Consider the following 70,889-nt stretch of genomic DNA (forward strand, 5'->3'; position numbering starts at 1 on the left):
ATTTCTCCTGACCTTCACTAACCTCTGAGAAGATCAGCCAGGTTCAAGGGCACTGGACAAGGTAAGAACGTACAGGAAAGTACAGTCCCCCCCAGCCTGAGCTGTCACCTGCCCAGTGTTTGTCAAGCCCCCTCCCTGTTTACTAAGGGGCCAGGAGTAAGCCAGGAAGGTGGCCCAGTCTCCATCCTTTGCTTATCAGCTGGCTGGGAGGTGGGGCAGTAGCTGGTCCAGCCAGTTCCCTATCAACAGTAGAGAGTTGGGTTGACACCCCAGGTGGGATCCACTTTGATGCATATCCTGTGTTCCAGTCCTTCCTCTGGAATGGGAAGTCATTCTCCAATCACTGGCTAGTTTGGGCCCACCAGGCAGCCCCCAGTTCTGCAGTCCCTCCCAGCCCCCTTCTTGCAGCATCTGGGTCAGTGTCAAGTGTGTTCTAGACGCCTGTGCCTGTCAAGCTGCACCTGAGAACCTGAGTCTTTTTTTTTTTTGAGGAAGATTGGCCCTGTGCTAATCTTCCTCTTTTTCTTTTTTCTCCCCAAAGCCCCAGCACGTAGTTGTGTATCCTAGTTGTAGAGTTGTAGCTCTTCTATGTGGGATGCCGCCCCAGCATGTATGATGAGCTGTGAGCAGGTCCGCGCGAACTTAACCGCTGTGCTCCCAGGCCGGCCCCAGAGCCTGAGTCTTTAGCGCTCTCGTAGATTGACTGCACTGGTAGGTTCACTCGCTTTCTGTACTTCTCAGTGAAGGCGCTCACCAGGCATATTCGCTTATGTATGGTTAACGGCTGCTTTCACGCCGCAACAGCAGAGTCACGCCATAGGACAGAAGCCACACACAGCCCGTGACACCTAAAATGCTTGCTCTTTACAGAAACGCTTGCTGAGCCCTGGTGTGAGGCAGCACCACTCGCATGCTTGGTGGTCAGTGCCAACGGTCACCCGTGGGGACTCTGATCCTCAGCCAGGCCTGCTCAGCCTCCTCATGTGGTGGGCTCATGTAGGGTCTCCAAGAGGGAGGGAGCAGACGCTGCAAGGCTTCTAGAGGCCCAGGTCAGAAATCACACCTCAGTCCCACTGCACTGCATTCAAGGAGTGGGAACAGGACTCCCCCCTGCTGGGAGGTGTGACGCCACATCACCAAAGCCACGCACCGAGGGGTAGGAGGAGCATCGACGTAACCAGCGTTACAAATATCACACAAGTGTCTTCTCCTGAACACCACAGCACAGCTAAGTCCAGCCCAGGGAGCTTGACAGAGTGTTCCTGAGCCCTGGGGAAGAATGGAGGACGGTACCAAGTGACCTTCACTGCGGTGCCCCGGGTTCTTAGGGCTCAGAGCCCCCACACGTTCCCAGCTTCCTCCCCTTCAACACGCACCTCCTGCCTCTCTACCCCTCGGAGCCCCAGGTTTCTGCTACCGGCCACCTGAGAGCTGAGGTCTACATTTCCCAAAGTGACCCTGGCGGGGCCCAGAGCCATTTACTAAAAGCTGGATGCATCACGACTCAGCACACAAATACGGAGGCACAGAGCCAGAGGCAAAGCCCTCAGAAAGGGCCAGGAGATGAGCTGGGCATCCCCCCATGTCCCCATGTCCCCCACAGACCCTGCAACTCACACCCCCACAGCCCCCTGTGCCCAATCCCACTATGGTTCAGCCGTCATCTCTGTTTCTCTTAGTATATTAGCCTCATTCTCTCCTATCGCAAACAAGCTCTGTCATTTTGGCAAAGAAAAGTAACCACCCACAACCCCAAGACCATCTTTTTACAGGCTGTTTCACACGAGAAAGAGATAGTCCCTGTTTAGGGCTGCCATAACAAAGTACCACAGACGGGGATGCATAAACAACGGACATTTATTTCCCTCTGTTCTGGGGGCTGGAAGTCCAAGATCAAGGTGCTGGCGGGGTTGGTCTCTTCTGAGGCCCTGAAGGAGAATCTGTTCACGGTTCTCCCATAGCTTGTGGTGGTTTGCCAGTAATCATTGGCGTTCCTTGCCGTATGGAAACATCACCCCAGTCTCTGCCTTCATCTTCACATGGCATCCTCCTTGTGTGCATGTATCTGTCCAAATTTCTCCTTGTGATGAAGAAATCAGTCATATTGGATGAGAGCCCCACTTACTCCAGCATGACCTCATCTTCACTAGTTACATCTGCAAACACCCCATTCCCAAATAAAGTCACGTACTGAGGTATTGTGGGTTAGGACTTCAACATACCTTTTTCGGGTACACAGCTTACCTCATTACCCCCTGTATCTGGGAAGATGAAGCAGTAGGATTGGCCCAGCCTGGGTCACAAGAGCAGCCCCATCCGTCCTCGCACTCCCACTGCACCCTATCTGGGATGGGGGAGAGCAGCACTAGGGCCCTACCTCATCAGCATGGAGCAGGGAAATTTCCCAGAGACAGGGACACAGACTGAGATGGGGATACTGGACTGAGTAGGGGCACAGGACTGAGATGGGGGTGTGGACTGAGATGGGGACATGGACCGAGATGGGGGACTGGACTTAGACAGGGGACTCAACTAAGATGGGGATACTGGACTGATATGGGGGACTGGACTGAGATGGGGACACTGGATTGTAACGGGGACACTGGACTGAGAAGGAACATTGGACAGATATGGGGGGCTGGACTGAGATGGAGGTACTGGCCTGAGATAGGGATACTGGCCTGAGATGAGGACACTGGACTGAGATGGGGGACTGGCCTGAGATGGGGCACTGCACCAAAATGGGTGACTGGACTGAGACAGGGACATTGGATTGTAATGGGGACACTGGACTGAGATAGGGGCACTGGAATGAGATAGGGGCACTGGAATGAGATGGGAGACTGGACTGAGATGGGGCACTGGACTGAGACATGGCCACTGGACTGAGATGGGGACACTGGTTTGTAATGGGGACACTGGATTGAGGTGGGGGCACTGGACTGAGATGGGGACACTGGACTGAGATAGGGAGCTGGACTGAGATGGGGGCACTGGACTGCTCAAAGAAAGACAAAGCAGGAAGGCAGGAGAAAAGGAAGAAAGAGAAAGGGGGGAGTGAAGGGTGGACCTCGACTGTTGAGCCCTGCTGTGCTCTATGGGCTGACATGTCTGCACCTCGCAGGAACCCCACTCTCTGCATCTTCATTTTACAGATGAGGAAACCGAGGCTCAGAGGAAACATGGCAAGTGAGAGGCGAGGCCTGGACTAGAGCCAGCCCCGTCTGACTCCAGATCATCTCATGAAAGGGGTCGTTTTGTGAGCTGTCCTTTGCCATTGGTGGCCCACACCTCTCTCGGCTATGCTGCTCCTGAATAAAAAGACACAATTTTACGAGGTGGAGACAATTGACCGTCTCAGAGAGGGAAGTACTCTTATCTGGAGAAGAGGGGTGATGACACGGGACACCCCCAATGACAGGCCACCCGTTGATTCCAGGTCTCTAGAAGGTGGAGAGGAACCCTCTACATAAGAGAGAGAGATGTTTTGGAAGTTCTAGAACACGGGTTGACAAACTGCACTAAAGTACCAAATCCAGCCAGCGCCTGTTTTCTGCAGGCTAAGGATGGTTTTTGCATTTTTGAAGAATTGCAACAGAGACCATATGTGGATATGGTCCATAAAGCATAAAATATTTGCTCTCTGGCCCTTTACAGGAAAAGTCAGACCCCAGAGCAATATAAAAAGTGGGAGATGGGGAAGAAAGAGGGGTGGGAGGCGGCAGGAGCCAGCAAGAGAACTGGGGGCTGCCCTACACCGTCCTCCTGCCCAGCTTCCTCCTTAAGATTCCAAAGTCAGGAATGCCTGAGGTCAAGAAGGGACTCAGTTTCTTCTCAGCAGGACTAGAGGAGCTCCCATGGAAGGCCCTGGAAAGCTGCAGAGACGTCAGAAGACCAAGACCTTCACAAGCTAAGCAGGTCAATTCACTTTGACCTGGAGGGGTATGGAGTTGTATCCGCTTCCTAGGGTGGCCATAACAAAGTACCCCAAACTGGGTGGCTTACACCAGAAAGGTGTTCTCTCACAGTCCAGGGGGAAGAAGAGCAAGATCAAGGTGGGTGGGCTGCGCTCCCTCCGAAGGCTCTGGGGTTGGTTTCTTCCTGCCTTTTCCCGCCTCTGGTGGTTCCAGGCATTCTTTGTGACCCATGATCCCAATCTGTGCCTCCCTCTTCTCATGGCCGTCTCCTCTTCTCTCTGTGTCTCCTCCTCTTCTCTCTCCTGTAAGGACATCTGTCATCGGATTTGGGGCCCACCCAGATAATCCAGGGTGATCTCATCTCAAGACCCTTAACCTAATTACATCTTCCAAGTAAGGTCACATTCACAGGTTCCGGGGGTTAGAACATGGCCATATCTTTTGGGAGGCCACCATCTGATCCACTCCAAGAGGTTTCCCTGGTGGCACATGTGAAACCAATAACACCCCTCCCAAGCATCACGTGCACCGTCCCTGACTGTCCACATTCTGTTTTCACAGCAACTCTCCTTGTGTGCAGCGAAGCCATTTAGCATAATGCCCCGAGCATGGGCTCCGGAGCCGGGTGGCATGGCTGGATTCCTGCTGCCGTCTCTCACTGGCTGTGTGACTGTGGTGATTGGTCTCCAAAGATGACCCTCAATGAACCACAACTCCCAGTGGCGACATCCTCGACTCTGGGTTGCCCACTCGCTTTCATCAATAGAGTGGTGAAAATGATAGTGTGCCAGTTCCTGCCCAAGACTGAAGAGGGCCCAGCAGCTGCCACTTTTGCACTCTTGGGATCCACTATCATGTCAAGAAGCCAGAGCTATCCCAAAGTGGAGGGAGAGCAGCCCCAGGCCATCCCCAGCACGACAGGGACGCAGAGTCCACTTGGAGATTCCAGGCCCGGCCGCCATCAGAGCATCAGTGCCCTCACATGAGCCCTGCAGGACAATGACCCAGCTGAGCCCAGTCAACGCTCAGAACCGTGAGAGAGAATAGCAGGGTTGTTGTTTTAAGCCCCCAGGTCTTAGGGTCACATAGCAATAGATAACTGAAATGGTGACCCTGGGCAAGTCACTTAACCTCTCTGTGCCTCGGTTTCCTCATCTATACCATGGGGACAATCACAGTCATACTGATCTCACAGGACTGCTGAGGGAGGTAACACAGTGTGTAGATATCATGAGTGTGCCACAAACGTTGAGCAAGAATCCTTATTTTACTCTTTTCCTCAAATTAAGCCTCGGATGGTGAGGCAGGCGCTGCCGTGCGTGACCCAGTGGCTGCCTGCTTCTCTCTTCCTGTGGGCATTCAGAGGCCACAGCAGCACATGTGGTCTGGCATGCAAGGCAGGCAGAATTGCCACAGGATGAATGCCCCCAGAGTCACTCTCATGGATGAAGGAAGAGAGCTAGTGTCTTCAGCCCTCAGTGGGATGAGGGAGGCCCTGCAGACAGGGCCCGGGTTGTCCACAGTGGCAGCCTAGGCGTCAGCCCTGTCACTGCCCACTCCCATACCGATGTTTTCTGGTATAATCTCCCAGATGAACAACTTGTACCAAATCCTTGTCTTGGGGCCAGCTTTGGGGGAAACCCAGGATACAGCATTTGTGGAGGGCATTCCAAATAGGTAAAACAGAACAGAATCACAAATGTGGGAACGGCGGTACACATGTGGGCGTGCAGAGAGGGGAGCAGGCCAGCAGGCTGGACGCAGATCATGTGTTGTGGAATGGTGAGGACGTCATTAGAAAGGGCCCTGTCATTCGATGCCCAAGAGCTGAGGCTTTATGCTCAGAGACCAAGTGTGTCACAGCAGGGAAGGACACAGGCAACTCCCTTCCCTGCCGCCACCACCTGTGAATGATCGTCTGTACCCGTGCTCCTTGTCTGCGATTTGAAAGACAGGTCTCTTCCATTTGAGGACAAATCCTCCCAGCATCCTTCATCCTGCCTTCCTGGAAATGTTACTCCATCACTTACTCTCTTTCTCCTACATCCCTATCTCCTCCCCTGGGATTTCTCCTCAGCCAATAAAATCACCTGTTGTTACCCAAAGGTGTGGGAGATTTCTCTGGGCTTAGAGCTGGGGAAAGACTGAGGTCAGAGAGACCAGTGAGAGGGACGAATGGTTCAGGGACCTTGGAAGAGGCACAGAGAGCCAAGGTTTTCTAAGAACAGTCTGTGGGAGATGTAAAGGGGGTCTGGGGGCAGGGAGGTGAACAGTCACAACTGAACGATCCCCCTGCCCAGCTAGACTGCCCTCAAGCAGGACCAAGCCTTTCCAGGGGCTGTTTCACATGCTGGCACTCACTCCTGGGAAGGGCAGAACCTGGGAGAGCCAGACAGACAAATGAGCCAACTGAAGGGCACATTGACAGACAGACTGCATGGATCAAGTTTCCTTTTTGCAAACAATAAACTGACTCTGACTTAAATAAGCAGAAAAGGAACTTATTGGAAGGATCCAAGGTAGCTCACCGAATCTATCAGAGAACGAGGCTCAGATCAATGGGCAAGGACTATGGGCAGAGTCCCAACCAAAACCATGTCACAGGGAGAAACCTGCTGGTCTTTGGTGCCACTGCTGCTGATCCCTGGGCACCAACACCAACACTGCTGGGAGCTCTGCCCCGGGGGGCCAAACGCAGGTCATTAAAGCCACCACAGCGAATTATAAGCTCCCCTCCCTTTTTTTTTTTTTTTTTTGTATCGTGAGGAAGATCAGCCCTGAGCTAAGATCCGTTGCCAATCCTCCTCTTTTTCTGTTTTGTTGCTGAGGAAGACTGGCCCTGGGCTAACATCTGTGCCCATCTTCCTCTACTTTATATGGGACGCCACCACAGCATGGCTTGACAAGTGGTGCGTCGGTGTGCGCCCGGGATCTGAACCTGCGAACCTGGGCCACCGAAGCAGAACGCACGCACTTAACTGCTGAGCCACCAGGCCGGCCCCTCCCCTCCCTTCTTTTTATCACTTACTCCAGACCCGAGACTCAGTGAAGAAGCGTCTGCCTTGGCCAAGCTGAGGTCACAGGCCCACAAGCTGCTGAGGGTCAGAGTGAGCAGGGACCCCACAGAATCAGATTCCTCAACCTGGGTGAGGAAGGAAGATGCTGGGCAGCCCAAGACAGAAACGCCACAGCAGTTCACTCCTTCAACTGACCGACTCACACACGTGGGTGTCCTCAGTCACTCCAGCCAGCTCCAAATCCAAACTCCCGGCGACAACTGCTTCTCTTCTGCTTGTCATGGTCCCACCTCAACATGCTGAACCTATGGCTAAACTGTAAAGTTTACACCGCAAAGCGTCCCAAGCATACCAGTGGGAGAAAGAGAGGAAAGAAAAAGAAAGTTAGTTCAACTATACAAATACATCCATGACCTAACCAAGGAAGGAAACGCAGATACGGGCTCTATCCGTATTTCAACAGCATACAAGAGGCCACAGCTGACACATATAATTTCCGTCTCTCCTTCTCCACCCCAGACCCTTCGCTTTCAGTCAGCATGGCAGAAATTCCTTCATTTCATTCCTGAGTGATCTGAATCCCTCGTGATCGTCCACTAAATTTTACCATAAGATTTGGAAGTACTAGGAGACCCTCTAGGTTCCATCCATTCTCCTTCCCACCTCCTCTGTGTGGCAAAAAGTATATCAAGTCAAACACCAAAAGCGGTACCATTAGCCCCAAATATAATCGTGTGTAAATTAGATGTCACTTGGGGCTGCCCTGTGCTCTGGGATCTAATTAACATTGGTTCCACATCTCTGATTCTATGTCTTGTAGCCTTTCAAATCCCTCCCAAAGACGTCTACAAATTTCCCAGGAATAATCATCTTTATGGCCACCTTGTGCCCTGAGCCCCTGATTCTGGGCTAGCTGTCTCTGTTCTGCACAGACCAACTTGGACATATGAAAAAACAGCTCACCTCCCCAAACTCCACCATTTTTCTGCCTTTCTGCCCTCACTCTTCCCTCTCTAATCTGCCATCTGGTCCTTTCCCCGAGTTCCTCCCATTTTCTCATGCCAAGCAACTTTACGGTAACCTCATTCTGAGGACTCACCTCATACATGCCTTTAACTTATGGGAACTTAACTACAGCAGTTCCCAAAATATGACGGAGAAAAATATGTATTAATTTAGGTTGTGTGGGAGAATCCCTGACTCATTCCATCCCCTGTGTCTTGGAATGAGCACAGGAGGGGGGATTAGAATGTACTCTTCCCACTCTTGATCCCAGTTCTCACAGCATGAGTTTCCAGCCTCATTTATGGCGATCCTAGTGTGGAAAGACATGTATTTATCATACAAAATTAGTTGTCTCTAAATGCAAGCCTGATCTGAGCTGACATGAAGGGAAATGTATCTATGATGGGCGCACAGAGAGAGACGGTGCCAGTGTCCAGTGTGGCCAGTACACATGGCACGTTGTGATTCATGGATGATTTAAGAAAACTTTCAAAATAATTTTGGCTAATTGGGATTTCACCTTCTGAGATGGTTTTAGAATTTAACTCCCTTTTAGGACATGACTCGACTTGATTTTTTTGTTTTATTATTTTTTAATTAACAGACTTTATTTTTAGAGCAATTTTAGGTTCACAGAAAAACTGAGTGGAAAGTAAGTAGTTCCCCTATACCCCCTGTCCCTGCAAACACACAACCTCCCCCATTATCAACATCCCCCACCAGAGTGGTGCATTTGTCACAGCTGATGAACTTACACTGACACATCATTATCACCCAGAGTCCATAGTTTACATGAGGGTTCACTCCTGGTTTTGTACATTCTATGACTTTGGGCAAATGCATAATGACATGGATCCACCATTATAGTATCATACGGAGTATTTTCACTGCCCTAAAAATCCTCTGTGCTCTGCCTATGCATCCCCCCTCCACCCTTACCCCTGGGAACCACTGATCTTTTCACTGTCTTCATAGTTTTGCCTTTTCCAGAATGTCATGTAGTTGGAATCATACAGTATGCAGCCTTTTCAGATCAGCTTCTTTCACTTAGTAATATGCATTTAAGATTTCTCCATGTCTTTTCATGGCTTGATAACTCATTTCTTTTTAACATTGAATAATATCCCACGGTCTGGATGTACTATAGTTCATTTATCCATTCACTTGGTTACTTCCAAGTTTGGGCAATTATGAACGAAGCTGCCATAAACATCCATGTGCAGGCTTTTGTGTGGATGTAAGTTTCCAACTCCTTTGGGTAAACAGTACGGAATGTGCTTGCTGGATCATATGGTAAGAATATGTCTAGTTCTGTAAGAAACTGCCAACTGTCTTCCAAAGTGGCTGCACCATTTTGCATTTCCACCAGCCATGAATGAGAGTTGCTGTTGCTCCACATCCTCGCCAGCACTTGGTGTTGTCAGCGTTCTGGATTTTGGCCACTCTAACAGGCATGTGGTGGTATCTCGTTGTGTTCATTTGCCTTTCCCTGATGACATCTGATGTGAGCATCTTCTCATATGCTTATTTGCATCTGTATATCTTCTTTGATGAGGTATCTGTTCAGGTCTTTGGCCCATTTTTTTTTTTTTTAAGTAAGACCCAGGAAATCTACTTTTTTTTTTTTGAGGAAGATTGGCCCTGAGCTAACATCTGTTGCCAATCTTCCTCCTTTCTTCCTTTTTTCTCCCCAAAGCCCCAGTAGATAGTTGTATGTCATAGTTGTACATCCTTCTAGTTGTTCTATGTGTGACGCCACCTCAGCATGGCTTGATGAGTGGTGATTAGGTCCGTGCCCAGGATCCGAACTGGTGAACCCTGGGCCACCAAAGCGAAGCCCGCGAACTTAATTGTTATGCCACTGGGCTGGCCCCTCGTTTTCTAATTTTTTGGTTTTGGTTGTTCATTTTCTTATTGTTGAGTTCTAAGAGTACTTTATTTGATTTTAGTGATTTGGCTCCTAATCACAATTATGCCCTCACATTTTACATCATGGGCTTATCAAGGTTTTTCCCAAACAAAGGTATTTCTCTTCCTTGGAGGTTTCTAGTCCAGTTCATAAGATAACAACATTTTCATGTACACCTGCCAGCAGTGTGATCAACGGTGAAGTATGGCAGGCCAGGGAGCACAGAGGAGGGGAGACTGATGGCTGGGGAGATCACGGAAGGCCTCTCGGAGGAGGGGCACGTCTGAAGTGAAACTGAAGAAAGAGTAAGACTCCACCTGAGACAGAGGATGAGGAGGGCACAGAAGACCAGGAAGACAGCACCAGGAGGAGCACGGGGAGGGATGGAGTGACCATGTGGGCAGAGTGGCTGAAGGTGAATGGAGGCAGGGGCGGGGAAGCTGCCCAGGTTGGAGACACTGTAGACCAGGATTAAGCTTGCTACTAAATTGTTGGGACTTTATCCAAGGATCTCAAATACCTATAGAAGCCAAGGAGGTAACATAAGTGGGTGAGACAATAGGGAGTGGTGAGGACTCTCACAAACTGAAGATCACATGACCTCCCTAGACAGGCAGGGCAGAGCCTATGGGCTACAGTTGATGGATGCCTTTCTGGAACAGGGCCCAGTACTGCCTCATCATTTTTCAAAAGAAACTGGACATGTAGATTTTTATATAAAATCTGATTTTTAAATGGTCGCTCTGTTTTTTTTAATCACAAGAGCCAAACAAATGTAGCCATGCGCAAGGTCACCATATGCTCTCCATGCACACACACATACGTGAATGCCCACACACCCGCACAAGAGTCCTGCACACTCATATGTATCTGTACATATGCACACTCAGTGCAGCCTTGGGTGCACACACACAGATGAACGTGTATGCCTGTGCACACATGCCTGAGCTCACCTGGCTGCATGTGCACACACATGATACACACAATCTATGCACACGAGTACTGCATATGTGCACACACACATCCTGCACACATGTATGCACATGCACATACATGCATGCAGCGTTGTACCAGAACCCCCCAGCAGAGGCCTAGAGAGAAGTCTCCTGGACCCCCAAAATCTGCCCAGTGGATGCCGGGCCCCCTCTGTCAACAGTCTTGGGGAAAAGCCAGAGACATCCTTCAGGGCCACTTTCCTTGGTCTTCCCCAACTCTGCTGGAAGCGGAGTTCAGAGAAGGAGGGTCTCTGATGAAATCTGGGACATGATCAAACAGCGCTTCAGGCCTACGGACGTAGGCCAAGAGGGGTGGGCACCAGCCCCCTCGTCCCCGACAGACCTCCGCTGCACCATGTCAGGACTCAATTCCTTCATTTGACCTTCAGCCCTACAACGAAAGCAAGTGAATAAGCTGGGCTCAGGAAGAGACTTGTCCCACGCAGGTGACAGCTAGAAAGGGTGAGAGCTGGTGGTGAAGCCTCAGTCTGCGGTCTTCACATCTCCGTGTCTTCAGAGAACTCTTAACACTGGACATCCAGGTGAGAACAGTCCCTCAGGGCCCGTTGGGGGCAGGTGCACAGAGGAATAACCTCCATTTGATCCCCAAGGACCTAAAGCTTGAAACAGCAAGGGCCCTTGTCAACCCCTCCCTTGACAGCTGAGGAGACTGAGGCCTCCGAGGGACAGGGACACACTTGAGAAGCCACGTCCAGGGGTCGCTGTGCTCCTAAAAGTTCCCTGGCCTCCGCCCAGCACACACGGAGATCTAGAATGCACACGGAAGTATATAAAACACGTGTGCATAAATTCCAGAATGTTAGCCGAGGAGCACCCGGGTAGCCCATGGCAGGCAGGGCCACGCGTTGCTGGGGCCCAGTTGAAGATGGAAGTCAGTCTGCAATCACCGTGGGAGCCGTGGGGGAGGAGGGCTGTCAGCCGGATGTCTCAGGGGCTTCTACTCTCCCCTTCTGCCTGGACTCACTTCCTCTGTGTGACGCGTCTGCCCACTGTCAGAGGCCCAGGGGCGATGTCCTCCCCAGCCCGGGTTGTGTGTTCCATGGCCACCAGGTTCCCGTGTATGTGCTTCTGGGAGAACACAGAGCACATCTCCAGAGCACTGGTGCAAGAGCAGGTGTTAAAAGTGTATTTTACGTGCCCACGATAACCAATCCACGAGCACCAAAGAGCGAACAAGGGTTGATGACCGCCAGGCCACCTCCTCCCAGCCCTTGTCCCCGGCAGCCTCTTTTAACTGTTTGCTTTCAATCCTCTAATGATCCGTCCCCTAGTGTAGTTGACGTGTGCAGTAACCCGTGCCTGGAGTTGTTGACTTGACACCCTCCTGGTTCCCTGTCACAAACGATGAGGCTCCAGCCGCCCGCCTCCCTTCCCTCTGCCCCCGCCTCCTCTACAAGTCATGTCTGGGGTTTACATTTTTATCTGAGTTCTCCTTTCAGTACCTGGATTAACCACCTACTGCTGCTGGAACAAGTTACCACGAACTTGGCTTAAAACAACACCAATTCATTCTCTTCCAGGTCTAGAGGTCAGAGTCCTAGAAGCACAGTGTCAGCAGAACAGTGCTCCTTTGGAGGCTCTAGGGAAGAATCATTTCCTCGCCTTTTCCAGTTTCTAGAGGCCGCCTGCATTCCTTGGCTCGTGGCCCCTTCCTCCATCTTCAAAGCCAGCATCTTCCAATCTATCCCTCTGACCTCTGCCCCCATTGTCACACCTCCTTCTGATCCTCTTATAAGGACCCTTGTGACTACATTGGATGCAGCAGATAATCCAGGATAATCTCCCCAGGTCAAGATCCTTAATTTAATCACATCTGCAGAGTCCCTTTTGCCATTTGAGGGAAAATACTCTCAGGTTCTGGAGATTGGGAGGTGGACATTATTGGGAGCCATTATTCTATCAACCACATGACCTTTATAACTGTAAATACTATATGTAAACCTCTGTATCTTATCCCATCAATTTTAGCAGTAGCTCTTGCCTACTACCCACATCATTTGCTCCACAAATATTTCTTCTGGGAGCTGGGTTTACAGCACTGAACAAAACAGTCAAAACCCCTCTTCTCAAAGAGTGTATGTTCTAGTGAAGAAGAACAGATAAAAACTGAGTAAACAAGGGAATTATGTTCCCAGCACAATTGTTTTTTGGATTATAATTTGGCAAAAGTTATAAAAATTTAAAATATGTCCGGTCTTTGACCCAGCAAATCCACCATTAAAACTCCATGCATAAAGCTGTGTGTGCAAGTCTGTTCTATTTTATAGCATGATTTAGGACATCAAATATTTGGGAACGATCTAAAAATTTACTAATGGTAGATAATTTACCATTAAATGTTAATGGTGAATAAATTGTGGTGCCCAGAATCTAGGATTTACAGATTAATATGATGATATTGATTCTAGGATCTGGGTTTACAGCAAATCTCGTCCTCATGGAGCTCAGACTAGCAGGGAAAGACAGATCCTACAGTGGACAAGCAAAGCATGTGGGTACAGAAGGTGCTGAGCCCTGTGGAGAAAGATCAAGAAGGGTGAGGGAAGAGGAGTGCAGCCAGGCCACCTCCTCACCTCATTTTGTTTGTTTGTTTTTAAACGTTTTATTTTGAAACAATTTGAGGTTTTCGAGAGTTGCAAAGATGGTACAGAGGGTTCCTGAATGCCCTTCCCCCAGCTCGCCCTGCTGCTGACACATCACATAACCAGGGCACATTTGTCAAGACTACGAAGCAAAGGGAGGCACACACCACTGAGTAGCATCCTCTCGCGTGCAGTAACATCTGGGCACAGACTTGAAGGAAGTGAGGAAGGAGCTGTGGGGCAGCTGAGGGAAGGACGTTTCAGGTAGAGGGAACAGCCAGTGGAAAGCCCACAAGCTGGGAGCTGTCTGGTACTTTCCCAGAATGGCAGAGTGGGCTAGAGCCACCTGAACCAGAAGAGCGGTAGGTGGTGATGTCCAAAGGGCGCAGGGCAGGCAGCTTGTGTAGGGCCTTACAAGGAAAAGGGTCTTCCTTTTCCTCTGAGTGAAACAGGGAGACCCCTGGAGGGCTCTGAGCAAAGGAGGGACTCAATCAGACAGATTGTATCCAAATCCTTGTGGCTGCTGCACTCTGGGGGTGAATCCAGAGGAGGGAGGCCAGTGGAGCTACTGCAACAGTCCATGCGAGAGGTCAAGGGCGGCTTGGCTTCAGTGGGTGGGAGGAGTGGGTGGATTCCAGGTATGTTTTACTGACAAAGCGCAAAACATTTCTCCACCGACTGGACTCACTCTGTGGCTCTCAGGGCCTGCGTTCTCTCCCGAGCAGGCCTCTCCACACTCCTGTTGCACCTCTGTCAGCGGCACTAGTGTCAAGGATATTAACCCCTGCACTCTGTCCTGTCACATTAACCAAGCCTGTCATCCTTCATGCACAGGGTGATTCTAAAGATTAAAACCCTATGAATGATTTTGATGTAGTATGTACACTTTATATAATTATGAACATTTCACTGCCAGCCAAGTAAAGAACTAGTTTCTGGGCACCATAATTTATCTACCCAATTCTCCATTAGTAAATTTTTAGATTGTTTCCCACTGTCTGCTGTTAAAAATAATGCTAAAAAAGAACAAACTTGTACACACATCTTTATACATGGATTTTTTAAATATCTTCCTTAATTGTTTTTCTTCCAGTTTTAGTGAGATATCATTGACATACAGCACTGTAAAGTTTAAGGTGCACAGCATAATGATTTGACTTACATGTATCATGATATGATTACCACAGTAAGTTTAGTCAACATCCATCATCTCATAGAGATAAAAAAAAAAGTTTTTTTCCCTGTGTTGAGAACTCTTAGGATTTCCTCTCATAACAGCTTTCATATATCTCACACAGCATGTTAACTGTGGTCACCATGGTGTCCACGATGTCCCTAGTTCTTACTTATCTTATAACTGGAAGCTTACACCTTTAACCACCTTCCTCCAATTCCCCCTCCCCTCACCCCCTGCCTATGGTAGCCACAAATCTGATCTCTTTTTCTATGAGTTTAGTTTTTTCATTTCTTTTTTTTAGATTCCACATATAAGTGAGATCATACAGTATGTGTCTTTCTCTGATTTATTTCACTTAGCACAATGCCTTCTTTTTTTTTTTTTGTGAGGAAGATTAGCCCTGAGCTAATATCTATTGCCAATTCTCCTCTTTTTGTTGAGGAAGATTGACCCTGGGCTAACATCCGTGCCCATGTTCCTCTACTTTATATGTGGGACGCCGCCACAGCATGCCTTGATAAGCGGTGCATAGGTGTGCACCTGGGATCTGAACCTGCGAACTCCAGGCCGCCAAAGCGGTGCGTGCGAACTTAACCACTATGCCACTGGACCAGCCCTATATACATGGATTTTTAATGGTGGGTTTGCTGGGTAAAAGAACAGGCATATTTCAAATTTTGATAAATTCTTCTTCCAAATTATCCTCCAGAAAACAACTGTGCTGCAATCAAATTATCCTTCAGAAAACAACTGTGCTGCAATCAACTGTGACGAGAGTAGCCATTTCCCCACCCTGGATATTATCAATCTTTTACATTTTTTCAATGTAGCCAGCATGAATAGGATATATTGTTAATTTTATTTTCCTGTATATGTACGAGATCAAGCATCTTTTTGTGTACTTATTTGCCATTTGCATTTCTTTTATTTTTTGGTGAGGAAGATTAGCCCTGGGCTAACATCCATGCCCACTTGCCTCTACTTTATATGTGGGACGCCTGCCACAGCATGGCTCGATGAGCCGTGCGTAGGTCCGCACCTGGGATCTGAACCCACGAACCCCAGCCCGCCAAAGCGGAGTGCGCAAACTTAACCACTAAGCTGCCGGGCCAGCCCTCCTGCTTGCATTTCTTTTTCTGCAAGTTGCTAGTTTATATCCATTGCCTACTTTTCTATTGGAATTGCTACCTTTACTTACTGATTTATAGGACAGTCCTATGCATTTCAGAGAGAGCTGGACTATTTGTGCATAAATTTCTCTCCACATTTAAAGCCTATTCTTCTAACTTTATCCATGACATCTATTCTTAAACAGAGGTCTTAATATTGGTGTCAAACATATCTATCTTTCCCATCATGGCATCCATTTTGCTATTTCTTGTCCTTTAATAATTGTTTATGGTTGGCTCTTTAATCTAGAACAAATTTTGCATGTATGGTGTGCAGTAAGGCTCTATCTTTCTTATTATGTCATATGAGTAACCAGTTGTCCCACTGCCATGTATTAAATGTACCTCATATTAAATTCCCACACATACTTAGGTCCTTTCCTAGAATCTTTTTTCTGCTTCATGACTTATTTTTCTTTGTCTACTCCAATCCCACATTTTGAAACTCTCTTATCTCTATAGGATGTTTCCATACTTTGTAAGGCAGGCTCCTCCCCGCCACCACCACCACCACCATCATGCACGATTGTATTGCATACTTGTACATTTACACTTCTAGATAAACATTAGAATCATGTCAAGTTCCATTAAAAAAACAGTCCCCTTAGGGTTTGTACTGGAATTGCATTGAATTGTAGATTAATAGGACAAAAATTGGAATCTTGACAATGCTGAGTCTTCCATACACGAAAAACGGTAGGCAACTCCATCCAGTCCACTTATTTAGTCTTCTTTATGTTCTCCATTAAAGTTGTACCATATTCTTACACGTTTTAAGTCAGTTTGCTGCCATGTTGTTTATGACTTCTCTTGCTGTCGTGGAAGTCACAAATGCTGGTTATTGTTAGGCATTTAGTTGGTTTTTGACTGCATGGTTGGCCCCGTTCATGATCCCTCCATGTATCCTCGCCCTTTGCCATGTGACTTCAGGGTGCTCTCACCTCGGGGGGGTAACCCACCCACGTCCTGAGACTGAGCTTTGCCGTGCCACCTGCTTTGGCCGGTGGGATGTGAGCAGAGGACGCGAGCAGAGGTTTGCAATGGGCGTGCACACTGGGGCTTGCTCTCTTGCCCTCACCGCGGTTAGGGACCCTGTGGTTAGGGGTTTCTATGTGGGAACCAGCTCTGCTCTCACCATGAGGACGTGCCCCAGCTGGTCCACTGGTTCCAGGAAGCGGATGAGTGACATGTGGAGCAGAGCCCCAGTTAGGCTGCCCCGGCCTGGCCCAAGTTAGAGCAGAATCCCCAGCCAAACGACAGACACATGAGTGAGGCCAGCCTAGATCAGCAGACCTCCAGCCAATCCACAGATGCATCAGCTATAATCCTAAATTATTGCTGTTTTAGACCACTGAGTTTTGAGGTGGGTCATTATGCAGCAATTGCTAGGTGATACAATGATATGTAAATAACCTAATTCCACGTGTTTCTCCTGCATCTGCCCAGTGAGTGAACAGTCGTGAGTTCTGATGGATGTTCAGTTGACCGTTTTCTGACTTTCTGGGTAATCACATCACATGCAGCTCATCCTGTCTCTTTCTTTCCTATTGTTGTCCCTCATTTTCTTTCTTGCTGCATTACATTGGCAAGGGCTTCGCAGACAATACCAAAGTGATGTTTATGTTTGTGTGTGTGCCAGGAATGTGCTGCTGTTTGTGAATATGGGTGCGCTCACGGGAGCCAGTGTCTCCAGCAGCCTGAGAACATCTCTTTGGGCATCGTAAATTTGTCCAGAATCCCTCCCGGAGGGGCGGTAAGGAGGTGGGGCCTGGCGCGTACCCAGGCAGCACTGGTATGGGAAATCGGATGTGAATTGACCTGAACGTGCCCCCATCCACAGGAGACTGAGGGAAACATGGTGGCACAAGGAGTAGGGAAAGAAAAACAGGCACATGAGAGGCTCCCTCACCCTCAGCTCCATGGACACAAACTCGAGAGTCACCAACCCCACCATGCAGCGGCCAGAGAGTCCACCTGGCATTTTTAGGTGAGGCTCAACTGCCCAGTTGCCCAAGGGTACAATCACCTCCCCGGAGACAGGCCCCTGCCCTCAGGCCTCGGGCCCCCGGAGATGGAGCAGACATTTGAGAGTCCTTCTTGTGGGATGCAAGGCCGTGCCTCTGTAGGGGTAAAAAGGCTGATGGCATAATAGAATTTGGACCCAGGTAGAATTCCCAGGTGTCTGGCATTGAATGGGACAGTCCAGTGATTAGCTTCCTGTCTAGGAAAATGCAAATAAAACTTGTGAGGCGCACATGGCCTTTTAAAGCCACTACAATTTCCAATTGGGTTTGCCTTGTTTATTGCCTGACATTTAATCAGCGGTGGCTTGAACACACTGGCGTTTAGTTCTCCCTACTGTTAAGTATTTAATGATCTGTGAATGAACACTGAGAAGACGCTGCTTAAACAGAGCCCCGTGATCCTTTTGTGGAGGGAATGAGCCCGCCCTCTAACAGACCCATCTGCGAGCAAGAGTCCAAGTTCCGGAGCTAGAGAACGTTTGATTAGACAAAACGCCTGTTGCGAGAGCACTGTGTTCATTTAGCAGAAATATCTGAGTACGCCTCTTGGGGTGAAGGGGACGGGGATACTGAGGGAATGCTCAAGTAACAACAGGTAGTAATAAAAGTACCACTGACAATAATAGCTTTTGCTGCCTGCCAGATGCTGTTCTAGGTGTGTTTCATGTTTAACTCATTGGTCCACGCAATGACCCTATGAGGAAGGTAACCTTATCATCCCGTACAGAGGAGGAAGGAGAGGCCGGGAGAGGTTACGGGAACGCAGGAGTCTGGCTCTAAATTCCTCTGTGCATTTACAGAGGTGGGGAATTTGAAGTTCCAAGAGGAAGGGAGAGATGTTTGCAAGACGGGAGAAGGGACAGACACAAAAAGCAAGTCCCTGGGTGCCTCACAGAGAAGGTGGCATTTACATGCAGTTACAGACTTTAGTTGTATTATGTATAATATAGCTCTATTATTTAAATTATAAATAACTGTATGTAATATAGTTGCATTACTTAAACTCTATGTGTGTATGTAGTTACCATTACATATTATTTAGTTGTATGTTATATATTAGTATGTTTGTTATGTTATAATTATATTATTTGTATATTATAAATTATATTATATAATTATAAAAGAACTTAGTATATATCATATATTATTTCAACAGCAACATCCAATAAGGGTTTTCCAAGTGAAACTGTCAGGGCCATGGGACCCCACAGACCTTCAGTGAAGGCCGCACAGACGGTGCTGGCCAGAGTGGCCAGACTCTCAGAACCAATGGAGGGGTCAAGGACAACAAACTGGTGCTGTGGGAATCTGCGGAGCCACTGAGGGGCATCATCGTTCCCTGGAAAACACATGCACTAGTGTGAAACCAGGGAAAAGTGTATGGGCGTCCTGGAAGGCGTAACCCACTCCACCTTGGGAATTTTGTGGAGGATATCCAGTGGCCCTCAGCCCGGGAGGTGCAACGAATTTCCAGCTGTGCACCCAGATTTCTAGCAAGGTCCACCAGCTCAGGATGGCTGGGAGTCAGGAGAGAAGGGGCTTCCACTGCTCACCACATCACCACCCCCAAAGTTCTCCCTCAAGACAGCCCGCAGAGAGGCCCCCCAGGTGGGACCCAGAACTCCTCTGCATGGTGCACTCATGGGACCTGAGCATCTCTGAGGGGCAGTCATCTGCTTGTCCTGCCAGCAGGCCCAAGCCAGTGAGAGCGTCCACTTTTTGTCCAGGGCTTCAGTGGGAGGAGAAGCACCCATGCCCACTTGGCGGTGGGACCAGACAGGTGGCCTCATTCCTCTTTCCAGCTGAGCCCTCTGGGGACAGCTGTTCAACCAGTTACCAATTTACTTAATAGCCTCATTTCTTCATTTTGTGCATGAGACAAAGACTTTCCAGGGAAGAGGGAAATATAAAATAGGATATCAACAAATGCAATCGGTCTAAATTGCTCTTTTAAAAGCCCGAGTCTTCTCTGGGAAAGAGGAGGATCCTAAGAGATGCACTTCAAGCATTTGCACAACTTCCAGTCTGTTTGTAGAACCTGGGGCTTTATAGCCAGACTGGGATCACATTACTGCTAGTACATTGCAAACCTGTCTTCTTTTTCTGTAACAGTATTTGGCATCTGAGTTTAGATTTTAAGACCCATTTGCAATTCTTTAGACTCGTTTCTACATAAATGTATTTCCACTCTTGTGGTCAGATGTTTCCAGCCATGACCACCCCGCTTTCCAGCTAGCTCTTCCTTCTGCCCATCTCTCTTTCAGCCAGCTCACATCTCTGACGTCATCTTCTGACAGGAGCTGCGCCGATCCCCCTCCTCACTAGTGCCAGCAGCCACGCTGTGCTGCGACTGCGGTTGTATTTTACAATATGAGCTCAGCTCGGAGCTGAGGCCCAGCTCACAGGTCCAGGCGCTGGGAGCAGGCAGGGATGCCCCAGCTGCTGTCTGAGCACAGCCCTGGGGACCAGCCTGGGATCTCTCAGAGGCGGATGCCCGTGTGTCCTCGCACGTCCAGGGATCCCAGAGTTAGAGCAGATGCGCCAACAGGGGGAAGGACCAACGAGGGTTGGAAGGTCATGCAATCTCAGGGTCCAGACCTCCCTCCACGAGGGGATCCTTCTTGCCAGGCCTCCAGGCGTCCCTGGACTCCAGAGCCCAGGCCTGACCCCACAGCTTGTGAGCCGAGTCTGAGCTTCTGCGCCCTTGTCTCAGACGCCCTCCTTGGGCTGGACGCCCGTCTCTGGTTTGTGCTTTTTCCTCTTTTCTGCCTCATCACTGTTGTTGCCTCTTGTCCATCAGGCAATAAGCCTTCTGTTTTAAATAGGCTTATCCATCTGCACACAGCCAGGGGATTGGTGTGGTTGCACTGGTTTCACAGATGAGGACCCTGAGGTTCAGAGATGCCAACGGGCCTCACATGGCCTCAACTCCAACTGCCTCTGAGACCCACCGCTTGCTCTCCTGCCCTCCACGGATGGGACATTTTCCCAGTGCTCCACTTATGTTATGTATATGGTAATAATTATAGATTACAGTATTTAGTTATATATTATATCCTTGTATTATATTAGCATAGTGTTATATATTAGTACATTATACATGTTATGTATTAGTAAATTATACATGTTGTATATTGGTATGTTATATATGTAATGTATATTATACATGTTATGTATCCGTAGATTATATATGTTATATATTGGTATGTTATATATTTAATGTATAATATACATGTTATGTATTAGTAGAGTATATATGTTATGTATTCATAGATGATGTGTTGTGCATGAATGTGTTACATATGTTATGTATTCATATATTACATGTGTTATGTATGCGTATATATGTTATTTGTTTTGGAGTCTGATCCGGAACCCCCAGTACCCAGCTATTGGTTTTGTGATTTCTGCCCTCCACACCAACCTACTTTGTTGTCATCTTTCCTTCCCTACCAGGGTCTGGAAGACTGCTGTGGGTTTGTCCTCCAGGGCAGCGCTCAGAAGCCCCCTTCCCCTTCCTGCCATCTCCAGGCAGATGTTAATTCTGCTGTTGCCATTTTTGTCCCCTGGCGACATCCCTCATCCCCTCCGTCCCTCTCTGCAGCCCATCTCGTTGCTCTTCTATTTCGGCCGCAGCTGCCTTTGTGGCCTCCCAGGAGCCAGGGCCACTTTTCAGCTGTGGACAGTAGAAGGACATTTCCGAGACGCCCTCTGATCCCGCAGTGGATGGCTGAGGTGTGCGCTTCCTTCGAGTCTCCTCAGTGCTGCTCCTTGTGCCTCCATCTGAAGTCTTTCTAACAGCCCACAGCGTTCGTTTTCATCGAACGATTTGCCTACCCTCAAATAAAGCAAGATCCGTTTGGACACAGAGAGGACTGACCAGCCCCCACGCTCAGTGCCCTTATGTGACGTTCAAAGCCCCCTGTCACATGGACAGTGTGCAGATTAACCTCCCCTTTCCAGCAGTCTCTCCTGGTACCCACTGCCCAGGCCTTTGATACACATCAGGCCTTTGATACACATCAGGCCTTTGAACCAACGGAGCATAAGGAAAGCTGCAATTCCTTAGAAGCCCTGACCCAGGCCTTTCTGCTTCTGCCCCCACTCGCACGGCATGTCTACAGACCCTGGCCCCATTCAGGAGTAGACACTGGTGACTTCATGAGGGTTTGGTTTGCTTTGCTTTGTCCGTATGCATCAGGACTCTGTCATTTGCAGCCTTGGCTTGTCAACCAGAGCATCTTAGTTCCTCTGTTCCCACAGGGTTTCCCCTCATGACACCCTGCTGTCCCTGGACACCTGACCATTGGTCCCATCCCTGTCAGTGACACCCACTCTGAGAATGGACAAGGCCAGGGGTGAGCTGAACCCACCAGGCCCCACTATGATGGAGCAGTGCTGTGCAGACACCGATCTGCGGGGTCTGGAAGGGGAAACGGCCGCTGCGTGGACAGCACAGGCTGGGTAGCAGACAGCTCCTCCTCTCCCCCTCTTTCTCCTGTAATAGAACCCCCACATTTCAGCTGTGCCCAGAACCTCCAGCTGAAGGCTGCATTTTCCAGCTTTCCTTGCAGCAGATGAGGCTGTGTGACTAGGTTCTGGCCAATGGAACGTGAATGGACGGCTCATGCAAATCCCAGCCGGCGCCCCTGCGCGGACAGAGGGAACACACAGCCCCTCGCCTGCTTTCCACGGGCTGGCCCAGCACCCTCAGGCCTGGAGGGCAACGGGAGAGGAGCCTGGGTGCCCCACGCTGGAGCCGCTGTGTCAGCCCGGACTGCTTACTTTCAGACTGTTTAAACAGAGAAAAATAAACCCCTCCCTCGTGTACGCCACAGTGCTTGGGGGCTTCTTTGTTGTGGCAGCCTAACCCATACCCTGCCTGGTCCAGCGCTCAGCAAATGGTACTTCCCTCCCTCTGCGTGCCTTGGGGGCGGGGTATTGGCCAGGGAGTTGTTACAGCTAGATTTCTGTCCTGCAACCTTCCAGATTCCTCCCCTTACAAACAACTGTGGGCACATTGGCTTAGGTCTCCATCTGCTTCCTCAGCTTTCGGGCCAAGACTAACACTCCCCGTCCAGCCACAGAAGTCCCAAAGGGTGACAAAGTTGGTGGCATGGGGGTCTCCCAGGGGCAGGGGACAAGGCAGGTGCCTCAACAGGACTGCTTGCAAGGGTCCCGCGTGGTGGCGCTGGCACTGGCTGCAGCAGAACGGAGGCCCTGTGTCCCCAGGCTCTCCACGTGGCTGGGAAACAGACTCACGCCCGGAAAATGGTCCTTGCTGTTGTTCAAAGTCGCATGGGCTCTCTCACTTACCATTTACCACCAGGCGGCCCCCTGGGGACTCGCATGTCCTTTGCGCAGGGGGAAGAAGCTGAAATCCAGAGAGGTTTAAGAAACGCGCCCAGAGGGGTGGAGCGAGGATCAAGAGGGAGTCGTCTTCACTGCACGCCCCTCCCTCCATGCCCCTGCTCACCTGACTGTGCTGCCCCCACAGCCTCCTGAGAGACCCCAGGTCTCTCAGCAGAGACATCCAGGAAGCAGAGCCCTGGGCTGTGCTGCCCACACAGGACAAGTGCAGGACAAGGTGCGAACACACTTTGCATCAGGCGAGGAGTCTGGAAGCTCTGACCTAGCGTGACAACTGAGACCACCCCCACACATGGCCAGCCTACCTCGGCCAGACAGGTCAGCGGGGTGCTGCGGCCTCAGAGGTAGTGGGCAGTTGGGGACATGCGCTGAGATGAGGGGAGCAATGTCCTGGGTTGGTGTCTGCACTGCAGGTACACGTGCTCACAGGTTTATTCCTCCTCTAGTGTGACCTCCTGACCTCTGGTGTCCCTTTTATCTGGGCTACATTGCTTGTTTATGGCTGAGGAAAGACTACGTCAACGTGCCTGGAAATCAATGCCTCACTTCCCCAGAGCATGTTTGGCCACAGAAGGTACATCCAGTCAGGGGCAAAGGGCAGAAGTCACAGGGCTGAGTCCCTTCCCCAAGACCAGGGCCGGTCAGGAAGGACTGTCCATTCTCCAATTACCCATGCTGTGTGCTAGGCACACAAGGAAGCTCCATGTCTGCCAGCTCCCACCGAACAGGACAGATGGCCGTAGAGGACAGTTCCCAAGTCAGCGGGACAATGGCCTTCACCTGGGAGATGCACGTCTCTCTCTCCACACACGAGCACACACACACACTCCCACACACACCTCGCTTAGACATGTCTCCGCTGGAAATCCATGGGTGCGTCACCAGCTGCCTCCAGATCTCCAAGGGTGTCCCTGAGAAACGCTCGCCCCGACATGCCTCACGCTCCTGGGGAAAGACCACCTCTGGAAGGTCCTCCCCTCTCACTGCACGGGGACAGGAGAACCAGGGCAGCCCCGTCGAGGTGGCTGCCAAGTCTGGCCTCCCTGCCTGAGTCTGGCCACCTTGTTGAGGCCCTGGCTAGCTCACAGCCCCTCCTTGCTTTCTGGTACCCACTGCCCCCAGCTCCCAGCCCATTCAGGACACGTGGATGGGTCCAGACCTCCCCTGTGCAAGTGCAGGGGGGAGATCCCAAGCATCCGGGGCAGTTCGGGAGGACTTGTGTCCCCAGAGCTGAGAGCAGCTGGGGCGGGTGGAGGCAGCGGCCATACACTGGCCTCTCCAAGTCTCACCTCCGCCATTCACAATCGCCTGTGCAGGTGGGGAATAACACGCCATTTCCTAGGGGGTGTCCACGAGGGGAGACGATCTGCTCTCCCAGCATGCAGTGCATGCAGTGGGTGCACAATAGATGCTTGATGGACTGCACAGAGGGCAGGAAGTGCCGAGCCAGGGCTTCAACAGTCAACCAGAGAAGTGATCCACGCAGGGCAGGCCTGGCCTGGTGGGAAGCGGGGCCTTCCCATAGGTGACACTGGGATAGGGCTTGGATGTGGTTTCTGTAGAGAGGAGGGGGAGCCCTCTGGGAAACAGGAATGAGCAGAAACCCAGAAGCTGGCTGTGTGGGCACCCTGCACCCCTGGACCAGAGGCTGGACCCCAAGGGGGCCTTTGTATCCCTCTGGGTACAAACCAAGGCCCCATGAATGCTGCAAATGCAGACACAGAGACTCAGCCCCCAGAACCACCTGCATTTCCTGGCAGAGCAGAGGAAAACAGCACAATGAATGCCATCAAGTTATTGAGTTCTTTTTTCTTTTTATTGGCAAAGTAAATATATTTTTATGAAGGACCAAAGAAAATATATATAATTGTAACATATGTACACCAGCTTTATAGATTTTTAATTTCAAATTTACACAAATGTTGGTATGTTATTAAAAGATATTTCACGTTGATGTACCTATGTACAGTTTATTTACATACATTCATAGGATGTGAAATAAACCTGCCAAAACAAGCTAGTTCATTTGATATTAATTTCTAGACAAAATAAGGAATGCATTTCTAAATCAGGACTGGGAGGTTCTATCTAGTTCTTCTACACACAACGCAGCCTGCTCTCCTCTCCCCCGAAGGTGACCTGGAGGCTGGTGTCTGGATTTGTTTGGAAGTAGGATGAGGGATGGGCCACGCTGTGTGCAGACGCTCTGGGCTAGCATGCATGTCGCTCTGCCCAGCACATTTCAACTTGAGCACATGCACTGCCAGCCCCCCCAGAAAAGGGGCTTTTCACTCCAATTTTGCACCCACCGGGAGGCCAGGTCCTGCAGCCCCTGACCACCCAGCCACACCTTCGGGCAGTCAGGCCCACCCAGGCATCGTGGACAGGGCCACCCTCCCATCACAGTGCAGCCCTAGACTTCTGGCCTACTTCCTTCTTCCCAGCATGGCTCCCTCTGGGAACTGACATTTCAAAACCACACATTTCTTCTTTCCGAGCAATAAAGTGCTGGCCTTGGCCCAGGTGGGGAGCCCAGTGGGAGAAGAGCCAGGCCCCAGCAGCCGCTGCCGCGAAGGCAAGGCAGGAAGGCAGCGGGCCGGCCTCCCCAGCCCCGGGGCGCCGGCGCTCCGGGTCTTCCCGGGACAGGCAGCGGGTGGGGGCTCTGCATCCACGCCTCCCAGGCAAGGCCCTGTCTTCCTGCCCCCCGGGCTTCAGAAGGTGGCTTGGTGACATCGTCACGTCCTCTGAAGGAGGCAAATAAATTATTGCTACAGAAGCACGGGGCGGGCGGGCGGGGCTCTCAGTTCCCGGTGCGCCCCGAGCGGCCCCGGGGGAAGCGGTGCACCTTGACGTGCTTGGAGAGGTGGTCGCTCCGCGCGAACTTCTTCTCGCACACGGGGCACTGGTAGGGCTTCACGCCCGAGTGCGAGCGCCGGTGCCGCGACAGCTCGTCCGAGCGGGAGAACCTGCGGGACACGGCGGTCAGCGAGGCCCCGCCGTTCTTCACACACCAAAGGACGTGTCCCCAGCGCCCAGGGCCCCGCCAACCCTAGGACGGCAAGAACCGCAAATGAAAGGCACGTGCCGCACAGCGGGGCTGAGAGAGCGGCTGGTGAATCTTCTCAGTGCTCTCAAGACCACCAGAGCAGCCCGTGGACACGGGCCCCTGCCCTGACTGCAGCTGCGCCCCAGACCTTGGGGCTCCTGTGAAGGTCTGCACTGGGAGCCCATCCAGAGGGGAGCCGAGGCCGGAGAGCTGTCTCCCCAGCACGGCAGGCAGGTCCTGGCTCCCCGCTCTGGCCGCCATCACAGTGGAAGCGCAGGCCTCAGACTTGAGCCCACCGCACTCCTGGACTGTGCTTTCCTGAAAGTGGGGCCCCCTAAGATGTCCCCAAACAAAACTGCACCCCTGTGAGGTACTTCTAAGAGTTTCGATGGTTCCCTGACATCTTCCTTTCTTGGCCTTGGCCTGCCTGGGAGGAAGTGCTCCCCCAGCCCAGAGGCCACTGGGAAGGAGCAGCTGATAATGGGAGAGCTGAAGGACCTGAGCCGGGCCCCGGGCTCAGACTGCTGTCACTGACTTCAGAGATCTGAGGCACTCCCACCCCATGACCCTGGTCCTGGCAATGAGACCCCACTCCTCTCACATGCAGACTCCTCTGTGCTCTACTTACAGTGCCCTGTCCTTAGGCCCTCCTACCACAGGACATTTGCACATACTGTTCCTTCTATCTGGAATGCTCTTCCCTACCCTCTTCTCCTTGCTCCCTTCCTACCCAGAGCTCAGCTTAGAGCTCAGCTCAAATGTCACTTCCTCAGGAAAGCCCTCCACGACTGCATCCCATTCTAGGCTCCCACAGCACTACGCACCTCTCTTTCCTGGCCCCTGCCTCTGTTGTTGCAATTTTTAATTAGTTTTCAGCTTTTTGATGAACGTCAGTTTGTGCCACTAGACAATCAGCTCCATGAGAAAAGACCCATCTGTCTGGTTCCCTGTGATCCCCCCTCACGACCAGCCCAGTGCCTGGTGCACGGTAGGTGCCCAGTAAGTGCATTTACATGCAAGAGTGGATACAGCAAGCACCCACAGGAGGATGAGGAGCTGCCACACGGGCAGTCCTCTCAAGTCCAAGTGCACGCACGCACACACGTACACGTGCACATGCCATGCATGCACGTGTGTACACACACGCACACACACACCACACGTACCCGTCACAACTATGGTGCACCGCATAGACATGTGCATGCACTCACAGACACATATGTGCACATCAGTGAACATACGCACATGCACACGCATGGACCTGGGGCCACACAGCAAGAGGCAGGTCAGGGGGCCCCCGGAACACGTACCCCACCCCAGCCGATGGGTAGGGGTGGTGGCCCCCCTCTGGTCTGACCCTGTGGGTGGAGGTCTTGACCCACAGCCTGCCAAGAAGCAGAAGCAGCCCTGGGGAAGGCTCAGACGGCGCAGGAGGGCCTGAGCGCCAGACGAGGAGCCTGGCCTGGAGGCGGAGAGGACAGTGCCCAGCACCCTGCCACCTGACAGCGGCCAGGTTTCTGCACTGGGGGCTGGCACTCCACCGCACACCCAGAGCAGTGCTCTCAGCACATCTTCAGAAGAAAAGAAGCCCACTGAGCCATCTGCCAGATGATGAAACTGAGGCTCAGAGGGAAGAGGGGCTGGCAGAGAGCCACCGGCAAGACAGAGCAGCTGGGGTCAGAGCACAGGGTCCTGCCTGCCCTGGTGCCCACAGCAGGCCTGGCTCCTCCACAGAGCCAGGCTGGGTGGTGTGTGCCGCTGGTGCTGGTGAGGAGGTGACATCAGTGCACCCGGACAGCCAGGGCCTGGCCCCGTGTTCCCAGGCCTGGGCCACCTGCCCCCAGCAGGCACGGGGCACACAGCTGCTGAGCAGGTGGACCTGCCCAGGCCAGAGGCAAGCAGAAAGCTACAGAAACAATGCCACCAGTGACACCAAAGTCTTCCCGGGCACCAAGCACTGGGGTCACCTGGCACCTTCCTGGCCAGGGAGCCAGAATCAGCCCCAACAGACTGACTAGACCACAGCAAGGGCTCAAAGAGGCCAAGGGGCTTGCCAGGGTCACAAAGAGGCGAGACCACAGGATCGGCTCAGGTCCCCAGCCCACCGGGAGCCCTGAGTGGTCCTGAGCAAACTCACAAATCACCCTGCCTGAGTTTCCTCACTCATCCAGTGAAGACCTAGGGACTCCTGCCAGCCTTCTGGAACTTGTCTCAGAGGCCAAAGGTGGTAACAGAGGGCCATAGCAGCCCTCTCGTCACAGGGACACCCTGAGAAGGACAAGCAGCCCAGGGAGAGCCAGACCTGAGAACAAGCTGTCTCCACCTGCTCCTCCAACGCAGGGTCTGGTGACCTGAGAGGCCCAGCCCTGGGAAATGAGCTCTCAGAAGACCCCGACCTCACACCCTCACCCACATGCTCCCAAAGAGCAGCCACCGAAGAGGCCTGGGGACCACAGGGGCGGGGGGCCAGGAGGCTAAGATGCAGCCCTGCAGGCAGTGAGCTCTGCCACCTCCTAGCTCAGCAACCTACACAAGTCACCAAGCTCTCTGCGCCTCAGTTTCCCCACGTGGAGACAGGGAGAATGAAAGAGCTACCTCGGAGGACTGGGAGGACTGTAAAAGGCAGCGAGCCTTTAGTGCAGTGCCTGGCACATGTCACCCGTTCAACAACTGGGAGCTCTTACTACCTGCAAGGAGCGTGGCACGGGCCTGAGCTGTGAGTCAGCACCACGATCCACGTGGCCAAGGTACAGGACAGGAAGCACAAGGTCCAGGGGACTCTCCTGGGACCTGTGGCGTCTGCACTACCCCTGGCACACACAGCACCGTGGGGCAAAGGCACTCCTTCTATCAGCAAGAAAGCCATTATCATAAATAGTCAAGTCTTAAGGACTGCAATGGGCATGGCACGCCCTAGAGTTGCCCAGTACACAACCTGCCCAACAACACTTGCGGGCTCTGCTCACTGCGAGGATGGAGTCAGAGAACGCCTCATCAAATAGGGGCAGCAGTGACGCAGGGGCCCAGAGAGCAGGCCAGCAGCCGGACCACTGGGTTTGAATCCTGGCCCCGCCTCCTCCTGGCTCTGTGGCCTCAGACCTGTGACTCCCTTTTCTGGGCCTCCTGTGTCCACTGTGGATGATAACAGTACCTGCCACACAGGCTGCTGCAAGTTATTAATATTCACAGTAGCTGTGGCAGGAGGGGGTTCCTTCTGGACGGAACGGCTTGGCCATTCCGGAACAGGACGTTCTGCTGCAGGGAACAAAGAAGGCCTGTGTCCGAGAGCGAAGCAAGGAAACTTCTAGGAAGGCAGGCAAACAGTCACTTCCCAGACGGTTAGATCGGGCAGAGAAAGTCTGGTCTCAGCCCGTCAAGGTGCCGGGCCATGTCACAACAGGGGAAGGGACAGGGAATACTGGGTTCAGGACCAAAAGCAGAAGGAAGTGGGGTTGGTTACCTGGGCAAGTGGCAACCTTGGGGGACACCGTTCATTACACAAAGGTGCACAGGGTCGGACAAGGGACATGGCACCAGGGCCACAACTGACCCGGCAGGAGGAAAAGCAAACTAGACACCAGGGCCTCCAGGAAGAAGAGAGGTGCCCTTGGGACTGGTGAGCCTCCCATACGGGGAGGCAGGCGAGCGTGCAGGGTGCCACCCCAAAGACCAGGCCCAGCCACAGGTGGAAACAGAGGTCCTCCCACCACTCAAGCAGACCACCCCCACTGGAAGTGTGCAGAGGGGGCCGCAGAGAGGTCCCAAGTGTGACAGTGGAGGGGGGGCAGGCAGCCTGGGCTGAACTCCTGGCTCTGCCACTTACCAGCTGTGTGACCATCAAGAACTTACTTAGCTGCTCTGTGCCTCAATTTCCTCCTCTGTAAAATGGGGACAACCTGGTGCCGACCTCATGGACTTATGAGGATGGTAACTGGGTCACTCTGCCTGGAGTGCCCACAGCGCGCCCAGCCGTGTTAGGAGCGGCTAGTACCGGTGTTGCTGTTGTTAACTCTTCTCCCCAGCCCATACGTGTAATGCCTGACACAGCTGATGGACTCGTGGGGCGAGAAGACACCAGGCGCACAGGGACAGGGAGGAGGGAGAGGCCAGCCACGTGGCTGCAGGCGTCTCCGGGTGGAAGACCATTGGTGGGTCAGAGCGGGGCTGAGGCACCCGCTCAGGGTGCACGCAGGGCCACACTCACTAGCTCTGGCCCTGTGGGCATGTGACTTGAACTATCTAGGCCTCAGTTTCCCCCTCTGTAAAATGCAGATTGGTGCCCACACTTTATGGAGTGTCGTTCATGCACATGATGTGTGCAGAACAGAGCCGAGAGCATCGCAAGACCCACCACAGCCACCATCGTGGGGAAGAGCTGCAGGCAGAGGGCACAGAGGGGAGGCCGGCAAGCAGATCATGCAGGTCTGTGGGCCAGAATGAGAAACTTGGACAGGAATTTAAGTGGACCAGAGTACACCTAACAGCTACAGTAGCCTTACGAAGCAATGAATTCCCCATGGCAGAATGCATGCAAGCAAGTGCGGGCTGTGCTGAGGGGATCCACCTCTGAGAACCTTAGAATAGTGCCTAGTATGCAGCACGTGGTCAGTAACTACGACATGTCATAGTCATCATCACTACCTCCCCTGTCCTGTCCAGGCGGAGCTGCCCCAAAGCCCAGCCTGTGCCCCCACCTGAGGTGCCAGAGCTCCCACCAGCCTCTAACCCTCGGTTGAAGGCTATGGCCACGTTTAAGGGACACACGTATCATGTGTACATCTTCATGGGCACAGGACCCCTCTAGGCCAACCAGGGACTCCCACATGCTCAGAGAAACAGCCCTCCCGAGAGGCAGGCGTCCTCGGCTCCCAGTCAGATGGTGCCTCTGCCACGTGTGAGCCCACAAAGGCCAGACCCTACTTGAGGGGACCTTGGGAGAAACGGGGGAGGCCCTTTGGAAGCCCTAGGAGTGGCTGAGGGCAGCGATGGCTCCCGGGTTGGCTCCATAGTGACCTCACCCTGCCTTCCCCTGCCAAGTGTGTCCTGGGCAAGAAGACCAGTGACAGAGCTCAGTGGCAGAACTGAATCCTCTCCACAAACCCCACTCTTGCTTGCACACCTCCTGCCATGGGGAACTCACTACCTCCTGAGGCCACTGTGTCGGGGACTGAGATCTGCCTCCCTAAGAGACACTGTGGGCTGAGGGTCCCATCTGTTCTCTGGGACAGCTGGGAAGAAAGCAGGTCCCCTCCTCCTGGGGGAGTGGGTCAAGTGGGCAGCCTTGACCAAGGACCACACCCTTCCTCCCTGTGGCCCCACCCAGCCTCACCTTGATTGGAGGGGCCACTCGCCAACTGTCAGCAGTGGCCAGGGGACTGCGCCAGGGGAGGTGAGCCCATCACAAGAGCCAGATCTATGCTCTGCCGAGCAGGTTCCCCAATCTCTCTGCAGCCCTGCCCACACCAAGGAGAATCCATCCAAGAGGAGTCCCTGTGAGTCTGGGGGCACCTCTGAGATGGGGCACTGCCTGCAACGAGGCAGGGCAAAACACCTTGCCGGTCCCTTCTCAGACTCTGACCTTGTCTGAGGGTGACAGTACACCGACGAGGAGGGGGCGCTGCTGACCACGCCTGCAAGCCTGGCCCTGGTGGGGAGAGGCAGGGAGCAGGCCCTCCACTTAGATGAGGAAACTGAGGCTCGGCCAGGGGGGACCACCCCCAGGGCACACAGCAAGTTGGAGGCAGACAAGGGCTGGGGCTCCTGACCCCTGCCGCCAGCTGCCCCCCACCCAAGGTGTCACCATGCTCCTCCCTTCTGCCTCATTGGCCCCCCAAGCTCTGACCACCCACCACTGCATCAGGCCCCATAAGCTGCCCTGCAAGTGTGCCTGTCGCCCAGGGGCCCACACAGCAAACTGTGACAGGAGCCTCAGAGAGGTGGCCAGCCCTGGCACTGACACTCAGCACTGCGTGGCTGGAGCACCGACTCTCACAAGGCCCTGTAGATCTAAAGGACGCCTTCAGGGTAGTGAGGTGATGGGAGAAGCGGCGCCCTCACTCAAGAAAGGCCTCCATAACCCAGACACTGTTTGGGAAATGTCCCTTCTCTGGCCAGCTCAGCGCCCCACAGAAAGGGGCCACCAGTGTCACATCTAACATTCCAGTCACAGCTTCCATCCACGCCCCAGCATCAGCCAGCCAGGACACCGGCAGCTAGCACCTCCCCCCGGGGCCAAGTCTCACAGTTCTCAGAAGAGAGTCTGGTCAGGAAAACAAAAGCAGCAAACTGCTCCCCACGTGCCACACCCACAGGCACGTCCACACACACACAAGGAGCACAAACACATGCAACGTGCATGTGTACAAACACGCATGGTCACGCAGCACACAGAGACACCTGAAGAAAGCAGGATGCATACACTTGTGCACACACAGCTACAGGCGCAAGGTCAGCTTCTGCACACGGACGGGCGTGCCACGTTGCTCTCTCACAAACGCTCACACACACAGAGGGGGAATGTGCCAGGAGCACACGGCACCCTCCCAGGCAGGCCAGACACTCCTACAGAGTGGTCGGCCTAGACTGGGAAGAGCTGGCCACGGCACCCCAGGGGGACTGGGCTCCTGGCCTGCTGCCTGAGCTTCCGGAAAAGGTAGACACACCCTCCTGAAGACAGTGAGCAGCACCTGGGGTCGTCGGGGATCCACGGGGTCCCCATCCAGCTCTGCTGCCCAGGGCTGGGTAACCTGCCCAAGACCCTTTGAGAGCTAGTTTCCCCCACTGTGCCACAGAGTGGAGAGCTGGGAAGCAGTCCCCCACCTGTGCATCAGCACCCCAGCCTGTGGCTTTGCAAACACACCTCCAGGTCCCCACTGGGAGCCCAGCCCATGTGTCCAAGGACGTCTATAAAAAAGTTAGTCCCTCCGGCTGGGTAAGCAGCCTTTTGCAGGATATGACTTCTCTGATCCGACCCCTGGGTTCAAATGCCATTTACTAAGTGGTGTGACCTTGGGCAAGTGACTCAACCGGTCTGAGCCTGTTTGCTCAGCTGTAAGATGGGAGTCGGTACTTACCGTGGGGCTGCTGTGAGGCGTGGAGGGAGGGGGCACGCCGCCCGCGCTCCATCCCTCAGCTGTCCTCATTCCTGCTCTGAGAGCCCTTCTGCAGCCCTCTCTCAGCACGGCGCAGCAAGCCTTACCCGGTCATTAGGAAACTGGAGACCAGTTGGTTTCTGGCTTTAGTGATCAGGAGGGACAAGGAAACCTCTGGGCAGCTGTGCCAGCTCTGGCCCTGCCCCCTGCTAGCCCCCTCTCCCCTTCCTAATCAGCCTCGTCTAATGGCAAAGAACGTGGCCTGGGCCGCACACCCAGGGCAGCAGAGACCAGCGGCCTCCTGCGCCGCCCGGCCCGCCACCCGTCATACTGACCTCCAGCCGCAGCCCGGCCAGGTGCAGGCGAAGGGCTTCTCGCCCGTGTGCCGGCGCAGGTGGGCCTTGAGGTGGCTGCTTTTGGTATACATCTTGCTGCAGCCGGGGAAAGTACATTTGTGCATTTTGATGAGTTCTGCTGCTGGGTTCTTAGGGAACTTCTGGCCCATGAGGAGGCCAGTGGGGCCGGGGCCCAGGGCTCCCGACCCAATAGGCTTGGCGGCGATGGGCACGGGGGCGATGCGCACGAACTTGGAGGGCAGGTTCAAGTTGGAGGAGGGCACTACCTGGGGCACGAGCGCGAAGGTCTGCCCCTGGATGTTGACCAGGAACTGGGCCACCTTGACACTCTCCTGGGCCTGCCCAGGGGAGGCGGGCTCCGTGCCCGATTCCTGCTTCACCTGCACAGGCTGGATCTGCAGCAGCACAGGGATGGGGCCGTCAGGTGCCGGCCCCCCACCTGGGCCCTGGCTGCCACCTGCCCCAGCACCACCTGGTGGGGCAGCACAGCGCTCTCTCCCGGGCCCAGGATGGAGGTGGCTCCTGTGCGGCCCGGCCGAGAGCTGGCCACAGGCCTCCAAGTCCTTGCTGTTGCTCTCTGGGGCCTCCTTGACCCGCGGCTCCATGTTCTCCTCCAGAAACTCTTCAATCTCCTCCAGGGTGGGCTGAAAGGGCCTCGGAACATCATCGGGGTCGCCCACAGGAAACTCAGAGAAGCAGAAATGCTCCCCCTTCACAGGCGCTGGAGCCCTCCAGCAGGCCCCCCAGGCCGCGGGGCCACTGCTGGCCCCAATGCCGCCACCACCACCCAGCGTGGCCTGGGACAGCAGAAAGTCCAAGATGCTGTCCTGGCCTTCAGGGCTCGGGCCACCGCTGTAGCAGGAGCAGAGGACTTGCGAGTCAGGGCTGGCGCAGGAGCAGAGGCTGGAGGCGTCGCTGTCGTCCTCTGAGAGGGGTGAGGGCAGCATGTGGTACGCTCGGCCACCGGCCAGCCTACTGCCCAGATAACCAACTGGGCATTTCAGCGCCGAGAATGTCTCGTCCACTGGAAGCAAGTGGTCCACCATGCTGGCCTGGCTGTGCCGGTGGCGGCTGAGGAGAAGAAAGAGGGAGCCTGGTCAGGAGGACAATGTGCTCACCTGCCACCCCGTGGGCCTGCGGCTCCCTCTCCACTGCCGGCCCACAGCCTCCCACGGCCAAATGCCTGGATCCTGCCTCCATCCCACCCCAAGGGAGCACTCTGTCTGCAAGAGTGTTTTCCGAAATTGCACCACCTGTTTGCAAAAGAGCCCTCTCCAAGCCCATTGCACAACCCAGGGCACTTTCATTTCAAACAGATTTTCCAGAATGATTCTGGGAAAGAACATGCATGGTTCTGTGAACGACTAAGTGTGAGTGAGAAAGTGTGTATGTGAGGAGGCTCTCTGTACCCCGGAATGGCCAAACTCGGGGGACCCCCTCCAGTTGATCAAAGTCGCTGCATCTCCAAGGGCTCCTGACCTCTACTTCATTCCTGTTGAGTCACTGGAGCGGGTAGGAGACCAGCCATTCGCCCTCTGACCTCCATGTTGTTACGGCTTGGGTAGGGTTGCCAGATTGGCAATAAAAATACAGGCTGCCCAGTTAAATATGAATTTCAGATTTTAAAAAACAAACAAATTTTAACAAAAGTATGTCCCAAATATTGGACGTGCTCATACTAAAAAATTGCTCTATCCGACATTCAAATTTAACCGGGAAGCCTGTATTTCAATTTGGCAAGCTAAGTTTGTGGCAAAAAATTAAAAACCCATAGGTGCCTGACCTCCTGCAGGATGGGGGGCAGAAAGGGGGGGCAGCTCATTCACACTCCAGCCTCTTAGCCTCAGCCGCCTCTTCTGTGAAATGAGAGAGGCAGGGACGGCCACCTGGGCGGACAGGCCCCACCCCACAGTAATAACTCATGCAGAAGTGGGGCCAGCATAGGCACATGCATGGCTGTCGCCTCATTTGATGTCACAACCACCTAGTGGGACTGGAGATAAGACTCCTTGGCCTGCACCCCTGGAGCACTCACCACCTGGGAAGGCCCAGCTCACTCCCATCTCCCCACTAGACCAGGTGCTCCATGAGGGCAGGCTGGGCTGTTGGGGCTCCGCTGTGTCCCCAGCTCCCAAAGTGGCAGCTGGTGCCCAGGAGGGGCTCAGAGAATGTCAACAGAGACAAGAGAAAGAGCTGTGTCCTCTGAAGGCCATGCTAGGTCCGGTGTCCAAGGAGAGTCAACAGTGTCCAGCTGTGACGGGGCCATCCCTGTGGACCTTTGTCCCCACCCAGCAACTACAGCAGGGTGCTGAGGTCAGGAAAGGAGAATGTTCCGCATTTGAAGCCAGAGACTCCTGCTGCCTGGCATTACCCCTGCACCCATCCCCATGCTCTGTCTCGAGGACTACTCTTGGGCCTGGGACCCAGCACTGCCCAATGGTCAACAGGCCCAGCCACAGGCAGAGACCTCTCAGGGCCAGGGTCATCATCAGCTGTAACCCTGGGCTGTAACCTTTGCTCTCCCCAAATTTCAGTTTCCCCATCTGTTCCACGCCTCAGTGATCTCTAAGCCTCTGTCCTGCTGAGGCCCCCCAGGACCTCTGACTTCAGTTCCCCACTCACCTGGGAAGCTTCTCAGAGCTCCAGGACACTAAGGCAAGGTGCATGCCCTCGGCTAGTCTGCATCTGGGGCAGTTCTGCCAGGATATTTGGCTTTTTGGTTTTAAACACTAAGCTAAGGATTTAATATTGGGAGTTTTAAAATATGAATTACTCACTAAATCAGGTGCTGAGAAGGTAGCAAAGTGCCAGATAATTGTGAAGGACAATGAGGCCAGGCAGAACTCACACTCAGCCCTAGACCTCCCCCACCTGTCACCCACCCTCTGAGCAAGGGACTCTGCTCCTGCCTCTGCAACTTATCAGCTGGGCGACCTCAGGCAAGTAGCACAACCTCTCTGTGTCTGTGTCTTGGTCTGCTGGCTGGGGATGCTGCCAACAGCACCCAGTTCCCAGGTTGTTATAAGAGTCCAACGAGCACTACGATGGGGCTGACACACACGCAGGCACTGGTCAGTACCCGCCGTTAAGATGGGCCTCCAAAGGTGTGAACATGTGGTCTCTCTGCCCCTCTGCCGCGATGCTCAGGAATCAGGGGGACTCCAGCCTCTCTGAACTTGGGAACAGGCCATGACTGGTAGTAAGGGGCAGAAGGGGCCATGTCCTGTCCACTTAAAAGTCTCCCCTGAAATGTGATCACCAACTGAATATTCCATGATATTAATGAATTACTGTTAATTTTTTTAAGTGTGATGATGGCACTGCGGTTGGTACATTCTTTTTAAAGGAGGCCTTACCTTTTAGAGAGATTAACTGAGATATTCCCAGATGAAATGATATAAAACAAGTGGGGGAAATAAGTTGGCACAGCAGGGGCCGCTGGGAGGAAACCGCCAATAGCTTCCCAAGGAAACGTGACCCAAGCTCCCCCAGGAGCCGGGCACCTGGACCCTGCCCATCTCTCCAGACCTCACCTCCACCTGCTCCATTCCACACACGCTGTCCACCAAGCTCACCAGCTTCCTGGGCCTCAGGCCACCGCCCTGGCCTTCCCTCTCTGTGGGTCCCTCTTCCCCAGCACTCCATGCAGAACGCCTTCAGCTCTCAGCTCAGAAGGCACGCCTTGTGGGGGCGTCCCCTGACCACCCTCTGTTACATCACCCCACGTTAATTCTTTCTAGCAGTTGCCCCTGTGGGGAAACTATCTTGGTTATGTGTTTGTGTACCTTATTTTCTGTCTACCTCCCCACCAGAATATAAGCTGTTCTGACTGTTCAGTCCAGCACTGTACCCCAGAGGCTAAAGCAGGACCTGGCAGAATTTCCTAACGGGGTTGCGGGGGACCCGGGGAGGGGGGACGGGGCGGAGGGGGGTGCTGCGAAGATGAGACCAGGAGTAAAACGGTCGGTCAGGCAGCAGGGTCTTAATGCAGGGCTCAGCGGCCGGGGCGGCAGCACTTAGAGCCCAGAAGGGGCTCTGGTACTGCCCGGGGCGCTGGCGTTAGAGACTGGCGCACCAGGGCGGGAGCCGCTCCGGCCCCTGAAACACAGCAGCACGTGGCACGGCCGGAGGCGCAGGCTGCGTGCAGGGGGAGGGGACTCGCTGTTCCGGGCACCGTCCCCGGACGGCAGCCGGACTCCGCCCCCTCCCCCGGCCCGGCCAGGCCTGCTGTTTATCCTCCCGGGAACACAGCGGCTGCAGGAACAACATGTAATTGATAACAAGCCGAGCGCCGGCCAAGGGCTTGCCATTGGGTCAGCGTGCAAATCACGGGGGTGGCGGGCGGGGGCCGCTCTTCAAAATAAAAGTCTCCGCTCCCCGCACCGCCCACAGGCCCCAAAGTCGCCGAGCCCCAGCGTGCTCACACCTGTAGGGCGGCGGGGGCTCTCCACGAACCAGGCATTTGGGGATTTTTGTCACCACCCGGAAATCGGGGGAGAAAACAGCCCTTCTGTGCCCTGGGGGGACGGGGGGAGGGGAAGTTCCATGGGGAACACGACAGTGGGAAGGGAAAAGAGAATCAGACGGCCAAGGCGGGCGAGGTGGCCTCTCCCCTGCCCCGCCGCCACCCCTCGGCCATCGTTCTGCTTGTGTTCAGTCGAGGGGGCCAGGGCACTGCGTGGGGGTCGGAGTGCGAGCCGTGTGAACAGCGCGGGTGTGCGCGCAGGGGTGTGAGTTCCTGTCGTGTGACTGCGTGTGCGGGGCGTGGTGCGCGGCGGCCGGGGTGGCTGTGCGGGAGGCTGTCCGCGACGTACTCGCGCGTGGGACCGGCGTGGGCGCCCGCGCGTGTGTGCGGGAACGTGCGTGGGAAAGGAAGGCGCCGGCAGCCGCTCAGACCCTCGGTAGAGGCCTGGAGCGCTGCCCGCTGGGCACCATGCCCTCGGCCCGCGCCCCCCTCCCCCCCCCCCCCCCGAGGCCGCGGCTACGGTGACCGACAGTAACCCCTCCGCACAGGCCCCTCTCTCCCCTCCCCCGGCCCGGCCGCGCGTTCGCCGGCCCGCTCCTCTCGCCAGGCCCCGCCGGGCGCCCACCATATGGGAGGGCCGGCCCGCAAGGCGGACACGGACACGCGGGCCCGGCGAGGTGGCGGCCCAGACCTGCGCGTGAAAGTGCCGATGGGCAACTGAGGTCACTCTCCCACGGGCTTGTCCGACCCCTGGCAGGGGCTCACCCCACTCCTCCGACATTTCCTCGGACACCCGCGCGGAGCCTGGGACAGCGGCGCGGGCGCCCGGCCACGCGCCCAGAAGCCGGCCGGCCCCCGGGGCGCCCGGGGCCGAGTCCACAAGGCGTCCGGCCTCGCCGCGCCTCTCCCACCTGAACTTGGCGCACGCCCGGCCGGCGGCCGGGCCCCGGCGGTCCTGAGGCCCGCGGGCTGGGCTGGCGACGGCGGCCCGGCTCCCGGTCCGGCGGCGGCCGCGGGCCGAGCCGCGGGTCCTGCGCTCGCTCGCTCGCCCGCTGGCCCGCGGGTCGCTGCGGCGGAGCAGTGGCCGCGCTCTCCGGCGCTCACTCCCCGCGGCTCACGTGACGCCGCGGGCGCCGCGAAGGCTCGCAGGAGGCTCGGCCCCGGGCGCGCGCCCCATTGGCCCGCGCCGCGCGTCACGCGCCCCGCCCGCCCGGCCCCGCCCCCGGCGGCCCAGCTCCGCGCGCCCCCGGCTGGCCGCCCGCCGCTCGCCTCGGCGCATCCCCGCGCCGCAGCCCTCGCCGTGCGCCAGCGGCGTCCGCGGGGGTCCGCTTCCGGAGCCGGTCCCCAGCGTGAGGGCCGGGGGACGGGCCTCGGGACCGGCGGCAGGCCCTGAGATCGCCCCGAAGTGCGGCCCACATGGGGGCGGCGCCGTGGGGCCGTCCTGGCCAGACCTGCCCCCCACCCCCCCAGCTCCGACCCAGTACGGGCCGCTGCGTTTCCCATTGAGCCCCAGATAAAGTAGGGGACTTGCCTTGGGGAAACACGGTATTGTTGGAGAAATACGGTATGGTCTTTCCGCTGAGCAATCACAGTTCCCCTCGGGAAAGTGCGCGCTCGCTGCGCTGCCACCGCGACCTCCCGACGGTCTTAGGAGATTTGCTGACCCCTGCCTCAAACCAATGATCCCCCGTCTCCGGGGTACCTTCGTGAAGACTAAGCAGTACTTCACAGTCTACGAAACAGAACTGCCATAGTCCGCAGCAACCCCGGGGCGCGTTTGCGTCCACTCAGAGATAGGAAGAGCGAGGCTCGGAGAGACTTTTGCCCAAGAGAAACACGTGAGCTGAGAGTGCCATTCACCCGCTACGCCCTTTAACCCACACTCCTGGTGGATCCTCAGCCAAGCATGTTACAGATGAAGAAGCGGACTCCCAGAGGCCGCACATCCTCCCCGGCTCCCACAGAGAGGGGTGGAGAGAGGAGGGGCTGAGACAGAGCCTGTCGGTCTGCCCCAGGGAAGGCATCTTCTGGACAACTGGGCCACGTGGGCAGAAGCTTCTGCCATGGTGCTTCCATCCTTTGCCCTCCTGGCCAGGGAGGTGGGGAGCGTTTCCCGTGCTCCTCTCCAAGGACACTGATAGAGCCAGAACTCAGCCAGGCCCTCTCCAGGCTCTCGGGAATGCTGTGGTCTGGGATCCTAAGTGGACGCCAGCGCTTGCCACTGGATCCAGGGGCCCTCCCGATGCGCCCAGTTGGAGCCAGGGATGCAGCTCCAGCTGCCACCAGGAGCCAGACCGAGGCTTGGCCAGAGGGTTTAGAGGAGACACGTTGAGGGTGAGGGTGGCAGTGAGGCTTTCTGCACACTCTCTGAACCCTGGTGGCAGCCCTGCCCAGCATCTGCAAAACAAGTGGAATTCACCCGTTTTTGTAGACGAGAGAGGTCTGGAGGGTTCCGTGACTCACTGTCTTGTCTCTGTGCAGGTGGGAGCTGGGCACGTCCACAGCACTTCCCCATCTACCCTGCCTGCCGTCGGTCCTTCGCTCCTCACACACTCCCAGCCCAGTGTCCCCCGTCCCCTGGGTGAAAACCACTCCAACAGATCAGAAGAAGCTTGAGAACAAAGATCCATCCGCAGCAGCTTCAGCACACAGCTGGTCAGAAACCGAGGAACGGTCAGGATGTTTCTGTTACAACCTAGTCAGATCTAGGTTGACTCAGATCATTCTTCTGAGTCTTTCTTGACTTAGAACATTCTAGTGGCTTCCACCTCACCACAGCCTGCAATGCCCTACAGGATCTGGCCCCCATTACGTCCCTGACCTCACCCTCTACTCCTCTCCCCCCTCCTCACATCACTCTAACCACACTGACCTCCTTGCAGTTCAACGTACCAGGCGTAATCCCACCTCAGGGACTTTGCACTCACTGTCCCACTGCCTGTGTAAGCTCTTCCCCCACAAATTGTGTGGCTCCCTCGCCTCCTGAAGGTTTTGTTCAAATGTTGCCTTCTCAGGGAGCCCGGCCTTAGCTACCCAATTTAAAATGTTAACACTCCCCCTAATATTTCCTATTTTCCTATCTTGTTTAACTTTTCTTCTTGGGGCTTATTCCCTGCTCATGTCATATATTTTACATTGTATTGTATTTGCTCTGTCTTCCCCAATGGAAGGTAAAGTCCACCACAGCAGTGACTCCTGTCCATTCGTTTCCTTCATATCTAGTACCAGGTACACAGTAAGTGCTCAATTGTTGAATTAACGGATTTCTGAAAGATTTTCCGCAAACAGGGGCAGCTTGAGAGAAATTAAATAGGGCTAAGGAACCTACCACAAACAGGTAAAGGACTTGGTCACTGGAGAAATTAGGAGAACAATTTTCCCAGAAGAGACCTGGAACACCCGAAGCTGGCTTCCAGGCACTGCTTTTGTATACAGGGGCCTCCTAGCTGGCTCATCCTGCCCTCCCTGCAACACCCACCGCAGCCTGGTGAACTCGGTTCATCCTTCAGAAATCACCTTACACTGAGCTTTCTTGGAGACAAAGCCCCATACCCACCTTACCTCCCACCTGCAGGCCTGTCCTTCGTGGCACGGTGCCCAGAATACAGTAGGGGCTCAATAAATGTGCTGAGTGACTGAATGAATGAGTGACTGGGGACACTGCCGGTCGGCCTGAGCAGCTAGATACAGCATTTACCCCGGGCCATATCTAGAGAGAAAACTCTCAATACAGTGGGGGGAATCTGTTACTAGAATTCCTTGCCTAGAAGAAGAGAAAGAAGCCAGGTGCTCTTCAAAGCAGAGATGGCAAAGAAAAATATTTCCTTCACGGGGGTGAAAACCTATAACATACTTTCCCTCCAAATTAATTCCTTCCCTACTTCTACATCATTGCGCATAGAAAAGGGCCTGAAAAGATATAAGCTATGCTGTTTAAAAATTTTATGACCTTGCCTGGAAATCCATTTGGGCCTGGTGCCTTTTGGGGTGCCGACCTTTCCCCTGCCCTGAGATTTCCCACATTTTACCAAGATGCATCTGACTCGAGACTCTTGTCTCTTTTCTTATTCTTGCTTTATGTTTGGTGTATTCTTTTTTTTTTTTTTTTTGTGAGGAAGATCAGCCTTGAGCCAACATCCATGCCAATCCTCCTCTTTTTGCTGAGGAAGACCAGTCCTGAGCTAACATCCATTGCCAATCTTCCTCCTTTTTCCCCCCAAAGCCCCAGTAGATAGTTGTATGTCATAGTTGCACATCCTTCTAGTTGATGTATGTGGGACGCGGCCTCAGCATGGCCAGAGAAGTGGTGCGTCGGTGAGCGCCCAGGATCCGAACCTGGGCTGCCAGTAGCGGAGCGCGTGCACTTAACTGCTAAGCCATGGGGCCGGCCCCATGGTGTATTCTTTTAATCTGAAAACTCAAGTCTTACCTCAGTTCAGGGAAATTTTCTTCTGTTATTTCTTCTCCTTTCCCCCTAGATATCTGCAAGGTTTGCTCAGTCACTTATTCAGGTCTCAGCTAAAGTGCCCCCTTATTGTGCCCGGCTTCCTGGACCACCCCATCTAAAGCAGCACTTTCCCTGCTCTCTGTTCCCTGGCCTCGATTTACTTTATTTCATGGTCCTGATTTTATATTCTTCACTTATTTGTTTGTTTATTTCCTTTCTCTCCCACCAGCTGACAAGCTCCTTAAGAACATAGACTTATATTTTTTCTTCACTGCTGTATCCCCAGAACCTAGGACACTCCAGAAATATCTGTTGACTGAAGAGAGAGATTCTTTCTACTCTCTCTTTCTAGAGCTTCTGATAGATTACAGTGAGTCTTAGAAGAATTTCCTAGAGGGCTGGCATTGTCCCACAGCACTGTGGTCAGTGACCTGGCCTCATGCCTGTCCCACAGCCATGCCCACATCCTCCCCCTGCACCCCAAGACTTCCAGCATCCCTTCAGCTCACACCTGCCCTGGGATCTGAGCCCAGCCTGGCCTCCACCAGGGAGCATTTAAAGGGCCCCATTCAGTGGCTCAGTGGTCTGGGCACAAAGGGACCACCTGAGGCCATCAAGCCCTATGACCTCCTATAGTAACTGACTTCTCCCCTTTCCCAAGTGAGAAGCAACAAATGTCCCCCTCTCAGCTCCCTTGTCCCCCAGTTGAGCCTCAGGGGTCACTGGCCAGAGTCCGTCTCTTCTGATCAGCAAGAGATGCTGAGGAGACCCCATCCTTTGTGGGCTCAGGAAATGGTTTTGAGGTGGGAGCTCAAACCTCAAAACCTGAGTGGGCAGGCATAAGGGGAAGACCATGGAGGTGGCCAGGTAAAAAGTACACCACAGGGGGTTTGCATCAGAGGTTTCCTTTCCCCGTCGAGCAGGTCCCTAGAGTTTATGTGTCAGCGAGAGGCCAGTTTTGTCCCTGCTCCAGCTAACCTCCAGGCCCCAGGCCCCTAGCCCCAGACACACACAGGTGAGGGACATCAGCCCAGGGCCCTCGGGCTGGAAGTCAGGAAGAAACTAGAACAGGACCTGAGTCCTGGGGGCCTGTCCTCCCAGCCCTGACTAGTGGCAGAGGCCCCAGGGACGGAAGTGGGACTTAACTCTGGAACGAGAGCTCCAGCTTGCCCTGCTTCATGGCTGTACACACAGGTGCAGCCCAGGGATAGAAGGCCCCTCGGCCTCCCTCTCCCTCTTTTCTGCCGTGAATGGTAGTCTCTCTGGCACCTGCCAGAACTCCAAACTGGGAGGCAGCCTGGTTCACAGCCCAGTGGAATTGTGTTGTGTGGCAACCTGGACTTTAGTCCTCGCAGAGCCCCTCCCTGGCTGAGTGGTCTTGGGCAAGTCAGTTTGCCTGTCAGAACCTCAGTTTCTTCATCTATAAAATGAGTGCCAAGACCCCTGTCCTACTTGCCTCACACGATCTAATAAAGTAAGGGACGGAAAAAGGCGTCAGAAAGCACAAAGAGACTGACAAGAAGCTGTCCTCACTCCTTGCAGTATTTATCCAACACTCCTTGACACCCACCCTGCCCTGGCCCAGTGCTGAGCAAGGCTGCAGAGTGGGGACTCCGGCACAGCGCCCCAGGGGCAGCAGGGTGATGGCAGTGCGGGGGGTAAATAAGAGCTCTAACGGGGCTGCAAAAAGCTCCACCGGGGGCAGGGACCGCCTGAGCAGAGAGCAGCGTCCGGGTCCCTTAGGGAGGAGCGGCGAGCGTTCCCGGTTCTCCCGTGGCAGGACACGCGGGGCCGGGAACGTGCAAGAAGCCCATGAAACAGTGGCCATGTCGTCGATGGGACCAGGGTGTGGCATTCTCTGTCTCCTACATGTTCAAGCCCACTGACATCTGGGCCATTCATTTGCATAATTCTTTTAAAACTAACACCTGCACATTGTTTTAAAGTCCAAGCACTACAGAAAGGCATGAAATCAAAAATAAAATCTGGCCCCGTGGCTTAGCAGTTGGGTGCGCGCGCTCCACTACTGGCAGCCCGGGTTCGGATCCCGGGCGCACACAGACGCACTGCTTGTCCGCCATGCTGGGGCCACGTCCCACATACAGCAACTAGAGGGATGTGCAACTATGACATACAACTATCTACTGGGGCTTTGGGGAGAAAAATGGGGAGGAAAAAAAGGAGGAAGATTGGCAATAGATGTTAGCTCAGGGCCGGTCTTCCTCAGCAAGAAGAGGAAGATTGGCATGGATGTTAGCTCAGGGCTGACCTTCCTCACAAAAATAAATACATAAATAAATAAAATCCTCCCAGCCCCAGTCCCACTCAGCATTCCTGTCTTGTTTTTTGTGTCCCCTCCTTAATTCTAAAGAATATGCTTGTTTCTTCTGTGTCTAAAGGAAGCATAGGGCCCCCACTGGCTGTGCTGGACGTGCTGTGTTTGCTCCTCCAGGCCTCTCTGCCTTTGCCCCTCCTTCCCCACCTGCTCCGTGCCCCTACAGCTCATCTGCACAGACCATGAGACGGGGCTTCTGGTTTCCCAGTGAGTTTGGCCAGTGGGAGGCACTCTTAACACACTGGAGGATGTGAGGAACGTGGAGTTCAGTTTGTTCCCTGTGGGTCTCTGGTGGCTGGCTGTGTCCCTCTAACCAACGGCCACAGCTCCTGTCAGGCAGCCTGGCAGAGCTTCCCGAAAGCCCCTCATCTCCTGGTCTTTGCCCAGAATGCCCCTGCCTTCCACTGCCCCTGCCCTCGCCCAGAATCACCGCTCCACGGGCGGTAGAGCCCTCCAGCTCCTAGTTAATAATGGCAGCATGTGCATCACCTCATAGACGCTCACTTTATTTTATCTTCACAGCATCCTGAGAGGTCAGCCTGAAAGATGAGGACATGCTGCTCAGCGAGGGGTGTGTCCACCCCACGGACCTTATGCAGGGTCTGATGACACAGTTACAGAGGGGCCCACACACACTTGCCCCTGGACCCACACCACTACTGTCCTGGTGGGCTCCCGAGGCCTGGATGAGGGGCATTGGGCACAAGGCTGAGCCCACAGCAGGGCCCAACCCCCAGCGGGCTGCCACCACCAAGACCACAGATGGGCAGCTTAGACAACAGACGCTTATTTCCTCCCAGTTCTAGAGGCTGGAAGTCTGAGATCAAGGTGTCGGCAGGGCTGGTTCCTTCTGAGGATGGCCGTCTTCTCCTTGTGTTGTCACATGGTCCTCCCTCTGTGCATGTCCATGTCCCAATCTCCTCTTCTTATAAGGACACCAGTCATATTGGATTGGGGCCACCCCAATGACCTCATGTTGCCTTAATTATCTCTTTAAAGGACCCATCTCCAAATACAGTCACATTCTGAGGTACTGGGGTTGGCACATCAACATATACATTTGAGGGGACACAATAACACCATAACCCCCTGGGGCACCCCAGCTCAGTCAACAGCACCCCCACACCTGCCTCACCCAGAGCCATGTGCAGCAACTCCCGCCCAGTTACCTGTGGGACAGTCCACTGGGGGCCGTGCCACTGCCACTGCCCCCGCTCCACCTCCTTCGCCTTCCCACAGAGGGATGAAGGTGGCCAACCAGAGCGGTCTCCTGGCTGAGAGCTCACCGTGGCTCCCCATGGCCATGGTAGAAGTCCCACCCGCCAACCTACCCAGGCCTTCCAGGCTCTGGGTGACACGGGCCTTGCCAAGTGTCCACGTGCTCCCACTTGTCCCACCCCAAAGGGGACACTTTGTCTTGGAGGGCCCCACCTCTGTTGAAGCAAGGACTCTGGACCAACCTGCCTGGGCTCCGACCCTGGGCCTGCCGCCTCTCAGCCGTGCGACTCCGGGTATGTCGTGTCCCCTTCTTTGCCCATCTGTAAAATGGGGACAACAGCAGGAGTGCCCCAGCCATGGAGGTGTCCGCTCAGCCCCTCTTACAGGGCTGCCTTGGACTGCTGACTGACAGCCTCCAGCAGTCCCGCCTCCAGATCCAGCGCCACTGCACGGGGAGGTCCAGAATGCAGCACGCAGGGGGCTCCCCACGGGCGGTCTGGGCTCAGGGGCTCTCCACCGAGCATTGTGGCCAAGTCGTCTCCGAGCTGCACTGCAGACTGAGGCTCTTCCCACCCAGTCCTCCCTCCATCCCCCTTTCTTTCCCAGGTGTCAGCCCTGCCCCCCTGTAAGGTTCCCCCCCCCCACCCCCCGCCTGCTCCTGCTTCCTTCTCCTCCTCCTCCATGGGTGTTTGTTTCCCCGTAAGCCTCTTGCACCTCTAATCCCTTCTTGGCCTCTGCTTCTCTGAAGACAAGAACTGGCACAGGTAGCTACCTCATAGATTGTTCAAAGATTAAATGAATTAATACATACAGAACCTTAGCGAAGTGCCTGGAACAGAGTAGATATCTCTGACTCCCAGCCCCATGTAGCTCCTTGCTATGGCCTTTCTCAGGGACTTCCTCCACCCTGTCTATAGAAGATTTCTGTGTGTCCTCTAGCACACCAGGGTTTTTAAGTTCTCTGAGTGTGCTATGCTTCCTCTGACCACAGGACCTTTGCACCCACTGCTGCCTTTGTTGTGAACACTCTTACCCCTCTTTCCCATTAGCTCCTATTCATTCTCTACATCACATCTCAAATGTCACTTCCTCAGAGAAGCCTTCCTAACTTCCTTTATATGCTCTTCCAACACCATGTACCTCTCCTTCAAAGTATTTCTCCAGGTTTATCCATTTATGTGTGTGTTCGTTTATTTCGTGCTTGATTCCCTGTGGCAAACATTGCCAGTCCTCCGATGTCCATTATCCCCTTTCCAGAGCCCCAGTTTATAGCAGAGCACAGAGTTGCCCCAGAGAAAGCTTGCATTTGCCAGGCTCCCATGCAGCTGGCCAGTGGGGTGTGTGCAGAAGTGCTGGGTGTCTGTTTTGGGTTTCCCTGTAAAGGGAAAGTGGTGCCTCCTTCTGTGCTGGCTGGAATGCAGGCAGACAGCCCAGGACAAGGCTAGCAGGATGGGGGAGCCACAAAGCAGGAAGAGGACAGACTGGTCAGCCTCACAGAGCAGGACTGCCTCACCAGCATGGGCTTTCAAGGGACAGAGAGAGAAAAGTCTAGCATGTCTGAGCCAATATTACTTTGAGTCTCTGTTACAGCAGACAACTCTCTATCTGCAGGACAGGAAGCTCTGTGAAGGCAGGGAGCGTGTCCATCTTGGTTATCACAATATCCTACTGGCACCTAGGAGGTCCTGGATTAACATGTGATGAACAAATGAAGGAGTCCCTTGGGGGCCGGGCCATTTCTTAGCCATCTCAGCGATCCCTGCAGCACCCAGCCTGTGGTGTGAGGGGCTGGACAGAAGTCTAGAGCAGCACTGTCCAGTAGAAATTTCTGTGATGGTGGAAGGTTCTGTATTCCTGTTGCCCAAGAAGGCTCCACATAGGGTGGTGGCCACCATATTGGACCGTGCCCATCAGAGCCAGGAGGCACTTGAGGGAAGGTGTAGCACAATGCCCCCTCCTCTCACAGAGCAATTGGCAGTCCACCGAAACCGAGTGGACATCTGCCCTGTCCCTGACACAGGACCCAGGCCACCGGGCAGAGGAGGGCTTCTAGCCGCTGCCCCTGTCCCCTCAGGGAGGGTCACACTGAGGGGTTACGTCATGCTGGCAGCACTGCCAATCACAGTGGCCAGCCCTTCCTGGCCGTCCGATTCTCTGATAACGCCCACCACCACGGGTGAGGGGAGGAAGACCTCTATCTGCTCACAGCAATGGGTCTCAAGCAGCCTGACCAGTCCCCGGTTGCTGAAGAGGTGGGCAGAGAAGGAGGTTAGACTTCCCGTGTGCCAGGCCTACCCCAGGCATGTCACAGCCACGCACTCTGAGAAGACGAAGGAGGGAAGGGCCCACTACATGTCAGGCCCGGTGCCAGGACACACAGGACAGCTATGTAATCCTTGCCTCTTCTCGTTTTATGGAAAAGAAAGCTGAGGCCAGCGAGGTGGGGCAACTCACTCAAGGTCACACAGCAAATACAGTGGCAAAGGCAGAACTAGAACTCGACCTCACTCACTTCAGAGGTTGTTCTCTTCTCTTATAACCAGTCTGCCGAGCCCGACCCCTGGACTCTGCATGTGTCCCTGCGCCACTCCACCGCTCCTCCCAGTCAAGCTGTGGCCCTGCCGCTCACAGATGCTCTGCCCTGAGGAATCAGTGCCTGGAGGTTGGAGCTGAATCTCCACAAAAGACAGTGCAGACACAGCTCCAAGTGGAAATAAGAAGGTAAAGGGAGGGCCGGCCCCGTGGCTTAGCGGTTAAGTGTGTGCGCTCGGCTACTGGCGGCCCGGGTTCAGATCCCGGGCGCGCACCGATGCACCGCTTCTCCAGCCATACTGAGGCTGTGTCCCACATACAGCAACTAGAAGGATGTGCAACTACGACATACAACTATCTACTGGGGCTTTGGGGGGAAAAAAAAAAGAGGAGGAGGATTGGCAATAGATGTTAGCTCAGGGCCGGTCTTCCTCAGCAAAAAGAGGAGGATTAGCATGGATGTTAGCTCAGGGCTGATCTTCCTCACAAAAAAAAAAGAAGGTAAAGGGAGATGAAGGAGGCATTTAGAGGAGAGAGAGCTTGGGCCGGAAGAGCTGGAGGCAGCGAAGGCGGAGCCGCCTCAGACCTCACGCCCGGCAGTCCTCCTTGATCAACAGGTCTGATCAGACCACCAGAGCCGTCGGTGCAGCATCTACAGAACCTCTGTGTGACAGAAAGGGAGAGTATGTTCGTCAGAGCTGGCTGCTGGCCAGAAAGCGGCTAGAGAAGGAAGGATTCCTGGGGAACACTCCGCAGCTGGGGGTAGGAAACAGCTTCATGGCCCCGCTGGCCAGAAAGAGCGGGAGCCTCCTGGACAAGCTTAAATGGGTGAGGGGAGGGCAGGGCAGCTGGGAATCTGGGAAGTGTCTGCTGCTTCCTGGCGAAGGCTCAAGACGCTGGGAAGAGAGAGGGTCTAGAGAGAGGGCCCCTAATGAGGTGGGAGGTGGGAGCCTGTAGGGGAAGGGCTGGGGCAGCAGCCGAGTGGGCTGAGCCAAGCGTGCCAGCCCAGTGGGGGGGTTGGGACAGAGATGTCAATGCTGGCTCAGAGACTCCACCCAGCAGTGTGGTGAACATGGGTCACGGCTACCAGTCCAAGCTGCTGACTCTCGGAGCTGGTCCGGCGGCGTCCCAGGTTCCTCCCTAGATGGTCACCGCCCTCTTCCACATGGCCCAAGGGGACTCACAACCACATATGGGCTCCAGCCCATGGGAAGGGGAAAGAGGGAGGGAAGGGCGTGCTCCTGCCCTTTAAGGCCACCATGCGGAAGGAGCCACCGTCACTATGAGAAAACAAGGTCGGGCACAAGGTGCGTGGCCGGGTTTGGGTCTCTTTGCCAGTGGAGCTGGGGACACAGACACCTGGAGTCTGGAAGCACCCGGAAGCGGGGCCGTGAAGCTGTTTCCTAACCCCAGCTGCAGAGTGTTCCCCAGGAATCCTTCCTTCTCTAGCCACTTGCTGGGCCAGCAGCCAGCTCTGACGACCATCCTCTCCCTTTCTGTCACACAGAGGTTCTGTAGATGCCGCACTGACCGCTAATCCCATCTCTAATTGGATGCAGAGATCTGAGCAGGTCACCACCCTCTGTGGGTCTCTGTTTTCTCCTCTGCACTAAGAGTTTGGCCAAAACAGCCTCTGAGGGGTCCTGAGTGGAGGAAACTGAACCCACAAGTCTTCTGAGGCAGTCGAGGCCCAGTCTTGGGGAGGAAAAGGTGAAATCAGGCTGTATGCAGCTCCCTGAACTGTGGGATGAGGCAGGGGGCAAGCAATGCACCCTGGGCCATTGACACAGCCCCTTGGAAAATCTTGGATGATCCACGGGCTAATGCAAGAAGTGCCTTTGTCAGTGCCTGTCACGCAGCAGGCACAGAGCTGGGGCCTCACCCTGCCGAGCGTTTCCTGTGCGCCGGGCAGCGCCCCAAGTGCTGAACCTCTTGCCCCTCACTGAAACCACACAGCTTCTCTGTGATGTAGGCACCGTTGTCATCACCATGGAGACAACGCACCCACGAAACAAGAACCAACCACTGCAAAAAAGGATCCTCAGAGAACGAGAAAGAAGTCTCAAAAACTGAATACTTAATTATTCATGAAGTGTCATGGGTATTCATGAAAACTCAACCAAAAACTGAATAGCAGAATGGACACGCTGGACCAAATCAAAACGACAGGTGGAATGTATAAGAGGAAAACCCCACAGCCGAAGCTTCAACGTCTACTGGAAGGAACTGAATCCATGTTCAGAAATGAAGACAGAGGGAAACCAGCTCCCAGCTAAACCCGGCCCTCCTCAGCGCTGACGGGCATGTGGCGATGGGTGACAGTGAGTTAATGAGTCACTCCTGCCTGGTTAAAGTCCTCCAAGTTTAACGCGTTTGTCAGGCCAACCTTGAGCCTAAAGTTCCCATCCCCTCCACCCAGGGTGTCTGTCCTCTAAGTCCTGGGGTCACTGGCTGTCACTCGGCTCCAAGGAAACCACGAGGAACCAAGGTGGGGTACTGGGAAGTGACTGCTGATCGGCATACCAAGGCAGGCTTCACACATAAGGAGGGGTCTGTGCAAGAGTGCTGGACTCGGGTGAAGACACCGAGAGCCATGGACGGGCACCACCACACCAACCTGACAACAGCCACGTGCCAGACTCAGGGAGGAAGCGCTTGTCGCTTCACAGCACAGTGAGGATAACACCGACCAACGTCAAAAAGACGTGAAGAGAACATGCAAACGGCCAGCGCGTGCATGGAGAGATTTCTAACCTCACCACTGATCAAAGAAACGCAAATTAAAACAGGGTACCCTTTTCATCCAAGTTTCAAGAACGTTTTCAAGTTATAACACTTGTAAAGAGGTTAAATCGGCACATTTCCGGAAAGCAACCTTGTAAGGTGCACACTGCTTTTGAGTCAGTAAGTCTGCTTTTAGAAACTAATCACAAAGAAATGATCAGACACAGTCAGATTTATACACAAACTTTTTCTTCCCAACATTACTTATAATTGAGAAAAATTAGAAACCAATTAATGTCCATCAAAAGGAAAACTGAGAGTGAACTGTGCCCCACCCGTGCAGTGGAATATCATTTATCTATTTACATCAGGTTTTAAAAAGACTATTTGATGAAAGTTAAAGTGAAAATAGCAGGATGAAAAACTCTATATAGGATTATTCTATACATGATTATGGAAAGAAAAAGGTATATTCATAGAAAAAACTAGAAATAGATATACAAGTATTTACATTGATGAATTTTTAAAATATCTACATTAAGTGATGAGATTATAAGTGATTTTTTTTTTTTTGGTGAGGAAGATTGGCCCTAAGCTAACATCTGGTGCCAGTATTCCTCTACTTTGTATGTGGGTCGCCGACACAGCATGGCTTGATGAGTGGTGTAGGTCCAAGCCCAGGATCCAAACCCAGGAACCTTGGGCCGCTGAAGCAGAGCTCACAAACTTAACCACTACACCACCAGGCTGGCCCTACAAGTGATCTTTTTTAGCATTATATTTTTCACTTTTCCAGATTTTCTACAATGAACATACATTACTTTTATAACCACAAAAAATATGACTTTGTTGTAGGTCTCTTTTTATTGTGCAACTTAGTATGTTATTTTTGAAATAGTTTTTTTATTAGTATAAAAGTAAATGCTCAAAATATCAGAAAATACAGGCAAATACAAAAAAGAAAAAACTCATTCATAATCACATCATTGTTAACATTTTCTTGCTATACTACAAAAATGGAAACACATTATACATACTGTGTTGGAGCCTTTTAAAAAAAAAAAATTGCAGCTAGGGGCCAGCCCAGTGTCATAGCAGTTAAGTGCACGTGCTCAGATGCAGCGGCCCAGGGTTCGCAGGTTCGGATCCCAGACACACACCGACACACCGCTTGTCAGGCCATGCTCTGTGGCGCTGTCCCCTATAAAGTAGAGGAAGATGGGCACAGATGTTAGCCCAGGGCCAGTCTTCCTCATACAAAAAAAGTGGCTAAAAACACATAAAATAAAATTTACCATCTTAACCATTTTTAAGTGTCCAGTTTAGTGGCATTGAGTACATTCACATTGTTGTGCAACCATCACCACCCTCCATCTCCAGAACTCTTCATCTTGCAAAACTGAAACTCTGTCCCCATGAAACCCTAACTCCCCATCCCCCTCCCCTAGCCCCTGGCACCCACATTCTACTTTCCATCTCTGTGAATCTGACTCCCCTAGGGACCTCATGTAAGAGGAATCACAGTATTTGTCTTTTTGTGACTGGTTTATTTCACTGAGCACAATGTCCTCAAGGTTCATCCGCATTGTGGCAGGTGTCAGAATTTCCTTCCTTTTAAAGGCTGAATCCTATTCCACCGTCTGTATAGACCACATTTTGTCTGTCCGTTCACCCATCCATGGCTACTTGGGTTGCTTTGGGAGACTTTTTTAAACAGAACAATATATCGTGTACTTCTTTTTGTGCCAATAACGATAGATTCGTAGCCGTCATTTTCAGAAGTCGTCTAGCACTTCACAGAGGTGGCTGCAGCATGATTCATTCAGCAAACCCACGCTTGAAGGACAGTTAAGCGGTTTCCAACTTTTCACTATCATACAAAGCTGCAATAAATCACCCTAGTGCATACATCTCTGTATACGTATCCTATTTCTTAAAGATGAATTTGAAAAGTGAGATTTCTGATTCAAAGGATATTTTTACATTTGGTATTTGTGACCAACTCAACCTCCAGAAATTATGTTAATCCAGAACCCTGCCCTCGATGAAGCGCACCTCCATTTCCTATCTCCTTGCCAGCACCGGTTATTAGCACTTTATAAAAAGTGACAAATTGTTTTTGCCAGTTTTTGCCAGTGTGACAGGTTAAAAAAAAAAAAAGGTGCTACGTATTCCTTTGTATCTCTTGGATTATTGGTGAGGTTGAAGGTTTTCTCACGTTTGTCCACACTTCGCTGCAGCTTGCGTTTCCCTTGTGGGACGCCCGGCTGTGCCCTCTGCCCTCCGCTTGTACGGCGATGCGGGCCTTCTCCTCACTGACGGACGTGAACTCCCGCACAGGAAGGAGCCCGGGACTCTGCATCCGATGTGTGGCCGACCGCGTTTGTGGAGTAGCAGGGTCCGTCTATAGTTCCGTGAATGCAGGTGTGGATTCAGCCTTTGGTGGCACGTTTGGAAAATCCCTCTCTTTCAGGGTTAGTTACATTGTCACCCTGCTGCACAGTCACACATCACCTTCTAGTACTGTCACAGTGCGGTGTCATCATTAGCCTCTTCAGCCTGGTGGGAATTTATTCTGATGGGTGTGTGCTGAGATCAGGACCCCGGCCCCGTCAAGGTCTGGGCCGGGCCGCCCCTGCCCCTCCCCTCTTGCCCCTCAGCGCTTGATCCCCTTTAGGAGATCCCCACCTGCAGGAAGAGAAACACCGCCCACCAGAGGGCTGAGCCCCATTGCACAGCCTTTCCCAGAGGCATTTGCTGTGCAGGAGAGGATTAGAGAGACGTTACCAGGTGATGGGGTCCCACGGTGGCATTTCAGGCACGGACACCATCCCACGTAATAGACAAGCCATGGTGAGATAAGGAACTCCTTCTCCAACCGGCCGAACTCTGCCCACCATTTGGGGTGATTTATTATTAATGTCAAACTTCACATCAGTCTTTCAGCAGGTCAACTGCAAAACACATTGCCTCCTGCAGTCCTCACAAGAGGAATGACTCTCTTGATCTCTCAGCTGAGGGGCTGAGCTGCAAAGCAGGGCATATCCAGTGACACAGCCTGAGAGTGGCAGAGGCGGACGGAGGCTCTCCTGGTGCACGTCCCAGAGCCTTCTACTCCGACTACCTGCCGCCTGGAGCAGGGAGATGTAGCGAGCTGCAGCTGTCAGCTCAGGGCGCTGTGGGACTCTGCAAGCGGTCAGAACTGGCAGGGGCAGGGAGGGCACACGCAGGGCCCAGGGCAGGCAAGGGCCCTCAGCCGTCCCCACCTGCACCCACTCCTCTGAGTCCCGGCCCCCACCCAGGGTCACCAAGGGTGCAAGGCGAGGGAATACGCCTCCCTGCAACCTGCCTATGCCCAGACACCGTCACGGCTCATCCCTCACACACTCGGCGGGCGTCTGTGGAGCACTTCCTGCATGCCAGGTGCTGGTCTGGGGATACAGCAGCTAACAATGGAGGCTCCCAGGACCTACCTTCTGGGAGCTTTCCCTCCAGCAGGAATAAGCGAGGAGACAGCGAATGAACGTGGTAACTCCTCATGAGGATAAGTACTGGGGATGGTTAATAATACTCATCCAACAGCCATTTGTGTCCTCATGGAGATCCTGAAAAAACAACGTCCTGTGACAGAGAACAAGAAGACAGAGGGAAGCTGCTTTGGGTGGGCCAAACAAGGAGGGCCTCTCTGAGAAGGTGACTTTGGAGTGAGAAGAAGTCTTGGGAAGAGCAGAGGGAAGGGCAATCCAGGCCAAGGGAACAGCAGATGCAAAGGCCCTGAGGCAGGAAAGAGCCTGCAGGTTTGAGCACTGACAGGAAGCTGAGGCCAAAGGCCAGGTGGACATGGGGGATGAGGTGGGAGCTGTGGAGAGGGGGTGAGAGAGGGCCAGGGATTCCCAGCATTCGACACTACAACCCACAGGAAGACATCGCCTCTGGCTGAACCAGCTTGCTTGTTACTCAAACAAGAATCTCACGCAATCCGCCTAACCAGGCCCCTGCAGTGAGCACGGGTGTTTCTATTCCCTCACTTCTGCTCTGCTCTAGTGTCATGAAAAGAGGGAGGGAGGAAAAAGAAAGGAAAGAAATGCAACCCATTCAATTAACCTCCTGACCCACTAAGGGACTGCACCCAGCAATTGAACAAACACTATTGTAGAGGGTGACAAAGATTGTTGTTTGTACTCCCAGAGCAATGGGAGTCACTGAGTGTTCAGGCAAGGGACAGACTGGACCAGATCTAGGTTTTTAAAAACTGTTGTGCTGTTGTATGCAAAATGGGCTGCTGGGGGAGTATCAGTCAGCCAGTGTCCCAGGGGGACAGACCACGCTCTCCATGGCTGAACTATGACGGAGTAAGGACAGGCCTTGATGGAGGTGTGGCAGTGAGGGCAGCGCTCACCTGCCTGGTTCCTCCCAGGGAGGCCGGGAGGGGCTGGAGGACGCGGCAGGGCCAAGGGCCGGCAGCACTGCCAGGACCTTGCCGGAGGGGAAGCCCCGAGCGCTCTCTGCTCCCACACGCCCCGCCTCGCCTGCCTGCCCGGGCCCCCTATTGATGAAGCAAACCAGATACCCCGGGGGGGGCCCAAAGCTGCAGGCCTGGAGGTCAGCCCCAGGACATAGCCAAGGAGGGTGAGGGCCGAGAAGTGGATGGCACATGGAGAAGGACCACACAGGAGACTGACAGAGGTCAGGGGCCAGGGCAGAGATGGCGGCAGCTCAGACCGGCCCAGGGCAGTGGCTGTGGAGGTGTAGACAGCCTTCAGAAGACGGGCAGCAGAAGCTGAGATGTTGCTGGTCAGACGTGGTCAAGGACATGTTTTGTTTCCTCTTCAGTCGCTCTTTGAAAAAAACAAGATGCAAAACCGTGGTGGAGAGAGAGGCAGGGCGGGGGGCAGAAAGACCAGGTTTGAAGGCACACGGTCCGGAGCCCAGCCCTGCTCAGCACAGGCGTGGGCGCAGGAATGATACTCAAAATACTTACCCATCGGAGGGCGCAGGCCCCTGCCCATTGGAAGGACAGAGCAGCGCTGCAGGGCCAGGTGCCGCCTCTGTGACTGCCCAGGGGCAGCCCAGGGCGCCCAGAGCTGGGCCCAGCAAGGTGGAGTGGTTGGGCGTAGGGGCCTCAGGGCTGGGGAGGGGCTCTTTACCCACAGCTGGATATTCTCCTAGCTGGTTCATCCATTCCAGGGCATCCTGAGTGAGTCACCACCCAGTGTGTTATTTGGGTTAAGGGGGATTATGCTGGAATATTCTGAAGACAAAAGCAAAAAACCTAACAGAGGCAGAGCTCAGCCTGGAGTGGCATTTGGGGTAGGGGGGCAGCCCAACGAGCAGGATGGAGGAAGACATGTGACATCGTCACCTACCCCCAACGTGCTCAGGAAAAGGGTCTGGGGAAGGGGCACGGCCAGGCCTAGACGACAACAGACTTTCCATCATGTTCATTTGCCAGATCTCTGCAAGTTGGAACCCACCAGTGGGTCACAGAATCCATTTAGTAAAGTGCAATCAGCATTGTTAAGAACAAAAATCAAAGAAAAGGATAAAATCAAAAAGGAAAGGAAAGGAAACACCGGAGTTGGCGGCCGGTGGCAAGCTAAGTGCTGTGTCGTGAGCCTTTCCTCCCAGGCTTGCGCTGGACGATGGGGTCTTAGTTGGGCTACAGCCAAGGGATTTGGGAAGTCACTGAGTTTGCAGGCAGGGCTCCTCGCTTCTCTCCTCCATCCTCACGTTGCACTCCGTAGGGTCAGCTCCCCGCGATGTCCTGTCCCCGTCCCCTGGGACTTGTGCAAACTCCCCCGCTCCTCTGGCTTTTCATCTCCCTCTGCTCAATGCATCATCCTCTGGACTGTTTTTATCCTCACTTTACTGATGAGGACACTGAGGTCCAGGGATGGAGAATGGCCTGTCCAGGGCCACATGGCTGGACCCGAAAGCCCACTGTACTGCCCGCACACACAGGCACCGTTCCCAGGGACACCTAGGTGGGCCAGAGTCTGAGGGTGGAGGGAGCGCTGGGAGGGGAGGCCTCCACAGGGCAGGTGTCCCTGTGGGAGAGTAAGAGGGGACCAGAGCCTTGAGAGGACCTACCCAACTCCTGTGGGCTCTGGGGCCAGAGAATCAGGGCAAAGGAGCCAGGAAGGGATGGCATCAAGAAGACAGGGGGTGGGGCCAGCCCCGGGGCTTGGCGGTTAAGTGCGCCGCTCCGCTGCTGGCGGCCCGGGTTCGGATCCCGGGCGCACATCGACACACCGCTTGTCCGGCCATGCTGGGGCCGCGTCCCACATACAGCAACTAGAAGGATGTGCAGCTATGACATACAACTATCTACTGGGGCTTTGGGGGAAAAAAATAAATAAATAAAATCTTAAAAAAAAAAAAAAAGAAGACAGGGGGTGGTGTAGCTACCAAGTGTAGGCTCTGTTCCAGGTGCTGGAGAGAGGGCAGGGAACAAGACCAAACAGTCCCTGCTCCTTGGCACCTACACAAACACTCGTCAGGAAGCGAGTTTCCCTGTAACGCGGATGAAGAACATCAGCCAGGGGATGAGACAGAAAGGGGAGTGGGAGGCATAGTAAGACTGCAATGTCAAGAGAAGCTTCTCTTAGGAAGGCATTTGTGGAGGCCCGGGGAATGAGAGGGTCCAGCCAGGCTGGGAGTCCCATGGGAGCATTCCCAGCCACGAGCCCAGCATGTACAAAGGACCTCAGAGACAGACTGAGAGAAGGCCAGCGTGTCCAGAGCACTGTCACCAGGCGCGAGCGTAGGCAGTGCAGCGGATGTCAGGCCAGGGGTAGGGCTTGCTTTCAGCCAAGAGCAGGGGGAAGTTGTGCAGGACTCTTTGCCACCTTGCCATCAGCCCCAGCCCCATGGTCCTGGGCCCACCACAGTCCGGACTGCCACATTCTCTCACATTCTGCTTCCCAGTGACTCTCACGGTCGGCTCCACCTGGTTCAAAACAGAATGCACGCTGTATGCCAGCCCTGTGCCGAGCCCCGGGCAGGGCACTAAGGGAATGAAGGTCCGCTCTCCATGGGTGTGAGCAGCCCAGCCAGGGTGCCCGCTGCTGGGGCAACGGCCGTGCATATTGTTTTCAGCGCAGCAGATTTTTCTATGGAATTCATGCACACGGCAAATAAGCCAAACAGTATGAAAGGGAGTTCAATGAAGAGCCAGCGTCCCTCCCACAGGCCCCCCTCCTGCAGCGCCTCTTCCCAGATGCCACCCCGTGGCCATTTCCATGGACGTGCCAAGAAAAAGCATGGCCATTTTCAAAACACAAAATGGATTCTAACACACACTCGAATAACGATCCCTCAGCGGCTGTTCCGTGTGGGGACGTGGGGACATTCCCTGACGCCTCCGGCAGTTCCACTGTACAATGACACACCCTTCACTGCCAGCGCCCCCTGATGGGCGTGACCTCGGCTCCCGCAGCGCAGTGAGGACCTTGTGTGACGGCCCTGCCACAAGAAGTGTGTCTGGGCAGGGGGTAGGTCCAGGGTATTTGCATTTCTGAAGTTGGACTAAAACCTTCGAGGAGTTGGGTTGACGCCATGGGACGATCGCAGAGGCAGAATTGGATTAACCCACTTCTCACCCCTTTGCCCCGGAAGTGCAAGGCACGCCCACAGCCCTGCCCCAGCTCCCGTTCCTTGTGCAGGGCTGGGGGGATCACCGTCTCCCCCCTGCAGGGCTGAGGTCCCTGCTCTACTTAGAGTAACTGGAGCCCTCCCCGCCCAGGTCTGTGGATCTTCCTGCTTCTTCTTCTCCTGCCTCCCCCACCCAGCCCCAGGCCTTCCTCCTTCCTCAAGGCCAAGACCTCTTCAGCTGCCTGGAAATGGGCCTTTAGCTGGTCCCAGTCCCAGCTGGACGTTTTTCCATGCCTCTGGCGACTTCTTGCAAAAGCAAATTGGCATGTTGCCATTGTCAGCGAGGCCAGGAGAATTCAGGAGCTTGAACAGCTAGGGCCCAGGAGTCAGATGTGATCTGTGGTCTGGGCGCCAGGGCGCAGCAGTCAGCCAGAGCAGGGTCTGGGTGCTGGCTTCCTGCTGCCGTGCAATGACTCTCCAGCATGTGCCTGCCTCAGACCCGACTAGTGGGATGGGGAGCTTAACCAGGGTCTCGAACCTCACCCCTATAGAGGCTGATTCAGAGGCCTGTGAATCTGCATTTTCAGGTGGCACTCTGCTAATTCTGAAATTCACAGCTGAGTCAGCATTACTCAGAGTCACTGCTGTGTGCCAGGGACCGTCTGGGCATTTGGGCCACATCAGCGAACACATAGGCAAAGATTTCTGCTCTCCAGGAACTTGTCTTCTATCAGAGGAAGATGGAAAACCAGCAATAGAAAGACTCAGACAGTAAATGCAGGGAAGGTCAGAAGGGAGATACATTGTGGAGAAACGGGAAGTGGAACAGGGCAATGGCGCTCAGAAGGGCCAGGCTAGAGACATGGGCTGCAATTTGGAATGGGCCACTTGAAGCAGGCCTCACTGAGAAGATGACAGCAGCAGTCTTGGTGAAATCTTGGTGATGGCAGCAGTCTTGAAGGTGAAGGGAAGAGGAAACTGGCAGTGCAAAGGTCCTGAGGCAGCCAGCCTCATGTCATTGAGAAATCAAGGAGGCCAGTGTGGCTGCAGAAGCACCAGGAGAGTCAAAGGAGAAGGGTCGGGTAGGGTACGGTAGAAGCCAGGAGACCAACTGAAGACTCTTTTGGTAATCTGGGTGATGGTGTCTGAGGCAGAGTGGCAGCCTTGGTGAAAAGCCTGAACAGGACCCTCAGCGGGACCAAGAGCTTAGCCCAGGCCAGGCTCCCTTCCAAGTGCTTTGCCAGCATTAGCTCATTTCATGCTCACACACCCCTACAGAGTGAATGCTCTCATGGTGCTGTTGTCTAGATAGGGATCCTGAGGCACAGAGAGGTGAAGTAGCTCGACCAGGGCCACACAGCTCGAAGGTAGCAGAGCCCAGATTTGACCCCAGGTCGTCTGAAGCCAGAGCCCAGGCTCTTGAAGAGCCACACTTTTCAGACAGAAAAGTCACAACCCTGCCCTGAAGAAGGACGTCTGTAAAGAAAATGGAACACTGGGCCCTCATCAGAGAGGGGGGCTGGTGGAGCGGCCACAGGTCCAGCTCGGGTCTGACCACCGGGCAGTCCCGGCTGCACCTCCATGGGAGGTGGGAGCTTAGGTCGGCGCCTCGTGGGGAACGGAGGCCCGAGATGGTAGCCCGGCAGGGGGCTGCAGGGGCTCGAGGGCCCCGGGCGGAGCATTGCTCCATTAGCGGGGTTAGCACTGTCGTCCACCCGGGCGGCGCAGGCTGACTAAGGGGCAGGCAGGCGGGGCTGGAGATGGGCCACAGGTCAAGGAGCCTGGGCCCCAGGGCCTGGGAGGAGCCGGGACTAGTGGGCAAGAGGGCACTTAATGAGGTGGGCTGCTTCCCAGGTCTCCGGGAGAACCAACCATCCAGGCAGGTGAGCAACACAGGGGATGAGGCCTTAGGCGCAGACCCGGCTCAGAGGCCCGCCAGCTGTGTGGCCTTCATATGTTTTCACCTGTCTGGGCCTCAGTTTCCCCATGCGTAAAACAGAGAAGAAAAATGCCAGCTCCATGAGCAGGCGGCGGCCCAGCTGGTGGTAAAGTCTTGTCGTCTGATTCTTCCCCTGAGGGTTTCTGTCACTCAGGCTGTTTTTGGAGGGTAAATTTGAAGCTCGAATCTTGAGAAGTGATTTTTATTTTCTGCCAGGAACCTTTTAGGGGTTCGGTATTTTTCTTCAAAATGGGTAAAAATGCCTCAGCTGCACGTTGCCGCTGGGTTTTCACGTTCGTCCTGTCTGGTTTATTGGTGGGTATATTCTAATCCACGCCAGACTGGAGGCCTTCTTTTATCTCATTAAGTAAGGAAATCAGCCCTTTTCTGCTAGTTCTTTCTGTTTCAAGTAACAGATATACTCTGAGGGCAGAATGTTTTTTTTGCTCTCAGTGAATCACTATTCCCAGACCCTCGTGTGCTGGTACTCTCATTTCCTGGGACAGGCCTTTTCGGAGCGACTTCAGCAGCGTTTGTGGCTTCTATCCCATCTTTTTGCCCGAGACCTACGAACGTCTCTCTCCTCCTGGGACCTCGCCCTGAGCTCCCGCCTCCTGTCTGGGGTCTCCACCTGGGCGGCTCTCAGACAGACAGACAGACGGCAAACCTCGCTGACGTCTCCGCCCGCAGGCCCACCCCGTTTGTGGGACCCAGGGCGGGAGGGACGTGGAGGCGCCTCCCGCGCCTTCTCTCCTCGCCTGGCTCCATCCAGAGCTGCAGGGCGGCGCTCACTCGCACACGGACACCCGGGCTGAGGCCAAGCTCTGCGCACACCCGCACCCCCCACCCCGAGGCCTAAGGGGTGCTTTCCTGTGGCGCAGTCCCCCATGGGGAGGATCCGAGTTGTCTGGGCAGGGAGCTCTGGGGTCCAGAAACCTGAGACGTCACCCCCAACCCTCCCTCCTCCAGGACTCAGGGCCGAGCACTGAGACCTGGGGCTCCAGCCACGCCACCTCCCACTCATCGGGAGGGCAGAGCAGCGGCTCTTCCCACACCTCCTCTTGTCTGCTCCAATCCACCCCAATGTTTGGAAGATGTTAACTAGGTTAAGTCTTTCCCCACTTAAGTGGTTTCCCCTTGCACGACACACACACTCCAGCCCGTGGCCGTGCCACGCCCCTCCTCACTCTTGGCTCCCGCCCACCGGCCACAGCAGATGCAACATGGCCATCCTCTTTGCGGATCCTCCTGTCCTTCATCCCTTGAGCCTGGGCTGCCCTGTGACTCACCTTGGTCCACAGAAAGTCTCGGCAGGGACGTTGTGCTGCTCTGAGCCTGGGCCTCGTCACCGGGCCTGCAGCTTCTACTCACAGCCCTGCCCAGCTGCCCCAAGACAGGCCCAGGCCAGCCCACAGGAGCAGAGAGAAGGCCCCCAGCTCCACCCACCTGCCAGCCGACCTCAGACATGCAAGTGGGCCCAGCCGGGCTGGATGGAGAATGGCTCAGCAGAGCACAGCCCACATTGCTGATCCTCAGAATCATGAGCACAACCAGAGAGTGTGGCTTTAAGCACTGCATTTCCAGGTGGTCTGTTACAGAGCAAAAGCTGACCGACACCTGCGTGTGCTTCCTTCCCGGCCTGGGCTGCCGCACGGGCTTCTGCCCACGAGGTCCCACCTACCGCTGACGGGGCCAGGCCAGCCCTCTCAGCCTCAGACTTCCCCTTACACAGCTGCCCTGTCAAAGGCCTCTCTGACCTCCCTCTGCGTCAGCACCTTGTTCTCCCCCCGTTCCCCCGTTCCTCCCCCACCAGCCCCGGCACTACACATGTCTCTGCCCCCTCGTCTCGTCCCGGCCTCTCCGGGCCCCAGGGGACTGCAGCTGGTTAGTGGAAGGACTTCCCGAAGTGCCTCTACGTCCTCCACAGTCAGGGCCCAGGCCAGCAGCCGAGGGAGGGGCCTCCTGTGCTGTGCCCTTTTCTTGCTCGCCATAGCCAGCATTTCCGTCTGATTCACATCTCTCCCTGCCGGGCTGTAAGCTCCACAGGGACAGAGACCATCTCAGAGCCCCAGCTCCTACCACACGAGTGAATAAATGACTGAACAAATTCTCTACCTCTGAGCTGTCTTTTTCACCGCACAGCCAGCACACAGTACCATCAGTCCTGTGTGGGAATGTGTGGTGAGCTGGGGTCCTGCCGAGAGACGACTGCTCCCCCAGAGCCCACAGCTCTCTCTCCTCGTGATCTGGACCCTCCCAGGTGCTCAGGCCAAAGTCGTCTCCGGGGTCCTCACTGGCTCCTCTGCTCAGGACCTGCACCAGCAGATCACCCACAATGTACCCGGGGCTCGGCCACTGTTCTCCACACCCCCGCGCCCCTGCTTCCAGGTGGGGTCCTCTTTCTCCCAGACCACGCAGTGGTCTCCCCGCTGGCTCCCTGCTTCCACCCTACCCGTCTCTTCCCAACTCAGCAGCCACAACCCCCGAAAACATGAGTCAGCTCACGTGCCCCTCTTTCTGGAGACACCCACAGCTCCCCACTTCACCTGGGGCAGTGAAAGCCCTAGCAGGGACCTCTAAGGCCCTGCCCACCACCGACCCCCTCGCTCTGCACCAGACACATGGACTGCTCGCCCTCCATTCCTCCGTCTGCCTCCCCTCAGGGTCCACTGCGCTGGCCCTCCGCCTGGAGGCCTCTTCTCCCAGGAATAGGTTACCTCTGCCCTCTCCTCCTCAGGTCTGTGTTCCAAAGGCACCTGCTCCAGAAGGCCCCGGCTGACCATTTTGTAAAAACAACAACTCCCCATCCTCCCAGACCCTCCCCAGCCCCTCCTCAGGCTCCAGCTTTCCTCCATGGCCTCTTCTCCATCTGGCCTGCTGCCTTTTGGGCTATTTATGCACTGTCTCTCTCTCCATGAGATAGTTAGCTCTTCGAGGGGAAGGATTTCTGCTTCTTTTGTTCTTTGCTGCATTCCCAGAATGCCTGGCAGGTGGTGAATGCTCAGTAAGTCTTTCTTGAATGATTGAAGGAATAATCTCGCCCGGCTCCCTCTGGGGCCCACCCCCACGAGTCACTCCAGAGCCTCGTCTCGTTGGCTAAAGCACCAGCACCTGCTGGCCCCGACCTACAGCCAGGGCAGAGAAAGACCCGGCTGTCCCCCACCCATCCTTCGTGTGCCTGCTGGATCCGGGGCTTCCTGCACCCGCTCCGCCTGGTTCTGGACTCACCAAGCCTCCCTGCACAGTAGCCACACTCCTCCCCAAGGTGACCTTCCCCTTCCTGATTCACCTGGCCCTCTAGTAACTGCACAGTGACAGCTGCATTTCTGGTTGTTGCCACGCTGTGCTGTGTTCCAGAGCCCAGCAGCTCTGCCAGTCCCTGAAGTCTGAACTCTGCCCCTGAAGTCTTAGGAGCGTGGCTCTCTAGCTCAGTTCGACAAACATTTCCTAAGTTCTTGCTCTAGTCCATGCTTAGGAGGAAAGAGGCTGTGCTCGCTCGCGGCGCCCAGGATGCCGGCCTTGGAGGGGACAAAGATGAGGCGTGTACAGGACCACCGCAGCACAGCGGAGGGGGCTGGCACAGGCAAAAGCATTGCAGGGCATTTCTCTCTAACGCGCTGTCACCCCCACGGCACTAGGCAAATCTGCATGACCTTGACCAGAGAAGCAGTCCCCCCACCGTGCCCTCTGCCCTTTGGGAGGGCAGTGCACTGCCATAAACAGGAACAAATGCTAGGGCACTGGGGGACATGTGGCTACTCACTCTGTTTTACTTATTTTTAAATTTATTTAAATTCGATTGAACAGATTATGATCTCCTCAGGTGTAGGGAATGGCATGCTCACCATCGTATCCTCAGGGCTACTTAGCCACTGATGGAATATCTTGTGTGTTTGTCCACTACGAAATGATATTTCAAGTGGCTGTAAGGATTAGCGATTGTGACATATAGAATGGGACAGGCGACAAAGAGACCAACTGGATAAAACAGGGCCCAGACACAGGCCTACATACAGATAGATACTCAGTATATCGACACAGCAACAGAGCAGACCAGAAGGAAGGGACAGACTCTAATAAACGAGACTGCAGCAAATGGTTAGCCAAATGGGGGGAAAGCGAAACTGAATCTCCACCTCACACCATACACACAAGTAATTTTCAGGTGGCTCAAAGACCAAAATGTGAGAGGCAAATCTGTAAAGTTTTTGGAAAATGAAGCTATCTGTCACACATACATCTGACAAAGGAGGAGTACACAAAGTAGACACAGTACAGGACATATGTGCCTACAGTCCATAAAGACCTCCCGCACATTGACAGGGAGAAGACAAATTACTTCATGGGAAAAAGAGCGAGAGACACTTCAAATAAGAGGGAGCTGAGAACCAAAAAGCACATGGAAAGAAAAGATGTTCCACCTCACTCATCCACACGGACACGCACACTAAAACCACAAAGTGAGGCAGGACTCTCCCACTAGACTTGCCACAATTAAAAAGCCTGACAACACAGAGTGTTTGCAACGAAGTAGGTAGACCAAAGGGAGCTTGAACCCCACTCTGTTGGGGTGTGAACTGGTACACACTGTAGAAAACAGTTGGTATCACCCAGTACTACAGAAGAAATGCACATCTTCCGACCCCACAACTCCACTCAGGAGCGTGCCCCCGGGAAAATTCTCGTACCTGTGCATCAGGAGACATGAACAACATTGGTTTTAGAAGCATTGTTTGTACAAGAAAAACAACTGGGCCCTAAGCCCAAATGTCATCAGCAGGAAAATGGATCAATACATCACGCTGTGCTCTTATGATGAAGCGCTCCTGTGCAGTCATGAGGAAGCGTGAGCCTCGGGCACATGCAATGGCGTGGGTGAACCTCCCACGCTGAGCAAAACGGCAAGTCCCTGAAGAACAAGGGCAAACGCTTCCATTTCTACAAGGTTCACCACCAGGCAAGACATACAAGCTGCTGTCTAAGAAGTCATACGTGGATGACAGACCAGAAGAAGCCAAGGGATGCACATCACAAAGTCAGGGTGGGACACCCAGAGATTTCTAAGGAACGGGCAAAAGTCTGGTTCTTAACCTGGGTGTTTGTTGTTTTTTCTCTTTAATTATTGTTCTTTGAACTGTACGAATATTTTTATAAAGTCTTCTGTATCATTTATATATTTCATAATTTTAAAAATGGAAAAAACTAAGAAGGTGGAAAATAGAGTGTTTAACTTCAGGAAGAACAGAAAAAAATTGTACAAGGACGTCTCAGAAGGGAAAAACACTCATGTCGTCACAATAAGGCAAAGGGAGGACTGATTCCCAGCCCTGAATCAACTGTATTGGGAAGTTGACGAATGGGTCCCGGGGTGGCATAGGAATGCTAAATCTTCACCTCCCCAAACAGGGAGTCGCCTGATAATTCCCTAAAGTTGATAAATGAAGAAATCAAAGTTTAAGCGTATTACTTAGAACAATGGAGAAATATACCAGAAGAAACAGCTAAAAGAGTTTGAGAAGAGGGGAGGGGAGGCGTGGGGCACGGAAGGGCTAATTTTTATTATATGGCCTAAATACATGCTTCTTGAATAAATAATTATAAATAGTTGTTGGGGAGGTGCAGTCAGGTCCCTGAGAAATGCAAATTAAAGTGGTATTTGGGACTTTTCTGCCCATCAAGTTGACAAAAACAGAGAAAGACTGATAATACTCAGGGTTGGTAGATGTTGGAGAAGCTGGCTCTCTCCTGCACCGCTGCTGGAAATGAAGTTGGCACAGAAAAGCTCTGAAGAGCGATTCAGCAGCACTGACCTGAGTTTGAAGTGAGCCTACCCACCCCTTACAGATGTCTGTACAGGAGAGCCCTTGTTTACAGCAGGAAACCTGGAGCATCGGGATCTGGGTGGGTCAGCCCCTCCAGACAAATAGGAGCATCCTCCACGTGCCAGGCACTCCCCAGCATCAGGAGCACAGCAGGGAGCTCACCGGCCCCTCAGCTCTGATGGGGCCGCCCTCAGTGGAGGCAGACCGAGAGCAGCTGTCCCTGCCGCAACGTGAAGGAGACCCTGGCTACCCACAGACTGCCTGGGAAAAGCTCCAGGACACAGAGCTGTCTAACATGGAAGCCACAGGAAAGCACTGGCAGCATACCCCACTCAGGAGAGGGTGCGGGCCCGGCTGCAAGGCCGAGTCCACAGATCCTGCGGGGAGGACACAGCGGCCGGTAAAGCGGATGACCCGCCTCACCCACTTTCCTTTGTATCACTGGGATTCTTTACACCCACGCTGTATTCGTGCATTTCTTGTCTATTTTTTCAAACAGCATTTTGAAGCCTCTACGAATCCACCCTTGAGTTTGGAGTTGGTGCAAGTTGGGGTGGGATTAGGTATTACTGCTATTGGTTTCAGGGCTGCTCTGATTAGCGGCAGAAGATGGGAGTTTGGAGTTAGGAATGGGGTTTGCATTAGAAGCCCAGCAGAGTTGGGGTAGAGACACTTTGGGTTAGTGTTTGAGGAGGATGGGGTTCAAAATGTGAGCCTAAATCTAAAAAAATTAGGATTCTGATGGAGCCAAGGCTAGGATGGACCGGGGTGGGGTTGGAGTCTGAATTAGGACATAGATTTCCCAACTAGGTTTGAAATCGGGCCGGTTAGAATGTGAGAGTGCTCGCCTTTGGGCAAAGGCTTTGAGACATCCCGCCCCGGACAGCTTCCTGCGGCTTTCTGCAGCAATCCAAGGAAGGCACCTTCGGGGTCCCCAATCGGGACGCTGTGGCCGGGGAGGGGTGACTGCCTCAAGGTCTGTGGCCGCTCAGGACTTCTGTCCCTACGCTCTGCGCGTCCGCCCCGCGCCCGCGAACTGGGAACAGCCGGACACCGGCCGCGGGCGAACGGAGCCAAGGTCGCGGCGGCGCCGTTTGCGCGGTCTCGCTTGACGCGGGCTCCTGGCGCAGCGTCTTTTCAACTTGTTTACAAGCCGGCGTCACTAGGGCACCTTTCACCGCTACCTGGGAAAAAGCTTCCTCTTTTGTAAGTCCCCTTTGGGCAGAAGGGCGTTCACTGGGGCCCGGTACTCAAGCTGGTGCAGGGCGCCACCCCGTGGTGGATTCGGAGAGCGCGCACCCACCCATGTCTCCCATTCACCCATCTCTACTCTGGCTACCGCTATAAACTACGTGCATCCTTTCTCCATACCATCCATGCACCTACCCATCCATCCACCTATCCATACCATCCATCCATTCATCCACCCACCTATATATAACTCAGCCATACATACACTTTCTCTCCACCGATCCACCCATCCTCTCATCCCTCCACAGGAATTTCCATCCTTGCATGTAAATATTTATCTATGAATTCACTAACCATTCACCATCTACTATCCACTGATTCGTTTGACAAAATATTTATGGGACACCGGCGTGCTAGATCCTGTGCAAAGTGTCAGGGTCAAGATGTCACGAGACATAGTTCCTGAACTCATGGGACCTACAGGACAGCAGAGGAGACACACCCACACCCCCGGAGGCCCTTTTGAAATGGCCATGGCACTCACAGGGCACTATGAGGACATATCAGCCCAGACTTGGGGACCAGAACAGCCAGGCTGAGCTAATGACTTCTAGGCTGAGATTTAAAGAATGGCTGGGAATGAGCCTGGCAAAGAGAAGGCAAGAGGAGAGAGGCCGGTGCCCTGGCGAGGGCTCGAGGAGACAGAAGCCTGGAAGCCAAGCGGCCCTGAGCAGAGGGAGTGAAGGAGCGGTGGGAAGAGTGGCCAGACCCTCAAGGCCCTGTCAGCCCCTCCCAGGGCTTGGACGTCTGTGCTACAGAGGAGTTTCTTCTCCTTCTTAACTACTTTATTTATTACAGAAATAATATATTTCTCCAACATCATTGTAAAAAATATGGAGAGATCAATAGGGAAAAAAATAACAATTCGTAATCCTACCACACAGAGATAATATTTTGGTGTACACGCACATATGGATATCTGCCCGTGCATCCACAGGGGAGCCTGCGCTGTGCTCCTCGGCGCTAGATGCTGCGGTGACAGTGAGCAAGACGCACAGCCCCTGCCCAGTGTGAGGATGTAATGAAGCGGGGAGCTATGGGTATAGCAGATGCTATTGGGGACCCACCCATTGTCCATTCAAATCCCCCATCTCTTGCTAACACAACTGACGGTGTCCGGGCACCTGCCCTCGTCCCGAGGGCCACGTGCCCCAGGGCTGCGGTCTCCCAGAGTTCCCATCCTTCATGCTGTGATTGGTTTAGGCATGCAGGGAAAATATTTTTGGCTAAGGAGACATGACAAGAAGTGTGGTGAGGGGTTTCTCATTATGTGGGATGTTTTTTCTTTATCATTTAAGTCATTCTGGTGGAGTTTTCTGTTTCTTGCAGCACAATCCAACCTAAATGACATCAGGAACTATTGAGAACTTCTCTTCTGGGCTCCTGAAGCTGAATGACACCTTCCTGTGGGGCGCAGTCCAGAAAGTGACACCCTGCTGCCTCCAATCTCCTGGCACAGTGGAGGGAATGTCTTTCCTCCCCATATCTGGACCTGTCCCCCAGCCTCCTCAGCATCTGTCTCGCCCTCTCCTCCTCCCTCTCTCTCTTTCTCTCTCTCTCTCTGTCTGTCTTTTTCATTTCCTCTATGCCCTCAAGCCTGGTCTAGTCTCAGCCCCTCTTCCTGGCTGACCACAGTCCTCTTAACCTCCTGGGACCCCCACCCCACCCCACCCCAAGCCTGTGGAGACCAGGCACTGGAGCCCACCTCTGATCCGGAACAAAGCCAATGCAACTTTCCCACCCGGTGCCCTGCATCCCCCAAACCTCGGCGGTGTGACTCCTGAGCTGTGGCATTGGGTCTGGCTTTGATGACCTAGTCTCCACCAGAGCTGCACGGAAGAACTTGGACATATCGCCCAGTCCCACTGTGGGTCAGTGCCAGCCCCACCCTCAAGGGAGCAAGATAGGGCCATGGCCAAGACCCATCCACACAACCCCACCCATTACTTCCTGAGACTTCTCTCACCCAACCACCAGTGGTCTAGTTGGCAGATCCAATGAGCACTTTTTCATCTCTTAGCCACTCAAAAGCATTTCTTCTTCTTTTTAACATATTTATTGAGATATACTTCATATGCCAAAAAATTCACCCATTTGAAGGGTATTTAGTATACTCACAGAGTTGTGCAACCATCACCACAATCTAATTTTAGAAATTTTCATCACCCAAAAGAAAAACCTACATATCTGTTAGCTGTCACTGCCAGTTTTCCCAAACACCACCCCGATGCCAGCCCCTGGCAACCACTAATCCACTTTCTGTCTCTGCGGATCTGCCTGTTCCAGACATTGCAAACAGAATCTAACATGTGGTCTTTTGTGATTGTCTTCTTTACTTAGCACAATGTTTTAAGGTTCATCCATGTTGTAGTATTCATCAGTACTTCCTTTCTTTTTATTGCCAAATAATATTCCATTCCATGAGTAGACCCTGTTTTGTTTATCCAACTCTTGGCTATTATGAAGAATGCTGCTATGTATATTCACGTATGAGTTTTTGTGCGGGTGGATGTTTTCATTTTTCTTGGATGTATACCTGGGAGTGGAATTGCTGGGTCATATGGTAACGTTTAACTTTTTGAGGAACTGCCAGACTGTTTTCCAGAGTGGCTGCACCATTTCACATTCCCACCAGCAGGGTTCTAATTTCTCCACATCCTCCCAACACTTCCTAGTATCTGTCTTTCTGATTCTAGCCATCCTTGTGGGTGTGAAGTGATAGCTCACTGGTCTGGATTTGCATTTCCCTGATGACTAGTGATGTTGAGCATCTTTGCAGGTGCTTATTGGCCATCTGTATATCTTCTTTAAAGAACTGTCTGCTAAGATCCTTTGCCAAGTAATTGGATTATTTGCTTTTTATTAATGAGTTGTAGGAGGTCAT

At 53.9% G+C, this 70,889-nt stretch overlaps 1 protein-coding gene and 1 long non-coding RNA gene across 2 annotated transcripts; both read right to left on the reverse strand.

Moving 5' to 3' along the window:
* Positions 1-24,926: 24,926 nt before the first annotated feature.
* KLF15 (KLF transcription factor 15) lies at positions 24,927-39,188 on the reverse strand. Its single transcript, XM_058566554.1, has 3 exons — positions 39,056-39,188; positions 33,659-34,750; positions 24,927-26,152 (listed from the first exon to the last, which is right to left on the reverse strand). Exons 2-3 carry the CDS (start codon positions 34,723-34,725, stop codon positions 25,987-25,989), a joined length of 1,233 nt encoding a protein of 410 aa, XP_058422537.1. The 5' UTR covers positions 34,726-34,750; positions 39,056-39,188; the 3' UTR covers positions 24,927-25,986.
* A 13,675-nt stretch (positions 39,189-52,863) lies between these two features.
* On the reverse strand, positions 52,864-54,892 carry LOC131411278 (uncharacterized). The gene is made up of 3 exons (XR_009221533.1): positions 54,874-54,892; positions 54,188-54,354; positions 52,864-53,959 (listed from the first exon to the last, which is right to left on the reverse strand). It is a non-coding gene; the product is annotated as an uncharacterized LOC131411278 (long non-coding RNA).
* Between the last annotated feature and the right edge of the window lie 15,997 nt (positions 54,893-70,889).

This window comes from Diceros bicornis, chromosome 2 (genome assembly GCF_020826845.1).
Source record: "Diceros bicornis minor isolate mBicDic1 chromosome 2, mDicBic1.mat.cur, whole genome shotgun sequence".
Taxonomy (NCBI): Eukaryota; Metazoa; Chordata; class Mammalia; order Perissodactyla; family Rhinocerotidae; genus Diceros; species Diceros bicornis.

Coding starts and splice junctions, on each gene's coding strand:
- KLF15 (XM_058566554.1), bottom strand. CDS start 34,725: ATGGTGGACCACTTGCTTCCAGTGGACGAGACATTCTCGGCGCTGAAA. Junction 26,153..33,658: donor TGGCCGGGCTGCGGCTGGAG/GTCAGTATGACG, acceptor CGTGTCCCGCAG/GTTCTCCCGCTCGGACGAGC.